The sequence below is a fragment of the Populus trichocarpa genome, chromosome 2, assembly GCF_000002775.5.
Source record: "Populus trichocarpa isolate Nisqually-1 chromosome 2, P.trichocarpa_v4.1, whole genome shotgun sequence".
Classification (NCBI taxonomy): domain Eukaryota; kingdom Viridiplantae; phylum Streptophyta; class Magnoliopsida; order Malpighiales; family Salicaceae; genus Populus; species Populus trichocarpa.
The window spans coordinates 11,762,276-11,818,024 of record NC_037286.2 but is presented as its reverse complement, the minus strand read 5'-3'; the positions used below and the strand labels follow the sequence as shown (position 1 = coordinate 11,818,024).

The window sequence follows — 55,749 nt, the reverse complement described above, 5'->3', positions numbered from 1 at the left end:
CCGGTGGCTAGGTTTCATTTTTCGCAAAGAGAGAGAGTTCTTTACTGGTGATTTTGTTATTTAATTATTTGTTGAGCTTTAAGAATACAAAAATTTCATTTTTATCATAATTTTATTCTTCCTGGGAAAATGAGTAGAGCTAAAGAGGGTATTATTACAAACAGAGACTTCTTTCATTCCAAAAGTATATCATCCACAAGTGTCATCATAACTTTAACCTCCAAAACCACTTTCCTTTCTCTCGCAATCAGAAATATTTAGCTTTTAGCAGCGAATCCATTTGTATATTTATATATAAAAAAAAGACTGACCAAAATGAGCATCACGATAGCTTTCATCTCTCATCCTCCCCACTGTCAAACCTCCAAGATCTATACGTGTCAACTTTTCACTGGGCTGTACACGCAAGCCAGGGGCAAAGACAAACCCTTAGCATTAAATAATAGCAACACCTTCTCCCATCGGCTTCTGCCCCCTCATTTATTGCCTTCGCAGTTTCTCAGACCTCTGTGTCTCCCGGTCCTCACTTGAGGAGGTGTTTGTAAGAGAGATTCAGTTCATTTTTTAAAGTATTTAAATATAATAATTTAAAGCAAAATATATATATATATTTAGAAAAAACAGATTACCCTGTAACAATCCCAGCGCCGCGTTACTACAACCTAATTAGGGCTCTTAATTTCTCGCTTAACAGTTACACAACAAGGGTGGACAGCAAACACTTTATTGAATACTCCCCCTTAAAAAGGCATAATCATTGTCACTTTAGGGTTTATATACGATTAAAATATCCTTTTTCGTACAGGTAGTCCAAATCTCTCATAGGCAACTTCATTTCTATGTGATCCTACTAAACCAAACAATTATTGTAGCATCAACAACACTTAAATACCGAAATAATAAAAAACCCTAAATCCTGATTACGTGTAGCGGGTAAAAGAAATAATACTATTTTAAAACAGCGTTGAAAATAAATTTTAAAAAAATAAAAATAAAATTTTTAAAAAACCAACCACTCAGACCCGTAAACTGACAGAAAATGTAAGTCCAATAATTAACCAAAAAAGGGGTTATTATTAGTAAACTTAGAATATCATAACAATACAAAACCCCACGAGTTAACAAACATCAACAAGCTGAACTAGTCATTCCAAGTTCAACAAAAACAGATTATATATATATAATCTGTATATTAATTTAAATATCAGAAAGACCCATTTTTTCTTTCTTAAAACACTGTTGGTTTTAACTCTTTTTTCAGTAATAGTAATTGAGGCAGAGGTCGACCGAGTCAATGCCCGAACCACCACCCTTGCCTCGTGTTAAGAGCACTCTTTGCAATATGCATACCAACTGCAACCCGGCTAGCAGTCACTGGCCCATAAATCCTCACCACCATGCAAGGAGTTACCACGCGCGGTTCGTTCTTGACTCAACACCCACAAACATCAACAAGAAGACAACTCACTTTTGTTTTTCCAGTCTCCCCACTCATTTACCAAGCGAGCGCTCTCTCTCTCTCTCTGACGCCATAAAATTAACAGACCAACACAGCCATGATAAAATTTATAAACTAACAAATACTCACTAATTGGACAGCTCAATCATGCATTGCATAATCAGCTTTCACATTGGAGAGCAGCCTTGATCTTTTGGACAGTGCATGAAATAAGGTTGTTGACTGTCTCCACAGATTCTACTGTAAGCTTCGCCGTAGGTAGACTATTCACCAATATTTGGAAGGCCACCGTCAAAAGGGACCCACTCACCCTCTCTTGGCCACCGACATTATTAGCAGTCGGGCCGCCATTAGTCGATGGGGGGTCACGTGAACCAGGCCCATCCGGTACGATAGCAAACCCTGACGGAAGAAGCGCCACGTAAGCCGAATCACCACCGTTCATCACTACGTGCATGGCCGGAGTGTCAACGGGAGCGTACACTACAAGAGAGCCTGCTGCATCTATGCATGTCTCTTGCAGTATTAGCATGCTACTCTGGTTAGCATTCATGGCCTGCCAGGAGGGAAAAAAAAAGGAGAAACCAGAACAGGGTGAATCACAATAATGGTCCCTGAATTTGACTCGGATTTACATTAGATCAGATGACGTTTTAACCTTTTCTTTAACGTATATACGAGTGTCAAAACAGATCAGGTTTTTTACATAAAAGGTGACAGGTGTTCATTATATTTTGACTTTTTGAGGCTTAAAAAGGATAGAGATTGTGCCTAAAAACTGGTCATGTCTACCTGTGACCATACAGATGATACTTCCAAATTCCTTTATATTTCACCTTTTTATCTAACCACGACAAAAACTAAGCGACCTGACACACCCAAGGGACACGCCAGAAATTTAAATCATCCCCCACATGACATTATTGTCCAAAACAATTCATGTCCTACCTAGCAGAGAAAGAGAGAAACCCTTGTAACTTAAGGTGCCTTTTCTTTTTTTCAACTCCCGAAAAAACAATTAAAACTAAAAAAATATATATTATTTTAATATATTTTCAATTAAAAAATACTTTTATTACCAAACTTAAACTTATTTTCATGACCCAGAACGATTTTATCTCTATCTTGTGCAGGAATGCAAGAAAAAGAAGAGACCTTGCAACTGATATATAATATTAAATAATTATGAAGATAAGAGAGGTTACGCTAGCACGTAGGAGAGAGACACAGTTGCCGTGATCCTGGCCTTTAGCAATGTGGGCCATTTCCTGCATTGGTCCACCGTTGGAGAGTATGTCCCACTCGCTTCTGAGTCGTTCATTGCGTAGGAAATCAAAGAGCCTTTGTGGAGAAACAGGTAGCCAAACAGAGGTCGCAGCGCTCAAAACTATGCCTGGTGGCTCACCAGGATCATCGACACTCTTTCGGGTCATAACCCTAACATCTTCATCAACATTTCCGGCATTCAGCTTGTTCCATTTGTGCACTGTGGAGGCACAAACCCCAGCACAGAAGTTATCGGTCATTCTTTGCGCCAGCTTCAACATGCTTCGGCGACCACTTGTAGTTATCGCTACACAAACACTTTACATGTCAACAAAGGTTGTTTTGGCAAGTTACAAAGATTTCCACATTGTTTAGGAAATTAACATTGATATTAACCTGTGTGGTCTCTACTAGGTACATTGGAGGACAAGAGGATGGCCAAACACTCGCATTGACGTTGAAGGGTAGCTATCCATCGTTGGGCACCGAAGCCCATGCCGGAGCTTATCACCGGCCGATAGAGCTGGTGTATTTGCCTTTCATCATATTGTGCATGCTCAACCCATGTAACCTGCATTTTAATAGTTTTGTTAGTTATGATATGGTTAATTGCACCAACTGCTCAAGTTGGAAAAATAACATATTCATTATTGTTTAATGATTGCTACCATACGAATTGATTGCTTCTCTTGTAGAGCAAAAAGACTAAATGTTCTTTTTACTTGGCTAATGATTAGGAATTAAAGCCACACAATATATAAGATCAAATGCCAGTTCCATGGAAGAAGGCTGAATGTCAGTCAAAGGCTGAATGTCAGTCAAAGTTCGTAGATTAAACAACAGCAAAAAGGATGTAGGAGGTTCATATTTTATTACTGTAAAGTATCAACCTTCTTCTGTGTCATTTTATAATATTTTACATATATTGAGTCAATGTTCAGACTTTCAAAGCAAATTTCCATATTAATTTACAAGGCAAATCTAGGGAAAGGGCTCTAGGTTGGGCTCAAAGAAAGAAATGGAATCAAGCAGTCCTTGCATAAAATAATGAAATGGAAAAAGATTTTGCAAGATTTGAGGGAACAAAGTACACAGTAGAAGCTGACATCGAGATGTGTACTATGGTCTTACATATACAAGCTTGGATACTCAAATGGAAACAAAATAATCAGTCTTGGCCTTTGACAATTAGGACTCTTCATTGAGTTAAAAATAAATAAATAAATAAATCACAAGGCTGGAACCAGGTCATACGCTGTAGCATGATTAAATACAAGATAATGAAGATAACCAAGATTGCATCATTGGAATAGAAGCATCAAATATATTGTTTATTCAATCAAAATTGAGGATAACTAGGCATTTACTAATGAAGGATATGAAATCAATGCGTTTAAGGCACCGCAATTCAAGTAATGGAGACTTCTATTTGATAAAATAAGTGGTGTAATCTCGATTTGCTGCTGTACCATGGAGTTTTTTATAAAAAAATTAAGCAACCCTAGTTGTTGAAACTTGAAATTTAAACAGTGTTTTGACATCAGAAGAAGCATCCAAGACAATATTATAAGACTCTAGGAAGGTTCAGATTGTGACAGGGGGAAACAGTGAGTAATCACTTGACAAACAAGACTCTTAGATGCATGAGCTCTCTAAGTGGCTTGGGAATGCAAATGCTCATGATTTTTGACCTGGTGTTTTGCCACAGATCAAATGTTCTCAACTGAAACACAATAAATGTAAAGAGAAAAGGGTACCGACCGGGCATGCTACAGGCCAAAAACGTGCACTAGTTTCTATATTATTACCTTGGAGTACCCATTGGGCATATCTTGCACCACACAACCAGAAGGAAGCCTCCTGCAGTTCACAAATGTCGGTGGTGCACCGGAAGTATCTCGGATGGTATCAATGGATACATCAACAACAGCCCAAACCCCCTCTGCGTGCTGCTTGCAAAATCGGAGAAAATTGACCTCACGCACCGGAACCAATGGGGATAAAACATGGAGCTCGGCTTGCATCTAAAAATGATGGATTAAGAGAAGATTTAGAGCTAAACAAACTGCTAAACAAGCACCACCAAAAATAGTAGAAATCTTACTAACAACAGTGAATAAGAGACGAGTAGCTTACCAACTGAAGTGAACCATTTCTAGTTCCCCCCATTCCACTGGCTATCACATCAGTGGTAGAGGTCCTTGCAATCATACAAGGAAACATTTCTGCCCATCGGTTCTAGGAACGAGAAAGAACACAAAAAGTGATTCCAATGAAATTACGAAAAAATATATATTAAACAGTCCAGAAAAGAAATTTTTTTTTATAAAAGACACCAATAAGGAGAGATTTTGAACAACTCACCGAATCCATCAGTGTCTCAACTAAGGCCAAACTGTTTATGATTACCATACCAGTCTCTCTAGAAGCCTCACTAACAAAGCCACTAGGCTTCATTCCAATGCAAGGAGTGAAGGTTCTCAAGTACCCCTCATGGTTCAATATTTCTCTACCACCCTCAAAGCTCCCGATCCAAAGAGGCTCATCCGTCTGAACCATTTTCACCAATTCATCCATGGCAGCTAAAGCCAACTCCAAGAACATGGATCTCTCTACTGATCTATCAATACCAGTAACACCAGCTGTTGCTAGTCTAGTTTGAGTTACCATAGACAAAGCACCAGAAATCCCACCTTCAAAATGAGGTCCCAAAGGCAATGTTGTAGCAATGGTGCTTAAACCAGCAAAACCATTACTACCAACTGCAAGTTCCAGGCTTGAATTCGTCGGAGGGCTAAGTGAAGAAGCTAACGAAGATATGGGGCGACCCAAGAACTTGCCCGCAAGTGCACAAACTCGATCTAGTTCATCTTTTAATCTAGCATTCTCAATCCTCAAATGCTGTTCTTCAAGTGACATATCACCAATTATCGCAGGACCACCACAGTTTGAGCACGATGGATTTCTCATGGCATCTCTTATGGACATGTTTTCTGCTCGAAGCTTGTCGTTATCTTGCCTGAGTAATGAGTTCTCATGGCGCTCCAGTTGAGTCTGTTGCAGAAAACAATCAAACACATTTTAACTTTCTATCCATAAAAATCCAGCCCAAAAGGGAAAACATCCATGGTTTGTTAATTATCATTCATCACCTTCATTTGGGTTCTACGATTTTGAAACCAGAACTTGACTTGCCTAGTCTCCAAGCACAGCCTTCTACTAAGCTCCAATCTTTGTTTCTCGTCAGGATGAGGACATTCCTTAAACAAACTGTAAAACAAACAAAAGCAACACTCTCTCAATATCACTCAACAAATCCTGTTGAAAGTGCAAATTAGTGATAGATATCATACGCTTCAAGTTCTTGGATTTGTTGTGGAGTGTGTCGGTGGTATCTCTTTTTTCTTGGAGGATTATCAGCTGCATCTTGATCGTCACCAGACGCACCATCCATGTTATCACTACCAGATCTGCTCTCATGTTCCTCTTCTCTGCTTCTCCTACCCACACTTGTCTCAAAGTTCTCAGCCATTCTAGTTATATCTCCTTGACCATCTATGTTTGGCTGTTGCTGATCAAGAATCAAACACAAACGAGGACGTTAGAGTTAAAGACCTCACCAAACAAACAACCCAAGTCACTTAGTAGCCAAACAAAAAAGAAACAAAGAGAAAGATGAAGGTGTGTACAAGGGCTAGAGAGAGTCCAGGAGAGTTGAACATGGATTTAGTGATAGAAGGAGAGACAAGGCGAGTCTGAGCTATTGCACCAGTGGGCATGTTGTTGTTATTGTTATAAAGTATATCAGCCACAATTCTTGCGCCACCACCACCAGGACTAGTGTTTTCAAGGAAACCCCCAAAACTCATTAAAGCTTAAGCCTTTTTTTTTTTACTCTATTTTTACACTAGACTTAAACGCTCTTTCTAGATTCACAAGAAACCATGCATAACCAAGTTTGAATCTTGAAATTATCATTCAAAAACCAAACCACAGATAGCCAAACAAGAAATCCTGAAATGGGTTTTTTTTTTAAAAATGAAGAGAAAATTAAAACTTTCCCCAAAATAAAGAAATCATAAGAAGATAGAAACAAAAGGGAAGAAGATAGAGAGGTAGAGGAGACACAAGGATAACATATATCTATCCAAATGTCTCCAACTCCCTCTCTCTGCTGAAAACTGAGAGAAAGGAAGAGAAAGAAGGCAAGCAAACCCTTTTTGTTATCTTCTTTGCTGCTTAGCGCTTCCTTCTCTATCCCTCTCTCCCCTTCTAAAAACCCTTTAAGTTTATGTCCGAAACTCTAACATTCAAAAGGCCTTAAATTGGCGTTGAGAAAACTGGGAAAGGGAAACCCTAGTTTTTTTTTTTTTTTTTTGGGGGGGGGGGGGTTGGTGTGTGGAAGTATTAGTATCTCGTTCTTTGCATGTTGACTGACACTGAGAGAGAACGGCTTCAAATAGAGAACCAACAAGAGAAAAGATAAAAAAACAAGGAAGAAGGAAGAAGACGAGCGGCCCTAAAAAGGATTTTGCACAGACAAGAAAGAGGAGAGAGGAGAAGCAAGTAAACCCCACAGGAATAAATAAATAAGGTAAAGATGAATTGAAATTATGTGGAGTATTCGAAGCCTTACAAATACAAACCTCCAAAGGAGTCGGTTGACTATCTTTCCACTTTTTATCTTAAATAAGCATTTTTCTGATTTAGATTTTAACCCTTTTTAAGATGACAGTGTAAGAGTCAAAGAGTAAAAGCAAATTTACTTTCACAGAGTACTCGGATTCGGTGTTGCCCTTCGGGAGATTTTTTCTTCTCTTTTTGTTCTTTCTATACTGTCATGGGGATCTGTTTAGATGCATCGTAGCAGGAAGACACTGACCAAAACCTCATGCGGCCTCAGAAAGTGTATTTTTCATTCACTGGTGAATCACGCAAGAGTTGAATATATTGAAAATATATTTTTAATCAAATGGATAATGATTTCATATTGGTCCTAATTCTAACTCAAGAAGTTGATTTGAGTGGTTTATCGAGTGAAGTTTGTTGAAGCAAGCATGTAATCTATCTGGGCATAATTTTTTCTTCCATTTCACCATAAGAGATATCTCCAAGTTATTTTGTGGCAATCCATGTCAGCAGGGGCGGCGGCAAGGGGAGCAAGCAAGGCCCGGGTTCCATTTAAAACATTTTAATTTTTTTTATTACCCAGAGATTAAGATGGCGTTATTACAGTGATTTTACTTTTGAATTCCAATTTACTCTTGGCATATTGGCATACGTGGAAAGAAAAAATATAAAAAAATTCTTTGTGAAATAAAAAATAAAGACAAATAGTCATCAATTTATTCTAATATAAATCTTATTGCTGATCAAATAAAGAAATAAAAATATAAATTATGAGTAAAATTTTTCTATAAAAAAATTGAAGCAGAGTCATTAATTAATTTATCTTTCATCAAACAAAATAAGGTAATTTAAATTTAAAATCTATTTTTATTTTGTTTTGAGATGTTTGTTAATAATTTTATGAGGTTTTTTTATAATTCTACCATTTTTGCTCTTTTTTTTCTCAGATCTGCTAGTTCTATCAAATTTTTTTTGAATTCTTGTTATAATGATTTTTTTCTAATTAATTAGATATATTTTATTGATTTGTTTTGATTATACTTGGATTTTTTTTATGTTTAGTTTTTAGCAGAGCCATCAAAATTATCAATTTTTTCTTACGATATATGTTTTGATCTTAGGTTGAACCATGAACAAAATAAGAAGAATTGATTCTTTTTTTGAAAAAAAAAATATTGATGACTCACAACTTATGAACCAACTCCAATGTGTAATGTTGAAGTTATGGTTGAGCAGCCCCAATGTACTTCAATTTACAAAGAATCTGCGTTGATTACTAGTGAGCAACCTCTTACCAGAATTGACATTGCTCGTTTAATTAGAAATCCAAGTAATCATCTTCAAATTTAGGAATACCCAGTTAATCAACAAGATGAAATTTGAAGGGTATACATTAATCTGGGACCATATCAACCTTTGATGTCTGAATATCCGCTGACTGGTAAAAAACATCCTCGTTGATTTCAGTCTCATTGGGTCAAAAGTTATCCATGGTTTGAATATTCAGAGAAACAAATATTATATTTTCTTATATTAATTTTGGCCCCTTCTAACAAATAATTCTAGCTCCACCACTGCATGTCAGTATAGTGTATTTAGAAAAAATTAATAAATTTCTTCAGATATAAGCTTTAAATTCGAACCCAAGAAGTCAATGATATTTCTTAATTGTCAAGCAAACTCCTTGAGGTTCTTCATAGACATACTGCATATTAAGTTTTTACCTTTCTTTTTTTAGGTGAACAAGTAATTCCCCGCGTCAACATTTTGCATATGGATGCGAACGGATTGCCTTTTATTGACTACGTGCACCAAATTGCATAAATTTAGAAGGGTGTTTGTTTTGTGTAAATGTTTTGTAGAAAAAGGTTTTCATGTTTATGTTTTTTATTTTTGTGAAATATTTTAGAGAGAACAATTAAAATATCTCCTAATAAACCTTTAAATTTAGTTTACTAGTTAAAAAATAGTTAATTCATAATGTTTTATAAAATATTTTTATGGTCACTAATTCATTCACAATATTATCATTGTTATTGCTGTTACTTCGTCACTTCGCCAACACCTTAACCATTATCGCCACCTTCACAAAATCATAACCACCATTATCACCTCCTTCCTTATTGCACAACTATTACATCATTATAACACGTCATCATAATCTGTTACTTCATTTTTACTTCACTAGTTACCAACCATTCATAAAATATTTTACAATAAAAAATATAATTTAAATCGGTGTTATTAGAATTGAACTCGATAATGAACCGATGAAGATGTCAATTTAAAGATCCATAAATTGAACAAATAATTTGCTAGTTGAAACCACGTTTCACTACTGGTTTTATACGGTAGCTACATTTTATTTAATTTTTCAAAAATTTGAAAAATAGTTTCAATAGTACTTCAATCAAACAACTAAATTTAATCTAATCATAAAACTTCCAAGTCTTTAAATAAGCCTTCCAAACATCCAAGTTTCTAAAGTCAAAATACAAAAGGTACACAGATAAGTGAAATGACTTAAATTTTGATGAAAGGTTCCAAATTCAAATAAAAAAAAATAGCAAATAGTGAAAGATCATAATATCTTTGATAGATTATCATTCAACATCCCGCTAAGTGCTGGATGGTTGTATTTTAATTACTTGAACTTGCGTCTCAATGTTTCATTAATCAAATTCTCTTCCAATTACATCCTATTGGTACCCCTAACCTCACTTGTATGGTCATCATCTTCATTATCATTACTATTTAAATTCGTACAAATCATCTATTGTAAGCAAATCATGAATTTTTTTAGAAGTGAAAGCACTTTAAATAAATAGATTAATTAGTTATCATATAACCAATAATATAAAAAATTTCAAAACAATTAATTTTGATGACTTTCAATAACCCATGTGATAATTGCACTAATGATTCATGTTGTCATGTATTAAACCAAACAATATCTCGCAGACATATGAGCAAGTTGACAAACATGTGCATAAGTAGCCGTAAAAGAATTGGTATATAGGTGAAACTAATCACTCTTCATAGCTCTATAAATAAACATATCTCACGACCATATTCACTTATCCTTACATGACTTTAGTGGCCATACTACAATAATCACTATGATAATTTTAAAAAAAAAGGATTCAAGATTATTTTTCCCTAGATATCTCCAAATCCAAGTTCAAAATACCTAGAATAAGGCTCCCTGAATTATGTTGGGGTTTCTTTTGATTATTTTTCAATTAAAATTCCACGTATATCAAGTACTACCAACAAGATTCTAGTAAACTAACGGGTAATTACCCATCTCAGGCACTTGAGAATCAATAAAAAAGAGGAAAAAAAACATGAAGCAATGCATATAGTTGATACCTTATCAACGAAAGAGGAAAACATGCAAGAACAAGCTCATTTTCTTAGTCCATAAAGTTTGTGTTTATTGTTAGCATAAGCTCACACGAGATTTTTTTTATAAAAAACCTATTGGTGATTTTTTATTGAAGAATAAAAGAGGGGTTCTTCATTTCTTTAGGTGCAATAACTAGTGAGATAAGAAAGAGAGGTCAAAATGCTTATAGAATTTCGACCTTAAATTTAGGATTTTTAGATGTTTAAAACGATGCAGTTGTGATTTTAAGATTTTCATTGTTTTAAAGAAAGATAAAAAAAAGGTCTATAATTTAGGTCATAAAAGCATAGAAAAATGCTAAGAAAAAAAACCAAGATTCATAATGTATAATGTAAACCAATACAAAATAAAGCAAAGTTATAATGTCCCATATAAGAGGCTAAAATAAAAATATATGCAAACATAGAAAGGGGTAGCAAGTTTTTTGCAAAAGTGCATACAGAAACGCCATTGATTTTATTCTTCCATAAATTAATGATTTTACTCAGTCAGTCATCCTACATAAAAAAATAATATAAATCTTATGTACAGATTTGAGAAAGAAAAGCAAAAGAACTTCTCTTTTGAAAGGAGAGTAAAAGTCAATACACTACCAGAAAATTAGAAAACACTAATAGAATATTTTGTTGGCATTTAGGCAAATATTCCATCAGTATTTTAATTATCAACAAAAACCCATCATCAAAAAATATATCATTGAGGATTTTATTCTCATCGGTAATGTCAAATGCTAATGGAATGGGCTGTGGAAAATTCGTGCCAAGAAAATAAATTTTGTCGCTCATGTTCCATTGATAACTAGTTTGCTAATATAATTGTCTATCGCCTATTCTTTCGGTAAATCCTAAATTTTTTATAAGTTTTGTCAAAAGTTTCATAATGGGTGCAAAGATTCCAATGAAATCACCAATGAAAATACCGATAGAATTCCCTTTTCGAAGATTTTGTTGGTGTTTTTACTATTTCTTTGGTTAATTATTATGATCCCTAAGCCTAAAATTCTCACGTAAATACATAACCATAACAACAATAACTTTTAATAAACTATAACTACAGGTCATAATAAACCACAACAAAAACACATTAAAAAAAATGTACATATACAAAACTCACATTACATTAAAATTCATAATATCATATACCATAAGGTCCAGGAGGGGGAGGAAAAAGTATACCTATAATGTACTCATTTGAGCCAAATATATCTTAGTTTCTTGTTGGAGTTCTGCGTTTATTTTTTCTCTCAAATCTTCTCTCTTTTTTATTCTCATATTTTGCATCGCAACAAACAATTGTTTATGAACTCTTTTCTAGACTAATTCATCAAAGTTTTGGGATGTATTGCTTGAGCTGGAATATAGCGTGCCTAAAATTGAAATTGTTCGGCTCACCCTCATTTCTCGAGCTAATACCATAGACATACCATCAATATAATTTATACTGGGTCCATCACCTGCAACAACCTCCATCCATAATTGAGGATTATTAGGAGGATGAGTGAAAATATCATCACAAAATTTCAAGGCTAAACTAGTGTTATATGTTTCCTACCTAACAAAAAAAAATCCAATTCTTAAATTCAATTACATTTCATATTATTGATGCAAGTAAATATTATTAAGGCAATGATAGTTATAAAAAACTTACAACGAACACTTTTGCTATTGTATCGACAAAGTTTTTCTTATTTTTTCTTTTATCCCTCTTCTTTATATGATTTTCTCATATAACTCCTTTGAAGTTAGTTCACGCTAGTATGTTAAAAGTCTCACAAATAAACACTTAATTATAATATTTAAAAAATAATAAAATATATAACAACGAGATTTTACTAAGTGCTTTATATGGTTGATAAATAGAAGCACTCCTCCTGTGTGTTTGCTCATTGAAACATTGCTTAATTATTCCACGTGACATGCATCAATTTACATATTTCCTATTGGCCAGATAAATGGATTTTTTAGGATGGAAATCTATTTTTTTAACTCATTTTCACCAAAAAAAATACTTAATAAACACCATAAACACATCCCCAAACTCACCCAAAAATGAAAATGAACCAAATAAAAAAAAAATCTATAAATTGAGCATGATCTACCTTCATAGGCAAGAAACAAATTTAAAACCATCATCATCAAACCTCCATCATCCAATGAAAATCGTTGACACCAAGAATGACAAGTGTCCTTATCGAAAAGTGGCTCAACTTATAACTTTGTCTCTCTTAATTGCTTTCAAGCAAGTTTCCCTCTCATCTCTCTAACACATAGACTGAAAAATAAACAAAATAAATTATGACATCAAAACAAAAGTTATAGAAAATTTAAGATTGACCATGTATTTTTAGCATGTTTTGCATTTCAGTTCTTTATCTTATAATTTTGTTTTTTATAATAATTTAGAACTTAATTTTATTTAACTAGGCTAAAAATATTATTTTAATTAAAAAAAATCAGACTTGCCAAACAGAAAATTGATCCTCAACCATGGCCACATTTTACCATTTTCATTCAATCACACTAAATTTGAACGTCATTACCTATTAAATATTGAAAAAACGAAAAGCCCTTACGTGCAAAACATTTATATTTGTAAAAATACCTCAAGCCAATAAAAAGCCCCCCTAATCCTTTCTCGAGGGAGCCAAATTTCTCCTGAATAATAAGATGTCATGTGCTCCTAGCATGAATTAATTGCTACATAAATGGCACCTTATTGCTTTGACTATTGAATAATGCAAAGCAGCCACTCCAGCAAAGATTCCTTCAACATTATTATGTATATTTTCTTTTCTAATAATGTTAGCAGAATACGATGTTTCGCACTTCACAGCGGAATGCCTTTTTCAAATAATTTTTTAATTAAAAATATATTAAAATAATTTCTTTCATTAAAATTAGAATAAAATATTAAAAAATATTATATTTTTATATTTTTAAACTAAAATTAGAGATTTATTTTTTTTCCCCTAAATAAAAAGGCAATAATTTGCCATCCCTCTTATCCTTTCTCCTTCACAACCCGCCACCAACAACTCCCTAAATTTACAACACACCCACACACCAGCACCCCCGTAAGTGGCACTTACGTAAATAACTTCAACCTCCGAACCCATTTCACAATCCCGCTCTCCAAACCCCATCAACAGAAAAGCTGTGTCCAACCCCCTCCTTTCAAAAAAAAAAAAATCACCAGAAAAATGGCCACTACTTCGCTCTTATCCTCCTCGGCGGCGTCGTTTTACGGCCGATTCCCCACTCTCCCACCGCACTTAAACGCAAGAGTAACGTACGGAAGCCGGAATGGGGTGGTGTCAGTGAGAGCTACTGGAGATGTTGTTTTGGTGGACAAATCAGAAGCAGAGAAAAGCAATCGGCTCAAAACCACATTCCTTGAAAAAATCGTCCCTTTGCTGATAGAAGAGTTCAGCTACACTAACATTCACCAGGTAACTCTTTATAAATTTTCCAATTTACTGATAAAGTTATTCTAATTTGCAATTTGCTGAAATTTGAATTTCTCATTTCTTTAGGTTCCAAAAATTCAGAAGGTTGTGGTGAATTGTGGGATTGGAGATGCTGCGCAGAATGCTAAGGGGTTGGACGCAGCGATAAATGATTTGGCTCTTATCACAGGCCAAAGACCCGTAAAGACGCGGGCCAGGAATTCGGTTGCGACCTTCAAGATTAGGGAAGGCCAACCACTTGGTATTGCTGTTACACTCAGAGGAAACGTGAGCATTTGTGTTTTTTTCTCTTTATCGAATTTTCTTATTTATGTTCATGGCCGCGGCTACATATTTCATGATAAATTAGCTAGGAGTCTAAACTCTAGAGGCTATATGTTATTTGGCCATCATAGCGCAAGATTTCTTCATTTGTGTTTTGGAAGGGTGTTGTAGTTTTTGAAGGGGCTTTGATGAAAATGATATTAAAGTGTCAGGAGAAGCTGCTTGGGTATAGTTGAAGTTACAGGTGCAAGAGTGAAAAATACTGCATGTCCAGCTCCCTTCTAGATAGAGAAGAAATGCCAGGATGCATATTTTTGTGATAATTATTGTAATGGTTGATTCGATGATGTGTGCTTTTAGTAGCATGTAGATCAATAGTGGGGGCATTTAGCTTAGTCGATGATACTGGCTATTAGGGAAGTAAAAGTTATTGATTTTTGGAATTGAGTTTCTCACTTTGATTAGATGATGGGATTTCTCTTGTTTGATCTCACAAAAACATGCTCTTAAACTCCAATTCTAAACAGGATTTGAGGCTTACCGTCAAGTTTTGAATGATAATATGTGGATTTTTGTATTTATTTTGGTGTTCGCTTCTGCATGTGGGAGATATAGTGATTGCTCAAGATGATGGATCCTTAGAGCATGATCATTCATTTCAATGATGGCAATGCTCAATGAAATTTTAGAAGAAACACGGCAAAGATGATGGCTATGGTCCATAGGTAGAGTCTTGAGATGATCGCCACTACTCTACTGTGGGAAATTTGTTCCTTTTCAGCTCAATGTTAGCACTTGTTTTCTGTCTTTTATCACGATGGTCTGTGCTTCGGAGTAGGGCATTCTTATACTTGTACACGCTCCCATACCACTTTGATCTTGAATAAACACCATGTAATTTGTCGGCTATCGATCTTGTTGCTCATATCCTGATTTTACTTGCTGTTTAGATCAGATCATAACAGGTGCATCTCATTACCAATTTTGTATTCTGGTGCATTTTGTTGGTTGCATTCTTTTTAATTTCACATGGAAATTTCGTAATTTGTATCGGTGATTATCTTTTTCAGCTGATGTACTCGTTCTTAGATCGACTTGTTAACTTGGGGCTGCCTAGGACAAGGGATTTCCAAGGTGTGACTGCAAACAGCTTTGATGGACATGGCAACTACAGCGTTGGAATTCGCGACCAGAGTGTGTTCCCAGAGATTAGGTTTGATGCGGTTGGTAAAGCCAGGGGAATGGATGTGTGCATTGCAACCACAGCTAACACCGATCAAGAAGCGCAAAGACTCTTGGCTCTCATGGGTATGCCATTTAGAGAAGGTGGTGGTGGTGGTGGTGCTACCGCTCAGCCTCGCAAGAAGAAATTGAAGGCACACCACTTTGATTCAAAATCGAAGGGAAGGAGTAGGCGATGATAAGAGTTATTATTATCTCCATCCAAGTCTGTAACATTTCCATGCAGTATTTGTTGGATCCCAAATTTGATGTAACGGACGAAAGATTTATCAAATCTGTTTCCCTCAAATTATTTTGGGTTGTTAGTGGACGTTTTTGTTCATAGCAAGTCAAAGGAAGATCAATGTAAGATTCCGCAACGTGTTGTTCTTCAAATCTCCATTCTTCAGACATGTGATTATTGAGCATGCTTGGCTACATGCATTGCATGACTCGTATGCTACTGCATCATGCCTTTTGAAATTGAATTCTAAGATGCAATTTTGTTAAGGTAGTTGATTATTCTTTTTATTTTCATCCTTCCTAATTTTTTTTTATTTTTATAACTTCATTTTATTTCTTTCTTCATGTAATTATTTTCTCCTTCTATATTTATTGATTTAAGTATTAGAAAGTTTTTTATTCCTCAAGAGACTTTGGAGACTTGTTTTTCCAAGTGAATGTCCAGCCATCAGGTCAAACCTATTAATTAGAGGCTAGCCCAGTCACAACAACAACCCAAGAAGCAACCATGAAAAATCTAATTTATGTTTGAAAGTTTTTCATGGCTTCATCAAAGACTTTGTTCTTTCTCCTTATTTAAAAAAAAAGCACTATGATTTTTTGGATTCATTTTTAGACATTCCATATCTTCTAGTTAAGTTACTTCACATTTTACAAGGTAATGAAAAAAAAAATCACAAAGTATAAAAGAACAATACAAAATTTAAGAGATTGTTAGCAATAATCTAAACCTCCCTCAATAAATTATATAATGTCATGAAGAAGAAAAGATGCAAATAATAAAGAAAGTTAATCTATGAAAACAAAACTGTAACTTTTTTTGAACAACTCGCAAACTTTCCTTAAAGCTACGAAGGAAAAACCTTCTCAATCATACAGCGAAGGAGCCATAAAAACTCAGCGCATGCTTAAATCACATAATTCTAGACCAGATAGATGCGGACAAACAACACTAATTTAGCTGTGCAAGGTAACTATTATATACCAGCAACTTGCTTAATTCTTACATCATGCCTATGGTCAATGGGTCATTTTTAGATGTCTTTTGCTTTATATGACGAAAGCATGCCGAAGAAATACGTAGCCTTTTCTAGATACTGCAAAAAAGCAAATGCATGAATCATAAATCTGGGAAAACACCAGAAACGTGCTTAATGAATGAACAAGATCATAAAGTCAATGGAGAGGGCTATATTTACTCAAATTTGTCATAAACTTTTTACTTCTTATGAAGGCTTGGAAGTCCCAACTAGAAATCAAGTCCAAGTGTCCAAGCTCTCTAGCTAGCAGGAGGGTGTATACATAAGAATTCCTGTGTGAATGTAAGGATAGTAGACCCAGTAGAGGTGGGTTGAGGGTTCTGTTCCCATCCACAGGCCCACACCCCCACATGACCTTTCACTCTCATGGTGGTTGTAATCTGAACGTAGACTTAATTCTATGAATCCAGGTAGTGAGATAGTTGCAGCAGGGAGGCATCAGGCCCACACAACCATCTGCTCTTGCTCTTGCTCTTGCTGCGGCATTAATAACCCATTTGCCAGATTTCAAGCCTCTTTACATTAAAGCTTGACCGGCGGCCACCTCTCCTTTTCTATTCTGGAAAATGGCCATCAAATAAGGTCTTGTAAAGAGGAGCTATTTATGAAACCACTAATCTGCCTTTTATATCTCCTTTTCCTTCCATCATCTCACTTTCAAGCTCGCCCATCGGACCGGGAAAAAAAAGAGAAGAATTTTACACCAACGCAAACTATAGCTCCTGCTTTTGGTGCATCTCAGGATTAAAGAAGCCTGTGTATAAATCTTCTTGGTGAAGATTACTTGATCACATCTGTAAGTAATGGTCCTGACAAAGTTTCAAGTCCATAGTTCATTAGAACTCTCTGTTGAAAGATCGCCCCATGAGGCGTGGGGACAGCTTAACCTCTTCATCTCATCAATGTCCCCCGTGTGATGGGAACATGGGGAGGAGTTAAGATGGAGTGACGAAGTATCATCTACCTGTCCAAATTCACCAACAATATTTAAGGATTTGGATTGACGTTTCCAACTCATTCAAGCAGAAGGATGGAAGAATTTCTCAGCTCATAGCCAAGAAAAAAAAGCGAATTAGACAATATAAATTGGATTGAGAATATGATAAAATATCCAACACCGTCTGCCACTGGGTACCATGCCTGAGATTTACTCATCCGTTCAGAATTGTTTATTTATTTTGATTTTAATTGGCTATTTACAAGATCATCCATGCCAAATTTCAAGACGATCGACTGGATAATAATAATAATAATAATAAGATGATTCATTTTTATATAACATTTATTAAATTTTCACCAAACTGTGCCAGAATATTCAATACTAACAACCCCTAGGTATCAGGCCAGTGACCACTCTCATCTTGCAGTGGAGAGGAGTTAAAGAGAGGATGAAATTATCATCCTCCATCTCCTCTATTGTTAATTTTAACAACCAGCCATATCAGCTCGAACTTATCACGGTAGCATGGCTAGGGAGTGTTTGGCACTACCGCTGGAAAGTGTTTATAAAAAATTTTAAATTTTTTAAATTTTGTTTTAAATTAATATATTTTTGATATTTTTAAATGGGTAGCCTCTTGCACGGGCATACACCCACATCCATTAATTGTTCCCACAAGCATTCCTTTTTTTGTCTATTATCAAATCCGGTCTAATTTAATTCGAGATCTAAAATCTTAACTAAATCTAAATTAGAAAAATCAGAGCTTATAAATTACCTAAAAAAAAACCATATCAGAGGGTTTCCTGTATTTTCATGGTCCTAGATTTCCTCATTAATATTATTATAGTTTGCAAAACATGTTAAAGTCATGTACTCTTATTTTCTCTGTATGTCTTTATATATGAATAAAATGCATGCAAGATGGTAGCTGCAATAACTTGTCTTGGCTTGTGAATTTGTTTTTATGGTTTCTTTATTTTATGTTTTGAGTTAAACTAAGTACTTTCAATTAATGTTTTTAGAGTCATGCATTAACTATATATTTTGTGAATATAATATACAAATCGGACATATAAAATTACGGAGAATGATTGAACTGAACTGAACAATTTATTTTATTTTATGTTAGATAGATGTTAGACAAAATAGAAAAACACATTGTAATGAGAATAATACATTTATTAAATTATAGCATTTATCTTACCCAATTCTTATTTTAATACAATGAATAAATATGCTCTTAGAAAATATTTATATTATTTAACTGTACAACTAGTATAAGGGTTCAATTTTCAACCAACATGGAAATAGTTTGTGTGTGTCATTCCTAATTAATATAGCAATTGGATGGTAATTAAATATCGGTCACGATTGAGACAGTTTTACAAACAAAGTTATTGAACAAATTATTAACATGAGGTTAATTCTGAATAATTGAGATAAATACAGAGGTTAAGCTCTGCAAACAACCTTCCAATATAAAAATTAAGCAGCTAAGCATAATTGAGTGCCCGCAGTTAGGTTTGAATATGTGTTCATCAAGATTCTCCAAAACACACAATCACAAGCTCTGTCGTTCTCTCTGCTAAAATAATTTGGGTTCCATCTCAAGCACGACTTCTTTTCAGATGGTTAGTAGTCCCGCCACCATTGTTACCAAAGCCATTCACTACCACAACTCTCATGCGGACGTGTTGATTGTGCTATAAAACAAGAAACACGAGAATTCACTGCCTCCACTTCCATTACACGATGCAAAACCATTATTTTGCCTGGATTCTTTACTAAACTCAGGGCACGCATAGTTCCATTCTCCATATTATTTTGTTTATTCGTTTCCCAGAATGAGTATCACATTTCATCCCAGATTGACTTGTATCAAGTTCATATGAAAAGAGTTCTAACAACCAATTGTATAAGGGGATATTGAAAGAATACTAATAATTGCCGGAAAGGTTCTCTCTTTCTATGAAATGTTTCAGTTGCCGGAAATCTCCCAAATTGTCAACTTAGTGTGAATCTTTCTCATCTGTTCCGTGTTGATGGATCAGTGTAGACTGTAGACCATATCTAAAAAGGTGAAAGGAGGGTGATAACCCACTATATCTAGACTTGCTTTCAAACCTAATATTTTTGAGTTCAGTTAAGTACTAAGCCTAAATAGATATTAATGTGACAAGTTACTAAATCCAATGTCCTTGAGTTCAACTACGCGCTGAGCCTAAAAAGATATATGTCTAGCGAGCGATCAGACCCAACATCATTAAGTTCACCTACACGCTAAACTATGTACTGAGCTCAAGTGAACATGACTCTGGTAAGCTGCTAGACTCATCGCCTCTGAGCTTAGTATTGTGCCAAGTCCAAGTAGGTATGAATCTGACGATCATTATAGGTCTCATGTTGGTTCACAAGACTTTGTTTATTTATTCTTATGATTTTTAATATAAAATATTAATGTCAATGATACTCATATCTCTACACCTCTAGGTATATAAAATTTTTCTAAGAACCTATCATATTTCCATCAATATTAGTATTAAGTAAGGGGTATTGATCTCTCATTAATACAATCAGGAGAAAATAACATTCCAAACCCTTTTATTCAAGTAACATGACTAGGTTTTATTGGTTATAAATATCAATTGAACTAACCAGGTAAAAGATTTATAATTTCTATTATCTAAGTATTCATACTTTAATTCTCATAGTATTTATCATACAAAAACAAGAACAAACATTCTTATTCTTAGAATTTAAAGCTCATTCTCTTATCTAATATAATTTTTTACTAAAAATTACTGACTTTATCATTGAAGGTTCTCTAAACTCAACTAAAATAAATTGTTTTGCAGGTGTTAGATTTTCTACCACCAACCATCTATTTTATAAGCTTTAAATAAGATAAAATTGACATGAATGTATGATTATCTATTATCCTAAAACTTCCTGAATATATTAGATTTTGAAATATCATTGCATGGGAATACACACACACGGATTAAGCAATGATGGGAGAGGGTAAAACGTTTATCTACACACACACACACGAAAGGATATATTTGGACATTGCTTGATCCACATTGGAAACTTTCTTTTGCACTGCCAAAACTGAATTAGCTTACTGAACATTTTGGACCCTTAGGCCTGCCAGTGATGAATAGAAAAACTTACAAGAAGAAAAGGATACGAGGATAGTGTCATGAAAAAGTTCTGACTAGGCCCAACAACTGAAGCTGGACTGCCTTAAATAATCTTGGTAAATCTAACAAACAAATGAAAATGCCTTCCTCACAAACAAAAATGTCAAAAAGGAAAATTTGATGAAAACAAAACCGAAACCTGAGTATAATTGAGCTTAAGGAACACCGGGCAATCAACCTTGCTATTGTTTTCGGTCAGGTCCAGTGATCTTAACAGCTTACACCTAATTATAAAAAAATTATCAATACACAGTGTTCGTACACACCGAGCATGTCTCTGGCATGAAAGGTCTTCCCATTAGACCGAGTTTCAATGGTGATGATCCCAGTCATCTCCAAACACGTAGGTGGTTGCCTAGTAGTATGTGAACAAGAGGGAAAATCAGAGACTGCTGTTGTGGTGATAATTGAATTTACTTTCTGTGATTGAAAATTTTCTATAACTGTTGTGGTGACACATTGGATCATTATCTGCAGAAAGATTCTTACTGAACGAGGAAAAAAACCAGTACAAACTCATTCAAGTTACAGCTACAAGTGTGTACAGCTCTTCAGAAGGCCAAGCATGTTGCTGCAGCAATTCACTTGCAAATATATATCACATTACCCAACTCCTGACTTTCATGGGACTTGATTCCTTGCCGGCTGTTCAATTGCGCTCACATTAGTTTACCATTCATCCACTCATCACCATACAGACACTCAAATTTGATTCCCCACATTCAATTCATATTTCCATACGTAGTCGTGTGATAGTGTAAAACAAGAAACAACGACCAAAAGGCTAAAAAAGGAGTGCGACAAAAAATTAGTAACCGCGACTTCTTGAATAAATCCAAGTATATACAAAAAACATCAGCCAGAAATTGGCAAGGTGAATTAGAATCTTGCACTCTTCCAAAATGCTCCTCCATGGAAACCAATTTTGTTTGCAGATTTAAAACCCCAATTCACCGCAGTAGGAGACCCAAGTTGGGGACTTCCCAGAAAGAAATAGAGACAATGTTGGCCACGTCTCTCATTGTCCTAGTTGACTGGAAATTCATTTAAGGTTTCCTAGATGCCTTGTATTCAAGTTTGATAAGATTTGCCCTCAGCAACATAGCCCGAACATCCCTATCAAACTCACTGCCTGTCTGCAGTACCCGCTGGAAAGTGGCATTCCTTTGATCTGCATGCCGTGCATATAGAATTTTGTTGTGAGAGTCAATTCGTGCCTGCAGAGGCATGATGTTCTTATCAGTAAGATATTGAAATAAAATGCGCAATGGTATGAAAGATTTGGCAGTGAGACCAGAAAACAATCACTGAACATGCCCAATAATACTGAAAAGTGATCAGGTCAAAACCCCCATCATGAAGGTCAAGGAATTCCAGTCACGGTGCATTTCCAACGCCTAGAAATTTCCTTCTTTTTTTTGGAAAAAAAGAGAAGGGTTCAGGCTATTTAGTGCTTGTTTAAGAGTGTGATAAAGGTTGCGTTTCAAAGTGATTTTCGCTCATAAATGCATCAAACTAACATTTTTTTTAAAAAAAAAAATCATTTTTGACATCATTAGCACATCAAAACAATTCAAAAACATTAAAAATAATAATTTTAAGCAAAAAGAAATTCAAATTTTGGGCAACCGATGTTTTAGCTGCAATGCCAAACACGCCCTTAAGCTGGACAATAGAGGGGGGAAATAGCAATGCAAATTTCAAGGCAAACCTGTATTTGATTGTCAGTAATCAAAGCTTCAAGTTCTTTCTCTAAGCTCGCAACAGTTGTTTTGAAAGCATTAGCCATCATGTGCAGATCAACAGACACAAATGGGTGTGTATACTGAATGAGAGCTTTGTTGCGGATTTGATCATACAGTGTCTGGACATGGTCATGCAAATGGATGTCAAGCATCAGGTTTGCTTTAAGATTTCCCAGATAATCCAGACAAGAAGCATAATGGCTGCAACAGAAAACAGAGTAAAGGAGAAAATTTTGTTTATATAACACACCTCAAGCCCAGCAACAAAGATATAACTACTGGAAAGCATATGAGAAAAGACAATGAAAAAGAAAATAGAGCACTCAACTATACTCCAGGATATCAATTAGAGTTGAACAGTGATAAATTTAAAAATATGAATGTAAGCTCAGCTGATGGAAAAAGACACTAAAATAAGAAGGCAACTGATGTCTCAGGCTACCAATTGGTGTTAAATATCAAAATGTTGACATTATAATGCAAACTCTCCAAGCAGCCTTGTACAATTCGCTAATCTGACACAAGCAAGATGAAATGAGAAGGAACCGTGTTTTCCTTCTTTTCCAGCTTTTTCCTGCTTTAAGTAGAAAAAAGACTACAGGAAAACAGAAAGCTTAACCCAAAAAGATTTCTTTTGGAACTTGGAAAGGTTGATCCCAGAGATTATAGATCTATTAATTGAGACAAACTCTTGGAAAAAATGAGCTAGTATTGAAAATCTTCCCAGTGTTAAAGAACTCATTTGCTCAAAATCAAAATCCAGGACTTTGATTCAAGAAAAAGAAAAGATCCTACCAACATGTGATTTCTTGAATTTTACAATATAGAGCAGAATGGCTCATTTCCATCTTGCAAGAATATATCATCATGAAGTCAGAATTAAAAATGCAAATCAAATCGTGTACCATCATAATGAATTACCTTGAGTAGAAATCATGAATAAGCTCTCTCACTTCAGGTACCAACTCCAAGAAATTACGAAAGTTGATACTGTCTATGACTTTGTTCTGCCAAACAAAAGCATTGATTAGAAACTATCTCTTAAGTACATTAACAGCCAGAGAAAAACAAGTTAACAGGGAGAAGTTGAGAAGAAGGAGAAGATGATACACCTTCAGCTCCATCCGGTCAAAACTTGCAAGTGCACAAAGTCCTCCATATGTTGCAACATCTTGAGGAGCAATAACTTCATTGTATGAATTTCCCAATTCAGGACCCACTTCCAGGAACTGCACCCATAGAAAGATAAGATGCACAAAGTACGATCACAATTACAATAAAGATGCGAGTTACCTCTAAATGCCCATCCAAGTTAAACAATATCGAAAATGAGCGCATAAAAAGGGTACTTGATTCATCAAAATGGCTGAGCAGCTGAATTTCAGTAATATAACAAGCACCCTTCAACTTCAAGTTTTCAACAGTTAAACGAAACGCTGACCAATGCCTACTTAGAATGCAAAGAAGATACAGTATCTCTATCAGCAATAAATGACAATATTCCATCAATAAACAGGAAAAAAAGATTCTTAAATAGCTGAAAGCATAATCATTAACTTGATAATTCCAAAAGATACTTATAAGATGCAAATGTGGCGCTGTGAGTTCTTTACAGCCAGAAAGATCACAGGAAATACAACTCACACAAAGCAACCAAAGGTACTTGAACACAACCAGTAAGCAATTCAGATAATTTTAACACGGAGAGAGAGAGAGAAAGCAAATATCAGCTGTGTAGTCCAATTCTTACTTATCTTAACTGCATCCTATGTAATTATAATGCTAAAAATGCAGAATTACCAATAATGCACGAGTTAAAAGGAAAGGAGAAAAAATGGAGAGACCATATTGATACTAAACAGAATACATTGGAAGTACACAACACAAACCTTTCGAGCAGCGAGTTTGTATTTTTTAGCATCCAAATTAGCCAATCCCGCAGCACAACGTAGTTTTGAGACTGTATTAGGGTCAAGGGCATCCGCTGTTTGTTCTGCTTTGTTGATATAGCTCGTGACATGAGTAAATTGACCCATCTCAATGCTCACAAGAATTGCACTCATACACATATGAATAACGTGCTTTGATGTAGTGCAATAATCACGAGTACGAACATAACTTTTAAAGGCATCCGCAAGGGAACCATGAGCGTAATAGTAATCTCCAAAATCATTATATCCCATTCTTATGCTTTCTTTTATCAAATTTGTCTGCACAACACAATAAATAGAAAAGAAAAGAAAATTAAATCACACCAGCAAAGACAGTCATCATAAAAGTGAACAAAGGGGAGAAATTTACTTAATCCTACACCAAGTCTCAACTGTCATAATCAGAAGGATAATCATAAAAATGTGGCAGAGATACAACTACATAATCTCCTTTTATAGCAAATACATATCCACCATGCCACAGTAAGCCAACAAAACAAACACCGCTCTATCTTAAAAAGAAAAGAAAAAAGCAACCAGCATTAAATTAACAAAATAATCATCACTAAAACAAACCCACAACAAAAACCATAACCAATGTTTAATACTTGCATTACAGAGTAAATGTAGACATAATATGAATTCCGAAAATCACCAAAAGAATAATAATCACTGAAAGAGGCTCATAATTTTTTTAAAAGAAAAAACAAATCAGTGCTTTTTACCCTGTAAGCATTAAGTTCATTCTCAAGCTTCTCTTTCCTCTGATCGGCTCTTCTATCCACCATCTCACACCAAGCACTATCCATCCCATAATTATCCCCCAACCTCCCATCAATCTTATGCACTACATCTCTAAACAATTGCGTGTTCTCTCCTTTCTTGATCTCTTCGTAAGCCATTCGAAGCGCTTCCATCTGCATCGCCGTATTGTTATTCTGACCACACTGGTCCGCGATAAACAGTAACCGCGTGATTTTCGTTCTTCCTGTGTACAGTCCAGCATATGCTTCGATGTCAAGTTGTTCGCTGCTTATGATTGGTCTGTTTCGGCTGTTTGAGCTTTCGGCTTCTCCGTTGGCGTAGATCTCGTCGTCCGGTTCCATTGAATAAGAATTTTGTGGGTTAGGGTTTTTTTGGGTTGGTGAATGACTACTGCTTGATTTATCTTCCTGGACGGTGGGTTTTATATGGACGTTTGTCTAGACTAAAGTCACCTAAAGTCGGCGTCGTTTCTCTTTAGTCCTTGAACCAATATATATATATTGAATTATTGAATTATATAAATAATGTAAGGAAACAAAAAAAAAAAACAAAAAAGAGAAAAAAACTTGAAAATATTAATAATTGCTGAGGTGAGATGATTTGACATGGTTTATGCATCAGATTTTTTTAAAGAAACAACCTTGCCGTGAGGATCGAGAAAAAAAAGAGTCTTACTTTTCTGAGGAACCTTGAAAAAGCAAGAAATGGTGCACAGGTAATTCAATTGTTTCTTGAGAAATTATACAAAGCACCAAGCATCCCATTCAATTGACCCTGTCTTAGCTAGTGGGCTTTAAGTTCATTGATACTGTTATACAAAAAAAAAAAAAAAAAAACAACTTAGTTTCGTTTGTTTGTTGAAAAATAATTTCTTTTTAGAAAATAAATTCTGAAAAAATAAATTATTTTCTGATGTTTGGTAGTATAATGAAAAATAAGTTGGAAAACACTTTCCAGTGTTTGGTTATGTCATGGAAAATAAATTAGAAAATAACTTATTAATATTTTATTTTTCTCAAGTCTATTAAAATAATGAGAAACAAATCTTACAAATTAAAAAGTTGAATGAGAATGAAATTAAAAAAAATATATAATTTCATAAATTATCTCAAATAAAATAAATAATAATCAAAATAATAAAGATCAAATCTAAAAAATAAAAAAATAAAAGATGAAGAAATTAAAATAATAATAATTAATATTTCATAAATTATTTCAAATAAAATAAGTAACAATAAAAAGAATGAAGACCAAATTTGATACATAAAAAATTTCAATAAAAAAATGATAAGGGAAAAGCAAATAACAATTATAAAAATGAGGACTAAAGTTAATATAAAAATTAAATTTTAAGAGATGAAATTGAAAAATAAATATTCAAAACAAAATATATATAGCAATCAAAAGTTTGAGGACCAAATTTGATATAATCAGCAAATAATATGACATTTCTAAATTTTTAACAACTTCCGGAAAGTGTTTTCCGCTCAAATTTTCCAGGAAAACACTTTTCTGGAAACCAAGTCAAATTTTTCTTTGACTGGAAAGTGTTTTCCGTTGATCAATTTTTCTAATGGCAAACAAACACAAGAAAGTTTGGAAAGTGAATTCCCAGAAAATAAATTCCAAAAAACAAACATAGCCTAAAACAAAAGATAAATTCCCTGTAATCATCTATGTATATATCTAATTGTTTTTTCATATAACAGGATCAATGAACTTAAAGCCCATTAGCTAAGGTTAACACAGGGTCCATTGGAATATATATAGACACATGTTATGATTATTTTGCTCTTTCAAAAAAAAAATCATAAGGCTTGGATTGGAGGTTATATTAGTCTTTTTACATGGCTCATTAGTTGATTGTATGATGTCAATGTATGACTTTTTTTTTATTTTTAAATAATTAAATGTCTTAATCACCCTCAATTTAAAAAAAATTTAAAGGTCAACTTTGCCCAGGCAATCAAGGGAAAATGAACCATGAATCTAGGGCCATCTGGTCTTTTCAAATAATTTTTATTGTAAATCTAAAAGACATAGAGGGTGATTTGGTCTTTCTCTCTCAAAATATTATTTGTTAATCAATAAAGTTGCTGACATGTGTCACGCGTCATGACACACCTTTATTTTTTTTCTTTTCTATTTCCTCCCCGAAAAATACAGTTCCTTCTTTTGTTTTCTATTTCAATTTCAATCCTTATTCTTTTGAATTTTTTTTACCCTTTAATTGATTTTCTTTTCAATTTAGTCCCTCAATTCTAATTTGGCATGTTTTAGTTTTTTCAATTGTTCTTTATTGTTTTGATTTCTAATTTTTTTCCCTACCCTTTTTTGTGAAAGTTTTGTTTATTTTCAATTTAATCCTCAATTCTAATTTGCTATATATAATGTTTTTCAATTTGGACTTCTTCTTTTAATTTCTAATTTTTTTTCTTCGGTCTTTTTATTGAGATTTCAATGGTTTTCCCTTTTATCTTTCAATTCAAATTTGTTATGTTTTGTTTTTTTCTAATTTGGTCCCTATATTTTGATTTTTTTGTCCTTTTTTATTTTTTTTTTGTTTTCAATTCAACCCTTCAATCAAAGAATTATTCTTACCCTCTAATTTATTTTTTATTTTGATTTTCAATCTCATTATTTTAATTGTTATTTTTTTCAAATCCTTTGATGTAATTGTTTTTTTTCAGTAATTTCATCATTCGACATTTGATTTGTGGAAAACTAGACTTCTTGGTTTTCTCATGTATGATGCTTCCTGTGTAATGACATATGTCACAAGTTTTAAAAGTTATCAATAACATAACTTTCAAACTTGACTCGAGGGTCAACTCGAGGCAAGTCCTAGGACACAGATCAAGTGGGTTGACCATTCTTTTTATTTTATAAACATATAAAAATGACATAATTTTGAAAAAAATAAATAAATAAGGTCAAAGGGTTTTTAGTAGTTTTTCCCAAGGCTAATTGGGTTACGGGTCAACCCTGTTTTTTGATCGGATAATACCGGGTCAATCCTCCCCCTATTTTTATTAGAGCCCGGCTTGGTCTAGCCCCTAGATTACCCGAGTCACAGGTCAAACAATATTTGTTGAATTATTTCTATCTCATTGCCTAGGCCATAAGTTTTGAGGGTTATCCAAGTTGACCCGCCTCTTATTATTTAGATTACATGTTTATCACACAACCTCAAGTGTGCTTGAGTCAGGTTTTTTCTATTTTTTTTTATTTAATAACATACTTCTTGAGGTTTTTTTCTCAGGTTATCGTGATTATTTTTTTAAAAAAAGTTATTCATTTACAATCGTTGTCAATTTTTTTTATTATCTCATTAAAATAAAACTTGTTTATTCAACCCGGTTGAGACTATAATTTGGTTTTTATTTTTTTGATTTTTTTGTTCTATTGTTATTTTTTTTTCAATTTAACCCTTTGATCAAAGAATTGTTCTTTCTCTCTAATTTATTTTTTATTTTATTTTTCATTCTCATTTTTTTAATTGTTATTTTTTTTATCATGCAATTGATTTATTTTCCTGATTTTATTATTCGATATTTGATTTGTTGAGTATTGGATTTGGACCTTTTTATTTTTTCATATACGGTGCTTCCATTTTAACAACCTGTATCATGGGTTTTAAAAGTTATATATCGAATACTTTTCAATCCCGACTCGAGGATCACCTCAAAGTAAGTCATAGGTCACGAGTCAGGTGAGTTGACTCGGATCAAATTATTTTTTCTTATTTTATAAATATGTAAAAATAACATTGTTTTTTTATAAAAATAATTCACTAGGTTTTTACATAACTAATTGGATAGTTAAAACTATAACCTGAGTTATTATTATTTTTCTTTAAAATATACTTGAGACATCTAAAGATCTTACAAAAAAATTAGTGCATGCCCATGCCTAGTTGATTTCATATTAAAAGGGTGTTTGAAAGTATGATAATAGTTGTTTTTTAAGTGATTAGCATATTAAAACGATTTAAAAATATTAAAAAAATTAAATTTTAATAAAAAATAAGTTCAAACTCTTTCCTAAACTATGCCTGAAAAATCATAGCTTCGATTTGGCAAAATTATCTCCGTAGTGATTACCTTAATTCTCTGTTATGATGAATACAACTAACCACTTATATAATTTTTAACATTAAAACTAGATTTCCTTTTTTTTCTAACATTACATATAACCACTTATATAATTCTATATAATTTCTATATTTTGATAAAAAAATTTCTAGAACTGACTTTGTACTGTTGCATTTATAACTTCTAAGTGTGAATTATTTTTAAAATGTTTTTTACTTGAAAATATATTAAAATAATATTTTAAAAAAAACATTATTTTTAATATTAACATATTAAAATGATCTAAAAACATAAAAAAAGTATTAATTTAAAGCAAAGAAAAAAATAATTTTTTTTTAAATTTTTTCAAAAACACTTTTAAAACACAACAACAAATAGGAAATAAATCTAGAAGTTTTTTTTTTTGTTATTTTTCCAATTAATTTTGGATTTTAATTATTCTCTATTATTCTACAATATTAGAATTGCAATCTTAGTACCCTAACTTTTATTTTCAACATACCCTACGCATTTAAACAACACTGAAACTGAATTATTGAATTTTAAAAGCCAAGTTACCTACTAGAATGAAAAATGGCGGAAACAGAAAAAAAGCGTTCTCTTGATGAACGTATAATATATATATAAAAATATAAGCCATAAGGGTGTAAAGAATGTTTGTGATTATAAATTTAAAAAACTCCAAAAAAATAAAATAAAAATTCCATCTCAAAGCAGCAACCCCTCCTTAATCTTGGTCTGGACGTGGTGCTGTCCAATACTTTTTGGTTGCAAAAAGAATCTTCTCCCTCTCGTGAGGGCTACTTTCATGGTCTGTAATTCTGCCATCCCATTGCATCGCATCCATGATAGCCTTGACATTCAGCAAGATATCGACGTCGTCTCTGATAATAACACTACCTTCCGGCCTCAAGATCCTATCCATTTCTAGCAGAATATCTTCCACACCACATCTGCAGTGCCAAGCACCAGTGGATAAATTACGAGGATCAGTATCTTCGCCATGTACAAAGGCAGTACATACAGTCAAAGCCGCATAAACAACACAGAAATTAATCTCACCTATTCTCATAGAGGCTGAAAAGAGAATCAGCGTGAATAAAATCGTAAGTCCTTGGGTAAGTAGACATGGCTTCGCACCTGGAAAGAGACAAATCAGTAAGCAGGTAGTAGTAACAACCTCAACTTGATTGAATGAGCCTGGCTGCTTGAGCATAGGGACACTGTGTATGACTAATAATAGTAAATCATGTGAGAACAATAATTTCATTAATAAATATTATTCATTAACATGTTTGATGTCACTTGCGCTGACAAAAACAAGTCTTGCCAACAATAGACTGATCTGGAAGTTTACTACAATCTGCAAAAGCATCCACCACAAAGCGGTTGTGGGTCTGGGTGGTTTACCTGCTGCTTTTCTAGGATGCCCTACTATAGAGTAGCAACAATTATGTATGAAAATCCCGATTTTCTTTTCCTTCCGCACAGTTAAAAGGAGCTCTTGGAGAAAGGAAATGTATTTTCAAGAAAAAAAACATATAAAAAGTAGTGTTTTTACCGTATTTTCAAACACTCCACATGCATGTTCCTTTAATCAGTGAAAGTACCTTAAAAACTCTTGGTGAAGTGTTTCATTCTTAATTTCTTACACATCATGTTATGTGAAATTATAGCTAACCGGTCCCTTAATCAAACTACTTGTACCTAATTGGAATGAGATTAAAAAGCATACCAATTTTGATACGTTCCAATTAGGCCACGCTGGAAAATGACCCCCAAAGTATTCATCTTTGCCTGGACAGGGACAACATTCATAACCCACACTGGATCATCAACAAGAGCAGCTGCAAAGCCCCCTAAATGGGCGTTCATATCGAGCAAGTTACGGTACCGCCCAGTCTTCGCTAGCTGGTAGTCGATCTTCTTGTAATATGCTACTCTTTTCTTCCATAACTCTGAATTTTCTACGAAACTATTTGCTGCAAGTCCCTCCAAACCTCCACTACTAATCCTAGGAGGGATCGCGTTCAACCTCTCAGGCCATTTTGCTAGCTGCCCACCAGCTATATCTCTAATGCTAGCCACTTCAGGCAGCGGTGTCAAACAAGTCTCCATCTTGGTGTACCTATAAAACGAAAATAAAATAACAAAAAACCCAATCAAACAGTGCAAAAGCAAATGAGCATTATAGGAGATTAGTGGGCAATTTTTTTTTATTTTGAAAGCGCCTATTCACTGCTTGTTTCAGCAACCAAGTTAAAGCATAAAGTGCCCAAAAGAGAGGGCAGGGAAGAAAAATGCCACCTAAAAATAAGAATTTAGGTGGTCGAATACGTTGAGTATCGCAACTAAAGAGTCCCTACTTGTTTGCTTGCAGAAGTAAATTCATTATTAAAAGCAAGGGATAGTGTGTTTTATGACATGACATATGCCTAACCCAACCCACTCCAATCAAATGTTTTCTGAGGCACATGACATCAGAACCCAGGACAAACAAGTGTCAACTCAAATTGAAAGCTACTTACCATGCCATATCAGGATTTTGTGACTTGCAAAAGAGTGGGCGTTTGAACACCTTCCTGTTAACTTTGCAATGGACGTGATTGGTGGGTTTTTGCCAAATAGCAATATCATTCCTTTGAACCAGTTTTCTCCAGCACAGGCTCTTGGCTACTCTCTCAATCTGAGATTGCTCTGCTCGAAGATCTTCACGTGTTCTGTTCCAGCCCTTCCAGTGAGTTTCCCAGTTAATCGGCGGCCCCGACAGAATCCAGTATCCACCCGGACGTAGAATTCTATCAATCTCAATAAGGTATTGTCCGTCTGCTCAGAACATTTCTCAAGAACTAAATCAAATCATGTAAAACACATTATCAAGTAAATCACAAGTAAATTGTAGCATCTGCACTACCATATTGGCCCCAGGGAACGAGGCAGCGAGAGCAATGAGCCATGTCGAAGGATCTTGAAGGGTAAGGTAGCCTAATGGAGGCAATAATTCCAATCAACGCAGGGACTCCACGTTCAAGAGCAAATTGCACCTGAGACACATGGGTGTCTCTTGGTGCAAATGACACTGTTAGAATATTCCTTGAGAGAAGGTAAGCTCCCCAGCTTGCAACCTGCAACATATTGAGGTCAATGAATTAAGAGAAGAGGGCCCATTTCCAATAATTGATAATTGATTAAAGGGATTGAATTCTTCAAACGTACAGAAATGTCAAATGATTGAACAAGGGAATCATCACGGCCAACATAAATACATATTAATAAGCAGTGAAAAAAATTGCATGATAACGTGTATCGAACAAGTTACGATCGATCGCCTTTAATTAGATATGATATGCCTAATTGATATTAAAATAATTTTGATTATATAGTGATCAGATTAATTTGTTAAGAACTCCTGTCAGAGCTAATAAAAATTAAAGGAGGGGAGAGGACGGTTCTATAATTATTCGTTTACTATCATGGGCGGAAGGTTGATTCGGTGAAATAATTATTTCTATGCTGTCTTTCTTAAAAATCAAACTCAATTACATATGGCGTGTAAGAAAAGAAGACTGATGTCATCAAATTACGTAGGTAGGTTGAAATTTGAGTTGTAAATTGAGGCAAAAGCAGTTTATTTTTTGGATGGTGTTTTTGAAAAATAAATTTATTTTTGAATGTTTATTAGTATCATAAAAAATAAATTTAAAAATGCTTTCTAGTATTTCACTATATCAATAAAAATAAATTAAAAATAATTTATTAATATTTTTTTCAAGTTTATTAAAATAACAAGGAACAAATCTTGCAAATTAAAAAGTTGAATAAGATTAAATTTGAAAAAAAAAATCTAATTTTACAAATTATCTCAAATAAAATAAATAACAATCAAAATAATAGAGATCAAATCTAATAGATAAAAAGGTTGAAAGATGATGAAATTAAAAAATAATAATTATAATTTCATAAATTATTTAAAATAAAATAAATAATAATCAAAAGAATGAGGATCAAATCTGATAGATAAAAAAAATTTCAATTAAAAAAATGATAAGAGAAAACAAATAACAATCATAAAAATAAGAACTAACATTAACATAAAAATCAAATTAAATCAAATTCTAAGGGATGAAATTGAAAAAAAAAAGATTCATAACAAAATATATAGCAATCAAAAGTTTAAGGATCAAATTTAATATAATCAGCAAATAACATGACATTTCTAATTTATTCATAACTTTTAGAAAATGATTTTCATTAACCAATTTTTCTAATGACAAACAAAAACAAAAAAATTTAGAAATTAATTTACAGAAAACAACTTTCCATGAAACAAACGGAGCCTGAGTTTGACATTGAGGTAACTATTTGTTGATAATTTTTTTTTTGTTTAAAATTAATTTTTTTATATTTTTAAATTGTTTTGATGTGTTAATATTAAAAATAAATTTTAAAAATAAAATAAATATTTTAATACATTAAAAAAAAACATTTTGAAGAATAATGCAATAATACGTTTCCAGAGACTTGTTAATTAATGATTGTTTACTGGGGTAACTTAGATATGCAAAAGGCATTCCCAGAGATCAAACAAATGATTATCCCTTGCTAACCACTTTACTTGAAATTGAAGGATTTTTAAAAAAGAAAACAAACACAAACTTGTCAAGATCTATTTGTTAACTCGATCTCCTCCAAAACTAGGTGCCTGTTAAGAAACCTTGCGCCATTAAACTGTGCTTTACGTTTGTTTTCATGAAGAAAAAATAAAACTAATCTCGTCCACTGTTAAGTTCTCCTTGACTTGACCCACAGAAAGATCAAGTCTATTTAGGCTTTATAATATAAAGAAAAAAGCATCCTTTTGCTGGGCTGCCTGGCGACGGGTTTAACCCATCAGACTTTCTTGTTCAAGGATAGTTGACCCAGTGTGATATTAATTATTCTCAGAAAACTGACCCATAATATTAACATGGAAATCTGCTCCGAAGTAAGACTTTCATGAATCCTAGCACGCATATTAATTTCTACATCCACCTTCTCTCAATCTAGCATGAAATCTCACTTTCAGGAAGTTTACACTGATTTTCCACTATAATGACGTTACAGTTTCTTCCCGGAAACTACTGGCTTTTCTTTCTTTGAAGGGCACTAATGAAGATTAAACCTCCTACATATTATTCAATTATTAGGCCCAGAACTGAAAATTGGACAACCCTACAGTATTTCCCAAAATTTACCATGCATGATAATAAAAGAGGAGAAACATCAAACTAGTCTAATGCAAGCTCACGATCGCCTTCTTCAAATGCTACTTGATTAGAAAAATAAAAATAAAGAAAATCAAGCAAACATGTCCAGCCAGCTCAGTACCAGCAAACAACGTATTTTTAATTCTTTTTCAAAAAATTATAAAGATGAAACTTCAACTCTATCGAAACAACGTTTTAGAAACACTAAAACCGCCCGATTCAATATCCATCTCTTCAAGAAACAGTAAAGAACACAAGGGTAAAATAGAGTGAAGATGTTACGTACCCCGCAACCAGTATCGATGGCAGTCCTTATTGACCCATCTTTGAGATTTATCAGCTTCCCTATGTCATCAATATAAGCATCAGCACCGCGAGGAAACATGGTTCCACCACCCGGGAACCTGAGCCGCTCTCCTTCTACGCGGACCCAATTCTGATTCTTCTTCTCAACCGTCAAATCTTTATGTGGCACATTAGCATACCATGCCAATTCTCTACTCTCCGGCCAGCTAAAAGGCATCTTATAACCATACGGAGGCGGTACACGACACTTCAAGATCTCATGGCTCTCCGGGCAGTGTCTCTCTCTGTATACAAGTCTATCCCTATCAAATCTTAACGAACGGTCAACGTCCTCACATGGGGTGTACTCACTGTACTTAGGGTCACATGGCGGGAAGTGATGCTCACGCGCCACCGGAGGTTTTGGGTCTTGAGCAAAGTGGCGTGCTGCAAAATCTAGCGTTGTGGTGCTGTGATTTGTGGGGGCGCATCTGAAAGCTGTGATTGAGGATGATGATGTTGTGTTAATAGAGATAGTGCCACGAGAGTTTTGATAAAAACCTGCCAAATAAAAGACTGTACATAGGATTATGGTTATTGTGATTTTGTAGAGATTGAGTTTCTTGGCTTTGAATGTGAGATAAGAAGGAGATAATATTGCCATTTAAACTGAAACCAGACAAAACAAAACCAGCCCCTCAATTGCAAGATATCAAGGAGGGGTGTGTGTGTGTGTGTATATACTGTGAATATATTCAATTTTTAATATGAGTTGTATTTTGTAGAGAGGGATAGGGGAAGATTCAACGTGAGAGTAACGACGAGTAAACGTTTCAAGAGGTGGGATTAGGGGGAGGTCTATGGAGGACCAAGAAGAAGAAGAGAGTATATATATGGGGGAGGGAGATTGAGGATCACGCGCGTACGCGCTCCCCCCGTGAGTAGTTTAATGGTTGTTTGTTACTAGAACTCATCTGCAAAGCGTGTAATAATTAATAGAATTTGTGTGGTTTTTAAGGTTCGGATTCTTTGTCCATATTTTACTTTCGTCCATTTATGAAACCCGCCGTATCCTTTTCAGGATATTTCACTAGTAAAATTAAAATAATTAATCATAAAAATTCTAATGATTTAAATTTAATAAGAAAGTGTATTTCTTAAACCAAAACTTTCCTTTTATTATTCATTTTTGTTTACGCAAACATTTTTTTTTTAATCAAAAACATAGTTAAGAACTTAACATTATTGTTAGAAAATGTTTTTAAAAAGTAATTAAATTATTTTAATGCGAAAATATAAAAAAATAAAACAATAATTAATTATCAATAAAGTAATTTTTAATATTACAAAAAAAAAATAAGTGAATAACTAATGAGATCTTATTAGTTATTTTTTTTATTATTTATTTTGATGAAAAAAACAAACACAAGTAAATAAAATAAAATAAAATTCTTGTCCCATGAAAAATAATAATGATACATTCACTTAGTATTTCTTTATTATATTTGTATTTTGTTTTCAAAGTATGTTTTAGAGAATAACTAATAAAATACTACTAGTTATTTCTGAAGAACCATAAAATTTATTTGGAAAAGATGGCATAATCGAATGATTTTTCACATGTTATTTTAATAATTTTATTTAAAAAGAATTTTGTTATAAAATTAAACAATCAAATAAATAAAGAAAAAAAAAGATGGATGGCCTCAAATAATATCTGGATCACGCGCTTGGGTTTTTTTAACCCATACAGACAAGGTATCATCCGCCTAAACTATTTTTTTTTTTTTGAAACATATAGGGTGTGTATCATCCGAATTTTTTTGTTTAATTTTTATCTTTTTAATTGTTTTATACGGGTAATTTTTTTTATATAGAAGATTACTAATAATTATCAATAATACAAGAAAAATCAATTATTACGAAACTATAGTATGTGTAAAAGATGTATTATGCAATGTTCAGGTTGTGTTTGAATTCCTGTTCGTGTTTTAATATTAGAATATATAGGATCAGATGGTTTGATTTTTTTTTTATTATTAATACGGGTGTTTAGACTAGTTTCCACGCATCTCGATTAATCCTATAAATTTTAAAGTTAATAATCATATAAGTCCCTTTAATAACCCTGAGTTCTGTGAGATAAAAATGGTTTGACATTTTTTTTTTTTTTTTTGATAACCCGAAGTGTCCGGGCCAGTTTACGCGCACCACAACTAATCCCCGGGCCTACTGAACATTCTGCAAGCCCAGTAGGCAGGTAAGACACCACGGGAGTGACAGGCTGGTACACGGAGATGATCGAACTCGGAACAGTCACAAAGCAAGCCTTGCAGTTGACCACTGAGCTAGACCCTCAAGTGTAAATGGTTTGGCTTTTTAGTTTTACAGGAGATGTGGCTCGATAAGAATACTGGTGGGTTTTTTTTTCGATTTCTTCAAAGGGGTTAGCCATTACTGGGATTGATTACAGAAGATATTGGAACCACATTTCAACTGAGGACTCAAAGTGAGATACAATTCTCATAAAAAACAAATATATTTTCTTGTCTTCTTTAGATTGTTAGATCCAATGGGATGCAGTGGAAATATTGTTTAATGAAAAACTTTAGAACATAAAGCCTTTTTTGGTGGTTTAGCAATGATGTCTTCTGTGTGATCAAATCTCAACTTCTTGGCTTTTATATGGATTATACGTCTTGCCCTTTTAAATGCTTTGATTAGTAAACTCAATTTCATTTCAGTAATTTCATTTTGCTGGTCCTTCACTTACTAGTATGTTCATGATATCTACTGATTTATTTTAGTTTACTGGTTTGAGTTACCGCTAATGAATCAGTCTGAGTAATTAATTTCATTCAACAAGAGACCAGCAAGAGAGAATTCTGTTTATTTAGGGCCATCTAAACTCTGGATCTATATCTTGCTTATGGTTGTCTCTCTGTCTTTGGACTCTGAATGCTAGAAGGAACAATTGACTGGTATACAATTCCTCTTTCTGGATTTAGATTCCACACGGTTTTGCATATCTTCAAGATATTTGGTGGTTTGTAGTAGATGGGGAGTTTGAGTTCGAATTTCCGAAAGGGACGTATAGCCTATTCTTCAGACTCCAGCTTGGCAGGTCCTCGAAGAGAATGGGCCGTAGAGTTGGTAATTCGTTGCACATCCATGGCTGGGATATAAAACCTGTACGATTCTAGCTAACAACTTCTGATGATCAACGAGCAGAATCCAAAGCTTTCTGGAAAATCCTGTCAATTAAACGTGATTTTTTGTTCAACATCAAAATTCTTTCTGAACAATCCTGGGAACTGGGTTTACGAGGATTTCATTGTCAAGGTAGCGAATTAATGAAGAAATTTTCAATGACTCAGATTGAACTCACGCACACCAAAGGAGGTCTCCGCGTTGATGCGGCCTTTGTATACCCCAGTAGCATAGGCAGGGAGATCTGTAGAGTGAACTAGCATGCTGGTCAGCATTGAAGAAGAAAGTCGAGGCTGGTTTGTTGGGGTTTACAGAGTTTTCACTCAGTCATTGTACATGCTTGGTTCTTCTAATTCTGCAGGTCTTCAATGGTCTAGTTTTGTAGCACTTGTTCGTTATGGTCCCGCTAGTTTGCTGTATTGCCTGCCCAGAGCCTACTTACCCTTTGGTCAATTTTTTAAAACAGAAACAGAATCGCCTTCATTTGTTTCTTTTCTTCTGATAAAGGAATTCTCGTCCTGGGAACGGCATCCTGTTTTTTGTACAAAAATTTGCATCTGACTTGAGATTTTTATATTTTATGTGTGTTGTAGTTCTGTTGCCATTATGTTTCATATTTTGTTTTAGGAACATGGAGTGTTAGATTTTGGGTAATCGGGTTACAGAATTAGAGATGATCTCCTGGTATTCCCGTTGAATTTCTCTACACCCATGGCCGTATCTTTAAAAAGCATTTCGTGCATTATGTTTTTTCTTTTTTCCTGTATAGAATCATGCTCTTTTCGAAATGAACAGCTGCGCTGCCTACAAGTTATGGGATTTTACTTGAAGATTAGATCATGCAAATTATTATAGCAAACCATACTTGTCTGCAGTGCTCTCAAGCCTCCAGCCTCTAGGAAAATTATCATAAACAGGACGTGTCAGCAAGAGGCCGTAGAAACACCAGTTTTTTTCTTCTTTTTCCTTCTTTATTAATCATCTCCCACAAACTAGTATTAACTAAACAATTAACAATGTTATCATAAACGAGCCACAAAGCTTAAATACTTGAAATGCATTAAATCACACTCTGGCAAAACAAACAAGGAGAAACACCATAAATACAACTAGAGGCCTGAGGCCTCAGCTACACCCTAATTAATAGATAAGAAATCTAGGACAAATATGCTGATAAAGTACCAACATAGGAACTTAGTAAATAAAGTTGGCTACAACACGATAGCAAAGATTGACACATGGATGATAGAAAACCCATTTTAGGAGGGGGGTTTTCTCACTACACGTTCCCATTAATTTGAAAAGTGTAGGGCAGAGTTGAGGTTATAATCTCCCTCGTCAATCCCACTGAATGATTCCAGTTGTGCTCGTAGTTGAGAGTCTTCCTGTAGAGGTCAAGGTAAGTTCTTGATATGCTTATAAGAAACAATTTGAAATTAAAAACTGCCTGTAATTCGTGCTATTTCTCACCTCATCCACGTTGGAAGCACTTGATTCACCTTCATCAAATGCTGGCAAATCATCTGGATTTTTCTTGAGTTTGTAGAGAATGAAGTCCCTCTACACAAAGTTGACCAAAAAAAAGTTTGTAGTAGCATTTCAATGTATAATAATAATAATAACAAGAGAACAAAAGGCAGGTTGTATAATCTGATCAAAAGAGCTGATATCAACAAGTTTTTTATCAAATTAAAGAGAAATAAATTCTAGAAAATTACTTCGAAAGAGAGCATACCTTGTTAGGGAAGCTGAAAGTTGGATTGTACTCATGCATGATCCAATTGGTCCTGACTCCATTAGGAACGCGACCGTTGTAGAAAACCAAAGTTTTCTTCGTAGCAATTTGCTCCCCTGTGCTCTTAGCCGTGATTGTACGATCCCTACCGGTGCCTTTCCAGTATCCAGCCCCAGTAGTCCTGTTAGCCCTCTGACTTTTGGAGTACTTGTAATTGGGACGAGAAAAGAAATAACACTCTGGATCATTTGACTGAATTGCTGATAGCCCTACACAATCAACATGGAATTTGTTCCTTAGCAAATTACAAATTAGAAAAAGATTGAACAAACATGCATGCACATATGCAAGTACCAGGTAGTTCCCAAGGTTCATAATTGCACACGTTAACCTCGGCGATTGTGCTGACTACGTGATCATAGCCACCGATCATTTTTAACTTGAGGAAATGGTTCACTAATTCCTCATCGGTTGGATGGAATCCATAACCCACTGGGGCTGATCGAAAAGGTGTTGTTGAGCTTGTCATCTATCTGTCACTCACTTCGTCTGTAACTGAGAAAAAAAAAAAGAGAAAAAGAAACTGAAGTTACAACTTACAACCCATCACACAACTTAGAGCAAGGCCACAAGATCACATTATCTAAACTAATTAGAGATAAATCTTCACCGATGTTATAGAAGAAATTCTATATTCTGCAATCGAAAATGATGGAGGCAAATAAATAAGAAAAGGAGGCAATGGAGCAGTGACAATGTGTAAGATCAATCGTCTATCTATCTGTGATGAGCCGTTGCATGTTTGTGTGTGTATATATAGGCAATCTTGTGCTTCTCAGCGTAGAGCCCAAACATCCAAGCATCCGCTTCATCCAAAAAGTCTCTACTTCACCAAGAAGTTCGTCGTTTCGAAGGCATTGATTTCTAATCTAAGTGGGGCCTACTTCAAACTGTGTCTTTATGTCCGTACAGTGTGCTGTTCCCGTTCGCGAGCCGGTGAGTTCGGTATTACGATGCAAATGTGTTCGGTAAAAGTTTCTTGAAATGTATGAAATAACCTTTTTATATATATTTGACTCAATGTATTAAAATCATTAGAAAATATTAATAAAATATTTATTTCAACGTAAAACAAATTATGCTTAAATTAGCAATAAGATTTTTCCAAAAAGAAAATAAAAGGAGAAATTCATTTTCCGAGGGTTTATCCCACAACTTACAGCTCAAGGTTGTTGGGCTCCACTAACGAACTTCTTTATTCCCTTCTCAGAAAATTCGCTTACGCTGAAGAAAAGTCACGTGCAAGTCAAAGCATACACCAAAATTCATATGTTTCTTCTCTTCAGTCATTTAGTGGAGTCACTCGAGCAGTATAAAAACTATTCATTTTGAAGTAATATATATTTTTAAGATGGATAAACTATATATGAATTTTTATTGAATTATATATTTTAAAATATTTGAATTATGTATAAAATTTTTTTTATGATTTTATGATCTGATTTTATTTTGTATTTTTCATACCGTGTCAAAAATATATTTTTAACAACCTTGAATATCAGCTTCTGACTTTATCACTCTGTTTATTTTTTAATTTATTTCATTAAACAGAAGAAACATCCTTTTGTTTTCCAATTAAAAAAAGTTTATGATATCCAAAAGCAAAATTAAAAATAAATTGACAAATAGGAAAAATAAATCTTTAGCTAAGGAATTTGTTATTTAATTAAATAATCTCAGTTTTGAAAGATATTTTTTTAATTTTTTTATTTTTTAATAAAAAATAACTCTGTCAAAATAAAAAAATAACAAAAAGGAATTTTGACAAGATAAATATATCTTTTTTTTATTAAAATTTAAATCATTTAAGCTTTTACGGATATTCATTGTGGACAAAATAAATATTCAACAAAATTATTAAAAATCTTTAAAATATAAATTTTTATTATCATAAAATTAAATGAAAATATGTTTTGAAAATTAACCCACAACAATGCAGATAGAAGAAGTTTGTGCATGTGTGTAGTAAATGGGAATAAAATATATGTAAGAGCTTTTTGAATAGTGTAAATATATATTTTTTTATGTGTATTTCAATTAAAAAAAAAGAAGTCGTTTTAACCATCCATTTCTATTTTAATATATTTAATATTAATATTTTTTATTTTTTAAGAAAAAACATTGAGAAAAGTTGTGATGATGAAAAAAATAATTTTTAAATAATTTATTTTAATAGACATGTAGAAATGACTTTTTTTCCGCATAAAAGTCATTTTAGTTTTTCATTTGGTTATTAACTTGGAGCTGCAAAATCATGGGAGAAAAGATTAAATTTTTTTTTTCTTTTGGCTTTTTCGTCGAAGATGCTCTAAGTGAAGTGGGGAAAAAAAGAGGAGTTGGGCAGAATTGACGATAAATACATTTTATATAAAATTAACGACAGGAAACAAGATTGTGCGAAGTCACAATCACTTCCTCGAGAAGTTAAAGACTGAGCACGAACTGCAACGAGAATTCTCTGGAAGGAACCATCACAGAAACTACACGCTAACTTACGGCTTGATCTACGTTGTAATATTCGGGGTCGAATGTAACCAGATATAGTTTCTTTTCTCATCAAACACGACCTTACTGGATCTACATCATAGAAAGCTTGTACAAATTTTGCATGATGGGATCAAAACTTATGAAAACACAACAAAAATTATGTGAAAAGGCATTGAAATCCTCTCCTGCGTGCTTGTAGGCTACCAGTTGGGTCTAAAGATTTCATTTCAATCATGAAGCTACAGGTTTTATCAATCATGTCAAGGTTTATTGCAATGTGGATCCGACTTCCTCTCGTCTTTGGAAAAAAGGAGGCGTTGAAACTTGTTTCCTTCGCAACTATTTGCCAAGGCTTCGTAGAATTTGTTCTAAAATCTTATTTACAGGGGACTTGCCTGCTGGTAACCACAAGTCATTCGTCACACCTGAAAGATTTCAGCTATTTATGTTGGAAAACTGAGATGTTGTTGGAGATTTTCAGGCTTGTTTCCCAGGTTCCTTCCGATCATACCACTTTTGTCCCCCAATTTTGCTTTGGGGGTATCCATTGGTCCCCTCATTTTCACATCCGCCTTCAACCTGACTGCAAGTTTGATTTGATTGCTTAAAATGACACAGCAGAACTCCTGTTCTCCTTGCTTGTTCCCTGGTTCTTGTGCTAAATGCTTACAACGCTGCTATTGCTTTCATATGACTAGAGTATGGATCACAATAATCCGAACCGATGAATATCACTCGACCTAAATGGTTATGAATCTTTTGAACCATATGTATAATGAACAGGGTATAAACATCGTCAAACCTGCTCGAATCTAATTCAAAATACATATTTATATTATATAATTATATTTGTAGAATATTTTGATTTTTTTAATACAATATGAATAATACTTAACATCTTATCATTTAATATATATATACACACACACACTTTAAATATACATATTAACTATTTTATTCTTTATTGATTAATAAATAATAACAGACAATGAATACTCATTGGATATCTGAAACCTAATTGATAGTTTATGAATATCTAAATTTTTTACCCGATGAATAATAAGCAAAGCATAGATATATATCAAGAAATCCGACCCGTGAATACCCTTTCTCATCCCTACTCTAGAGTTGGATGTTTCCCATGCTTTAGTACTTCTGTCCTGGATGTTGAGCTTCCCTACTCTAGAGTTGGATGTTTCCCATGCTTTAGTACTTCTGTCCTGGATGTTGAGCTTGATGCGGGATTTCAATAATAAAGAAAAAAAAAATGAGATGCAACTTTGAATCAGTAACATCCAACCAGCTAGAATTCGACAATTAATCATGGCCATTTACCAGGTCTGAAATTTGGATCAAATTGATCCAATGTTGATTAACATAATTCTAATTAATGAATATAGATTTCTTCATTACAAACTGTCTATAACATAATCAAGACATTCCAGTACTAGTATTCTGCATTTACACATCAGCAAAGCAACAGTTAACAAAGATATGAAGAACTAGAACTTATAAATTAAACAGAAAATTTTGTTTTAACATTTTTGAAACATAACTGATACTTAGATACAAGGTTCATAAGAGCTTTTTGCTCTTGATACATATCATCTTCACACAGACAGCAACAAATAACAATAACTAGCAAGCAACTGTAGATATGTAGAACTTGCAGGCTTTTTCGAGTTAATAACTTCGGTAGTGAGGGATAACAATCTCATCAGGACAACAGAACAAGACGCATCTTCTGCTACTAGTAGTAAAATCTTTCTATGAATATAGCATGCAGATTCGGGACAGCACAGGCTATATTTTAGATGTTTGCAGCTTGAAGCTGCATGGGCTGGATGCAGTCGGACTAAGCAGCATCCACCATAAAGTAAGCAAGGTATGCAGATCAGCAACCATGCAAGGATCCAAACAACTAGAGCGACATCAGTTTTTCACATTGGCATATCAGAGGAGCATTAGTATTTGCCCTCTTAAGCCATATATAATAAACTGCATCGATTGTTTAGGATGGATGTTTATGTTAAATTAAAATAGCAGAATAGGAACGTGCCGCTGATGTATAGGTCCGCAGAACAGATATGGTCAAGTAGACGTGGAGGTATCATAGTCCATGTAGGAGTGGCTTTCCTCCACGCACACAGGCGGCTGAAGTACTGTGTTGGGGCTTTTTTTTTGCTCAAAAATTGCTTCCAGCGCCCCTGCTAGAAGTTCAGGGCTTACCTGTTGAAAGTATCATGTAAAGTAAGAATAAACCGTGGGTTTGTTACTCGAATCACATAAGAAAAACCAAAAAGAATCTGTAATGCATGTTACTTAATTCTTACATCTGGAAGCGAGACATCAGCTAGGTTATTTTCTGAAAAAGGGGCCGTCAAGTAACTCGAGTAACCTTCTTCATGGGTTGAAATATCAGCCTTCTTAGAAGGATTTTGATTTCCAAAATCCGAAGGTATTGCTGTGAGAGAACTCCATTCACCTTCATCGAAGGCTGATAAATTAATTTCCTTGTCTAGATTTTGGTTTCCAAAATCAGAAGCCAAAAGGCTACTTAGTTCGCTTTCATCATAGGTTGATTGGTTTATAAATTTAAAAGGCATCACCACGGAAGTACCACATTCACCTTCAGGTGGAAAGGGTGGATTTTTATTTTCAAAACCATGAGAAGCCATTAACGAGTTCTCATAAGTTGATATAGAATTTATATTGTTCAAATTTTGATTTTCTGAATCAAAAGGCATGTACTGACTTTCACTGACATCATAGACTGAATCAGCTGTCAGCAGCTCATTGGGCTTTTGATACTCCGAATCAAAAGCCATATAATGGTTTTTGTCGACAATATAAGCTGAATCAGCTGTCAGCAGCTCATTTGGGTTTTGATACTCCGAATCAAAAGCCATATAATGGTTGTTGCTGACAGTATAAGCTGAATCAACTGTCGGCAGCTCATTCGGGGCCATATAATGGTTTTTGCTGACAGTATAAACTGAATCAACAGTCAGCAGTTCATTTGGGTTTTGATTTTCCAAATCAAAAGCCATGTAATGGTTTTTGCTGACAGTATAAGCTGAATCAACTGTCGGCAGCTCATTCGGGGCCATATAATGGTTTTTGCTGACAGTATAAACTGAATCAACTGTCAGCAGTTCATTTGGGTTTTGATTTTCCAAATCAAAAGCCATATAATGGTTTTTGTTGACAATACAAACTGAACCAACTGTTGGCTGATTCCGGTATTGAGTTTCTGAGTTAAAAGCCGTGGAGTGGCACGAACCACTTCCATCGTAAGCTAAATTAGACCCTGACTTACATGAGTTCTGATTTCTAAAATCAGAAGCCATGTAGTGGCTTAATTCACTAACTTGGCGAGCTGGGGTCAGCTCACTTGAGTTTTGGTTTCCAGAATCAGAGCCCATATGGTGGCTTAATTCACTATCATCAGAAGCTAAACTCACAACCATCTCACTTGAGTTTTGATTTTCAAAATCAGAAGTCATACTCTGACCTGGTACAGCTTCAGAAACAGAGACTGAAGCCATAAGGTGATTTTGTTCACCTTTCTTGATCCTCTCATCTGATCTATTCTCCAATCTACAGAGAACATATTGACCCTGCAAATGTCAAAACAAAAAAGTGAACGGGTTCTTTAGATCACAATTTCCCAACTCATCCATCGAACACAGTGTTACTTCAACCATGAATTTACCTTTTTAGAGAGGCTAGAATTGGTGACGATGTCAAATTCGTATATCATCCAGCCAGTCCTCGCATCTTTCGGCCGAGCTGTTTTATAGAAAGTCAAAGTCTTCATGACACCAATGTTTTTCTTAGTATGCCCGGCCATGATTGGCTTTATCTTGCAGGTCAACTTCCAGTATCCGGCCTTTGTTTTTCTATTACAAAGTCTGCTCTTCTTCTTGTACTTAAGATCGCGAGGGCAAAAGAAATACCACTCTTGATCAGCTAAATTTATAATCGATTTATCTGCAAGGAAATAAATCCAGCCACCTTGATCAACAAAATATCCTGACAGATATATATATATATAGAGAGAGAGAAAATACTATAGTCGTGCGTCATTACTAGGTAGATCCCATGGTTCATGCTCGCAGAGGTTAACCTCTGCCATGGGCACGCCTTCCACAATACCACCACGTGATTTCGGCACCAAATAATTGATTATTAATTCTTCAGGGGATGGTTGAAATTTAAATCCAGCTTTCATTAATTGCATTAAGCTTATTGGATTCGCCATGACTACCATAACCATAACCGATCGATTAGAAATAATAAACAAAACCAAGTAGTGTACGTTGAAGATGAAGATGACTAGTGTTGAAAGGGTTAATTTGACTGACCTGATGAGAAATCGGAATTCATTACTCTTCCTAAAACAGGAATCTGGTCTTGAAAGAATGGAGAAGTGCTCACTTCAGTGGGAAGCTGGAAACAAGAGAGAGGAGTGGATGGACAGTGTGAGCATGCTTTCAACATAAAATATTTGCACCAAGTGCTAGAGATTCTCTTCTTATGAGTAATTGACCAATAGAATCAATGGTGAGTCCATCAATGTAGTGATGTGGGCCATTGATTGATGGAAAATGTCCATTAACTCTGTACCCACTACTTTGTCGAGAAGAAGTTGAAGGCATTGGACTCCGAAGTTCCACATTTGTAGTTTTCTACTTGAAACGCGTTTTCTCTCTTGACACTTTATGAAAAGCATTTTCCACGGGGCAGGTTTGGCACTCAAGTTCTTACCACCAGCCACTGCCCCTCTTCTACAATAATCTGGAATGTTCACTGGCTCCCTCGTAGACATCTTTGATGCTCTGCGAAGACTACAGCATACTTTGTGCTATACAAATTATTTAATTTTACTGTATTCTTCTACATGGTTGTGGTTGTGAAGGTATTGTTAAAGAACCATCTCAACCCAAAAACTTAAAATGTTAGATGAGGTCACGGGATATGATTTATATTATTTTCTAACACACTTCCTCAAGTAAAAGCTCTTTGGGCTTGAAACTTGCACTAGCCCATATTAACTTGTATTTAATTTTTTATCAAATAAATAAAGATAGTAAGATTCGAACTCGAAACTACTTGGTCATTAAGACTCTGATATCATATCAAAGAACCATTTCAATCCAAAAACTTAAATTATTAGCTAAGATTTCAAGATATGATTTATATTATTCTCTAACATTATAGTATAATGTGATTTTTAACTCATTTTCATTGTAGTCCTTAAATTATGTGTACACGGAAAGAGTACTAAAGCTTGAGCCTTGGATTTTGCTACAAGATTTATCCAATCCCCAGGCAAGGGAGGACTTTCTTTCTTGGACCCTACAGGGACTTGCTGGAAAGTGGAAACCATAAGTTATCAGGCAGAATGGATACCAGTCGTCTGCATGTTGGGAATTTGATATGCTATTAGAGATTTGTTTTCAAACTTGTTTCCGAAGTTCTTCTGTCTGCTCCCACCACTTTCGCCGCCGCCCCCCCCCCCCCCCCCCCCCCCGAACATTTTTTTGGTTTCCATCGGTCCCATCATTTTCACATCTTAGTCATCTGACTACAAGTTTAATTTGATTACACAGCAGAGCTCCTGTTCTCCTTGCTTGCTCCCTGGTTCTTCTGCTAAATGCTTACAACGATCCCATCTCTTTCATACGATCACTCGCTCTCAGGGTTGGATATTTCCCGTGCTTTAGTACTTCTGTCCTGGATGTTGTGCTTGATGCTGGATTTCAATGATACAGGAAATTGGTCTTGTTTTAAGATTAATGACAGGCTACATAGTTTGATACGGGAAAACACACACTGTCACTGGCTTCTGAGATGCAAATTTGAATCAGTAACATGTTAGCAAGAGGCTTTCAATCCCTTCTGTTACGCTACTAGTACATATAACCAGCTAGCATTTAACAATCAGTCATAATAGGATCATCGCCATTCACCAGGACAGAAAGTTGCATCACATCTACCCAATGTTGATCAGCACAGTAACGTCATTCTAAACTTTCAGTAACATAATCACCACATTCTAGTGCCAATCTGCATTCACTTTACATTAGCAATCCAACATTCAACAAAGATAAGAAAAGAGAGCTAGAACATATCAATTAAACATAAGTTTTGTTCAACATCTTTGAAACACACTGATACATAGATACAAAATCCATAAGAGATGTTTGCTCTAGATACAATTTCACCTTCACACACCCAGTAACACATAAGAATAATAAGAAAGTAAATGTACAGATATAGAACTTGCACACTACTTGCAAGTATAATGTCTTTAGGACTGAGGGACAACAATCGCATCAGGATCATAGAACAAAGCGGCATTGTCTGCTAATAGTAAGTAAGACTTTCTGTAGATATAGCTGCAGATTTGGGACAGCAAGGCTATGTTTTAAAGGATTGCAGCTTGAAGCTGCATGGGCTGGATGAAGCCGAACTAAGCAACATCATCATTTAAGCAAGCTGAATATATAGATCAGCAAGCATTCAAGGATCCAAACAAATAGAGCGACATAAGTTACCCTAATTGGCTGATTAGAGGAGCATTAGTAGTTGCCCTCTTAAGCCATAAATAATAAACTCCTTATGACTGTTCGGTATGGTTTTTTTTTTGGTTAAATAGGAAATGAAGGGGGTATAGGACTAGAGAACTGATACTTTTAAGTAGATGCACAGGTATCAAAGCGCATGTAGTGGCTGTATTCCACGCATACTGGCAGCTGAAGTGCAGTGTCAAGGCTGTTTTCTATAGCTCAAGAAACTTTTCCAGCTTTTCCAACTTCTTACGGATTACCTGCAGGAAGTATCTTGTAGGGTAAGAATAAGCTACGGTTTGCTACTCAAACCACATAAGAAAAATTAAAAATAATCTGCAAGGCATGTTACTTAAAACTCACCTCTGGAAGCGCGACATCAGCTAGATTATTGTCTGAAATAGAAGTCGTCGAGTTACTCGAATAACCTTCTTCAAGGGTTGACATATCAGTCTTCTTACAAGGATTTTGATTTAAAAAATCCGGAGGAGTTTCTGTGAGGGAACTCCGTTCATCGAAGTCTGATATATCGATTTCCTTGTCGGCATTTCTATTTATAAATTCAGAAGCCATTTGGCTCCTGGGTTCACTATCATTAGTTGATTGATTTATAAACAAAGAAGGTATCACCACGGAAGGACCGCATTCACCTTCAGGTTGAGAGGGCGATTCCTGATTTTTTAAATCAGGAGCCATTAACCATTTCTCATAAGCCATTAACGATTTCTCATTAATTGGCATAATCATGTTGTTTGAAATTTGAGTTTCCGGATCAAAAGCCTTATAGTGGCTTTTGCCTCCTTCACAATAACCAACTGTCGGCTGATTCCAGTATAGAGTTTTAGAATTAGAAGACATGGAGTGGAGCGACCCACTTACAGCATAAGCTGAATTAGACTTTACCTTATTTGAGTTCTGATTTCTAGAATCAGAAGCCATGTAGTGGTTTAATTCACTAACTTGAGGATCTGAGTTATTCATCAGCTCATTTGAGTTTGGAGTTTCAAAATTATAAGTAGCCACATGGTAGCCTATTTCACTTGCATCAAAAGCTGAATTCACCGTCATCGCACTTCCATTTTGACTTTCAGAATTAGAAGCCATACTCTGACTTGGTTCAGCATCAGAATCTGAGACTGCAGTCATGTGGTGATTTTGTTCACCTTTCTTGGTCTTCTCATCTGGTTTTTTCTTCAATCTACAAAGAACATATTGCCCCTGAAAATGTCAAACACAAAAGTGAAGCAACTACTTAGACCACAATTTCCCAAATGATGCATCAAGCACAGTGTTACTACAACCATGGAGATTAAAGTTGGCATTTACTTCTTTAGACAGGCTAGAATCGGTGATATTATCATATTCGTCTATAATCCACCCAGTCCTCTTAGCTTTCGGCCCAGCTTTTTCATGGAAAACCAAGGTCTTTCTTATACCGATCACTTTCTTGGTATGCTTAGTCTTTATGGGCTTTTCCTGGCAGGTTGATTTCCAGAATCCCGCCTTCGTTCTTCTGTTAGAACATTTTCTGTTCGAATTCTTGAGTTCGCGACGGCAAAAGAAATACCACGCTTGATCATCTGACTTCATAATCGATTTATCTACGCAGACACAAGTGCAAGCAACATTAACAAAACATTCTGACATTAACATACAAGATATACAGATGTCAATTTTTATTACCAGGTAGATCCCATGGTTCATGCTTGCAAAGGTTAACCTCTGCCATGAGTAGCAAGTCCTCCACGTTATCACCACGCGTTTTGGGCACCAAATAATGATTTATTAATTCTTCATGGGTTGGATGAAATCTAAATCCAACTGGATTCATAAGCTGGAGCTGGACTGAGCTTCTCGGATTAGCCATGACTAACCAATACAAAAAACCAAAATGAAAGTTAGAATAAAAAAACAAGAAGAAAAATACTCCTACTAACAAAGTGTTTCAAGAGCGAAACTTGACTCACCGGATGAGAAATTGCAATTCACTCGTCTTCCTAGGACAGGAAGGAAGAAGAGGCTGATTGATTTATATATTATTTACATTGGCTATCACATTCTCTATTGACCAATAGAGTCCATGGAGAGTCCACCAATAGGGCCATTGGTCACTGCTCACTCCTTTCAGAACAAGCTGAAGGGAATAAAGGGATTGCTTCCTTTTTATTACTTTTGTTAGAAGCACTTTTCACTGCGCTAATAACGCGTAAAATATATAAAAATAATATTTTTTTAAAGAAAATTAAAATACAAAAACAAATAGTTTGTAAACTTGCTTCCCAAGTTCTCACCAGTTACCACTACATGGCCCCACCCACTAATTGATACGTGAATCAGAAGGGAGCATTCTGATAATTCGAGTGGAATATTGTTATTTTGGACAATTATCCAAATTTCTTTTTTTTTTTTTTGGATAATTTGTTGATTTCTCATCAAAATCAACAAATTAAATTTTTTTTCTTTTAATTTTATTTTTTAATATTCTATTGATTTTGTATTATTTATTATAATTTATTTTCATTTGTTTTTTATAAAATTATCGTAATCTCAAACAAACAACTTAGTATTTAGTTTGTGTTTAATTTTGCAAGCGTCTATTTTTTATCATAAAATTAAATAAAAAAAGTTTAAAAAACAATTTTTTAAAACTCAATGGAGTTCATGATCCGGATTACGGGTTTAGCGAGTTAAGTCGCGAAGCCTGGGTCGATCCAATATGTCTTCGTTTTAATATTAAAAAAAAATCATCTTGAATTTTTTTTAAAGTCAAATCGTGTTTTTATTAGTTGTCCAGATTATCTTTGGACCTATTAGGTCGACTAAGTCACATCAAGGCAACTTTCATGCAAGTTAATTTTAAACTCAATTTAGACAAGGAGTTGAGTTGGGCAGTTTCAAGGTTGATTCCTTGGGTCGAGTTTAAAAACAATGTCAAATAATTCTCTTTTTTAAAAAAATCTCATCTTTCAATTTTTTTTTTCTTTTTATTGAATCCTTTTTGCCTCTCTTTTTTTAATTGCATCCTTCAATTTGTAGTTGATTTTGAATTGATATTTATGATTTATTTTAGTTTTTTTTATATGAGGTTATCGCAATCTTAAACAAACATCTTGGTATTTTGTTAGTGCTAAATTTTATGAGCATCTATTTTTGTTATCACATCATTAAGTAAAAAATAGTTTTTTTTAAAAAAAAAAAACAAAGTTGTTAAACTTAATGAAGTCCATGATCTGGCCGGTTGATGGTTTGGCGAGTTAAGTCATGAAACTCGGGTCAATCTAATATGTCTTCATCTCAATATCTAAAAAAATATCATCTTGAAGAAAAATTTAAAGTCAAACCACGAAGTTTTATTGGTGGTCCGTGTTGTCTTTAGACTTAACAAGTCAACTAGGTCATATTAAGATAGGCCCCACATGAGTTAATTTTAAACTCGGGCTAAACAATGAGTAAGATTGGAAGAATTTTAGGTTGACTCATTAGATTAGGTTTAATAACAATGCAAAATAATTACTTGTAGCTTGAATATATTTTTTTTCACATTCAAAAAAAATTTAATCTGACCCACAACATATTACGAAACTAATTAAATTTAACCCGCAGGATAGCACAAATTAGGAAACTAGTTAAAAAAAAAAAACTAAACCCAAAAGAGAATTTATTGTGCCCCAGTACACATATTATTATTCATTGTAATAGTAAAATTATGAAATTGCCTTTGTAAAATAAAACCACTGAACCAGGCATTGGGGGCAATATTATATTTTTACTATGACACAATTGTCTTTAACATATAATGGGAGGTTAGATTTGTCATTTTAAAAGTTCTGACACGGTAAAATTACTACCTTAACCCTAAAATAAAAAATACTTATGCTTTTGTCTTAGGGGTATTTTAGTGCTTTCATTTTATTCGGAAATAGTGCTACTACCTTAGTAATCTTGCAGACAAAAAAGATATTATGCTCTCATAAAGTTTTTTTTTTGTCATTATATGTTGGTTTTGTTGTAATTTTAGATGTTACTCAAGGATGTTACTGTAATTATCATATATTGAATATTATTTTAAAAAAAACTTGTTTGCACACGCCAACATGTGGACGGCTCCCACGTCGTTCAAACGACGCATGTGGAGCCTTCCGACAACCAAAAGTAGCATTTTGGGGCAACGTCCGGAATATCTCAATGCCTTGTACAAGTTGGAATGACGCGTTTTCCAATATTGATGGTGGTTTGTCGACGACGATCATTTTTTTTCTTTTTTTTCTCTCCTTTTAGAGTTTTGTGTCAGCTCCTATAAAATTTCAAAAACAACCCCTTTAATTTCTTCTTCCTTTACATTTGCTCCTTATACTTTTGATTATTTTTTATTTTAGAATAAGCTATATTTTTTGCTTAAGGATCAACTTTAAGCAAAACCAAATTAATATTACACACACAACATTTATAATTTCATTATTATTATTATTATTATTATTATTATTATTATATATTATTTTATGTTAAATAATAAACAGTGCATGGATATTCAAAATCTAATAAGTAGGATGTGAATATTTAAATTTTTTACTCAATGAATCAATGAATATTAGATAGAGTGTAATATCTTTTCTTAGATATAAGTATGGATATTGATATGATAAAACATCAATTTGTGGATACCTTTGTCATCCCTAATAATTGTAGGTTTATAACCACAAATGTATTTTCATTACCATGCCTAAATTATATGCCCTAATTAAGATGTTGGCATACTTACGAAAGGTTTAATTTTTGGAAGAACTAGCTTAATTTGTTTTTATATTTAAGTTTTAGTTTCTAATATGTCCCTATAAATTTAATTGCTCCTTATTTATTATCTAAGATTATTGTCCAATCTAATCTTTTGGGATATATTCTCATCCTAATAAACGAAGGTATCCTTACTTGCAAAACTTAAATCTAAATTGATTTATTAGGAAATATATTTGAAAAAAAAAATGTCATGTGGAATTAAATTTTTTTATATATATTCTTTTTTTTTTTAACAAATGAGGTGGTATTTGAGTTTTATACATAAGTGTAAGTTTGAAATAAAAAAAAGATATTAAATTTAAAAATAAATAAAAATAATTAGATTTGTAGAAATAGATTGGGGGATTAATTTAAAATACAAAGTGAATTGAACAATTAGAGTCGGAGCAATTAAACGGGCTTTTGCATGAATTCTCTAGTTTTGAAATGGATAAAACTAGGCTTAAATCTACACGGAAATGTAAACTTAATTCTTACGAATGAAAACCGAAAATAAACATCGACATTGCTAGACTCAACCTCATGATTTGTGAGCTCTTCGAAGATGTGTTTTAGATTATTATATCTAGGTTTAAAGTCTTTTTTATTTAAAAATATATTAAAATAAATTATTTTTATTTTTTAAAATTATTTTTAATATTAATATATTAAAATGATTAAAAAATATGAAAAAATATTATTTAAAAAAAATATATATAATTTAAGATAAGGCGGTTTGGAAACACATCTTTAATATCATCAGATCTAATAAATGAAACAGGAGCCACGTGTTGAAGGCATGCACACAGGATCTGGACACTCCCTGTCATTTTGCTGGCCCTTTTTGCTTTCATATCCTGGACAATCACATCAACATAGGCCCAATCACACGTCACCTGAAAGGCTCGAGGTTCCCTCACCTCCACACACATGCCATCACGGTTTTTTTTTTTTTTTTTTTTTAATTTTTAACAATTTTAAAATAAAAAAATGCCCTAAATTATAATTTTTTGTTAATTTTGAACCAAAAGATAATTAAGTAAAATAACTTTAACTTATTTTTTCGGGCATTTGTTCTTAAAAATGAAAAAGATAAATCTACACCCAAATAATTTAAAAATAATTTTATATTATGATAAAAAAATCATTTTTGTCTCACTCCTAGTTCAATTTTTTTTATACTCTAGGGGCAAATTCAATACAATAATATTATAATAAATAGTGTTTTGAGTTTAGAAATAGAATAACTTATTTGATATATATATATATATATATAATTGAAATGATTGTCTAGATTAACAAAAGTTAAAACCCCTTTAAAAAAAATTATTCACATTGTTCACTAAAACAATGTAATGATAGTTTTGTTCTTCCATTAAAAAATCATTGAGCTAGCTATTGGGTGTAAAAAAGATTTTTTATAAGGCTTAGTAGTCATTATTAAGTTCATTCGAGACAATTTAATCTTTTTATATTTTTAAATTATAGTGAAATGATTCAATTACTCTTAAAAACATGAAATTTAAAATTGGTGTTCAGAAGCTTTTTTGTGTTTTTAAACTGTTTTTTTTTTTGTTATTATCATGTTGGATTAGAAGCAATTTGATACTTAAATGAATATAAAATATAATTAAAAAAAAGTGGTTGGTGCATGCAACACACATGTCATCGTATGAAAGGCACCTATACCTTCCAAGCAG

The 55,749-nt window shown here is 34.0% G+C and overlaps 7 protein-coding genes and 1 pseudogene across 12 annotated transcripts; 2 read left to right on the top strand and 6 right to left on the bottom strand.

Moving 5' to 3' along the window:
- Nucleotides 1-1,054: 1,054 nt before the first annotated feature.
- On the bottom strand, nt 1,055-7,321 carry LOC7461746 (homeobox-leucine zipper protein ANTHOCYANINLESS 2). Of its 2 annotated transcripts, none has more exons than XM_024595938.2 (9): nt 6,415-7,321; nt 6,079-6,290; nt 5,878-5,995; nt 5,090-5,779; nt 4,862-4,963; nt 4,534-4,749; nt 3,122-3,296; nt 2,665-3,032; nt 1,055-2,015 (listed from the first exon to the last, which is right to left on the bottom strand). In XM_024595938.2, the coding sequence occupies exons 1-9, from the start codon at nt 6,592-6,594 to the stop codon at nt 1,620-1,622; spliced, it is 2,457 nt and encodes an 818-aa protein (XP_024451706.1). In that variant the 5' UTR covers nt 6,595-7,321; the 3' UTR covers nt 1,055-1,619. The 2 variants fall into 2 exon arrangements, with proteins under 2 accessions (XP_024451706.1, XP_002301331.2); XM_002301295.4 differs by having other exon boundaries at nt 6,079-6,296; nt 6,415-7,320.
- Nucleotides 7,322-13,759: 6,438 nt separating this feature from the next.
- Nucleotides 13,760-16,224, top strand: LOC7494045 (50S ribosomal protein L5, chloroplastic). The gene is made up of 3 exons (XM_002302526.4): nt 13,760-14,211; nt 14,296-14,496; nt 15,564-16,224. The coding sequence occupies exons 1-3, from the start codon at nt 13,963-13,965 to the stop codon at nt 15,912-15,914; spliced, it is 801 nt and encodes a 266-aa protein (XP_002302562.1). The 5' UTR covers nt 13,760-13,962; the 3' UTR covers nt 15,915-16,224.
- A 5,626-nt stretch (nt 16,225-21,850) lies between these two features.
- LOC7494044 (COP9 signalosome complex subunit 1) lies at nt 21,851-25,999 on the bottom strand. Its single transcript, XM_002301294.4, has 6 exons — nt 25,545-25,999; nt 24,778-25,098; nt 24,001-24,117; nt 23,810-23,895; nt 22,855-23,089; nt 21,851-22,360 (listed from the first exon to the last, which is right to left on the bottom strand). Exons 1-6 carry the CDS (start codon nt 25,923-25,925, stop codon nt 22,190-22,192), a joined length of 1,311 nt encoding a protein of 436 aa, XP_002301330.1. The 5' UTR covers nt 25,926-25,999; the 3' UTR covers nt 21,851-22,189.
- A 4,264-nt stretch (nt 26,000-30,263) lies between these two features.
- LOC7461745 (probable methyltransferase PMT15) lies at nt 30,264-36,078 on the bottom strand. Its single transcript, XM_002301293.4, has 6 exons — nt 35,211-36,078; nt 32,593-32,803; nt 32,207-32,504; nt 31,414-31,806; nt 30,741-30,818; nt 30,264-30,631 (listed from the first exon to the last, which is right to left on the bottom strand). The coding sequence occupies exons 1-6, from the start codon at nt 35,871-35,873 to the stop codon at nt 30,406-30,408; spliced, it is 1,869 nt and encodes a 622-aa protein (XP_002301329.1). The 5' UTR covers nt 35,874-36,078; the 3' UTR covers nt 30,264-30,405.
- A 1,428-nt stretch (nt 36,079-37,506) lies between these two features.
- Nucleotides 37,507-39,248, top strand: LOC18096348 (F-box protein PP2-A13-like; annotated as a pseudogene).
- Nucleotides 39,249-39,457: 209 nt separating this feature from the next.
- Nucleotides 39,458-40,951, bottom strand: LOC7494042 (protein NTM1-like 9). Of its 3 annotated transcripts, none has more exons than XM_002301292.3 (5): nt 40,825-40,951; nt 40,509-40,703; nt 40,155-40,423; nt 39,890-39,979; nt 39,458-39,804 (listed from the first exon to the last, which is right to left on the bottom strand). In XM_002301292.3, the coding sequence occupies exons 2-5, from the start codon at nt 40,681-40,683 to the stop codon at nt 39,712-39,714; spliced, it is 627 nt and encodes a 208-aa protein (XP_002301328.1). In that variant the 5' UTR covers nt 40,684-40,703; nt 40,825-40,951; the 3' UTR covers nt 39,458-39,711. The 3 variants fall into 3 exon arrangements, with proteins under 3 accessions (XP_002301328.1, XP_024450979.1, XP_052306727.1); XM_024595211.2 differs by having other exon boundaries at nt 40,509-40,709; nt 40,825-40,950; XM_052450767.1 differs by lacking the exon at nt 40,825-40,951 and having other exon boundaries at nt 40,509-40,816.
- A 3,245-nt stretch (nt 40,952-44,196) lies between these two features.
- LOC7494041 (NAC domain-containing protein 53) lies at nt 44,197-47,369 on the bottom strand. 3 transcript variants are annotated; one of them, XM_024594131.2, is made up of 5 exons: nt 47,069-47,369; nt 46,775-46,967; nt 46,417-46,694; nt 45,035-46,321; nt 44,197-44,930 (listed from the first exon to the last, which is right to left on the bottom strand). In XM_024594131.2, the coding sequence occupies exons 2-5, from the start codon at nt 46,812-46,814 to the stop codon at nt 44,793-44,795; spliced, it is 1,743 nt and encodes a 580-aa protein (XP_024449899.1). In that variant the 5' UTR covers nt 46,815-46,967; nt 47,069-47,369; the 3' UTR covers nt 44,197-44,792. The 3 variants fall into 3 exon arrangements, with proteins under 3 accessions (XP_024449899.1, XP_002301327.2, XP_024449898.1); XM_002301291.3 differs by having other exon boundaries at nt 46,794-46,967; nt 47,069-47,367; XM_024594130.2 differs by lacking the exon at nt 46,775-46,967 and having other exon boundaries at nt 47,069-47,368.
- A 1,445-nt stretch (nt 47,370-48,814) lies between these two features.
- LOC7461744 (NAC domain-containing protein 14) lies at nt 48,815-51,396 on the bottom strand. The gene is made up of 5 exons (XM_002301290.3): nt 51,244-51,396; nt 50,960-51,145; nt 50,603-50,877; nt 49,640-50,494; nt 48,815-49,536 (listed from the first exon to the last, which is right to left on the bottom strand). Exons 2-5 carry the CDS (start codon nt 51,141-51,143, stop codon nt 49,489-49,491), a joined length of 1,362 nt encoding a protein of 453 aa, XP_002301326.1. The 5' UTR covers nt 51,144-51,145; nt 51,244-51,396; the 3' UTR covers nt 48,815-49,488.
- Nucleotides 51,397-55,749: the final 4,353 nt, after the last annotated feature.

Bases quoted from the DNA above. Each gene is read 5' to 3' on its own strand.
- LOC7461746 (XM_002301295.4), bottom strand. From the start codon at position 6,594: ATGAGTTTTGGGGGTTTCCTTGAAAACACTAGTCCTGGTGGTGGTGGC. The intron at 5,996-6,078 runs GTATGATATCTA...TTTGTTTTACAG, and splicing joins CAAATCCAAGAACTTGAAGC to TTTGTTTAAGGAATGTCCTC. The intron at 3,033-3,121 runs GTTAATATCAAT...GTGTTTGTGTAG, and splicing joins ACCTAGTAGAGACCACACAG to CGATAACTACAAGTGGTCGC.
- LOC7494041 (XM_002301291.3), bottom strand. From the start codon at position 47,204: ATGTTGAAAGCATGCTCACACTGTCCATCCACTCCTCTCTCTTGTTTC. The intron at 46,968-47,068 runs GTCAGTCAAATT...TGGTTATGGTAG, and splicing joins GAATTCCGATTTCTCATCAG to TCATGGCGAATCCAATAAGC. The intron at 46,322-46,416 runs GTAAATTCATGG...TGACATTTGCAG, and splicing joins ATTCTAGCCTCTCTAAAAAG to GGTCAATATGTTCTCTGTAG.
- LOC7494045 (XM_002302526.4), top strand. From the start codon at position 13,963: ATGGCCACTACTTCGCTCTTATCCTCCTCGGCGGCGTCGTTTTACGGC. The intron at 14,212-14,295 runs GTAACTCTTTAT...TCATTTCTTTAG, and splicing joins GCTACACTAACATTCACCAG to GTTCCAAAAATTCAGAAGGT. The intron at 14,497-15,563 runs GTGAGCATTTGT...TATCTTTTTCAG, and splicing joins CTGTTACACTCAGAGGAAAC to CTGATGTACTCGTTCTTAGA.
- LOC7494044 (XM_002301294.4), bottom strand. From the start codon at position 25,925: ATGGAACCGGACGACGAGATCTACGCCAACGGAGAAGCCGAAAGCTCA. The intron at 25,099-25,544 runs GTAAAAAGCACT...TGTGTTGTGCAG, and splicing joins ATGAACTTAATGCTTACAGG to ACAAATTTGATAAAAGAAAG. The intron at 22,361-22,854 runs GTTTGCCTTGAA...ATGCCTCTGCAG, and splicing joins TTACTGACAATCAAATACAG to GCACGAATTGACTCTCACAA.
- LOC7494042 (XM_002301292.3), bottom strand. From the start codon at position 40,683: ATGACAAGCTCAACAACACCTTTTCGATCAGCCCCAGTGGGTTATGGA. The intron at 39,980-40,154 runs GTATGCTCTCTT...AACTTTGTGTAG, and splicing joins CTTTCAGCTTCCCTAACAAG to AGGGACTTCATTCTCTACAA. The intron at 39,805-39,889 runs GTGAGAAATAGC...TGACCTCTACAG, and splicing joins GTGCTTCCAACGTGGATGAG to GAAGACTCTCAACTACGAGC.
- LOC7461745 (XM_002301293.4), bottom strand. From the start codon at position 35,873: ATGGCAATATTATCTCCTTCTTATCTCACATTCAAAGCCAAGAAACTC. The intron at 32,804-35,210 runs GTACGTAACATC...AATATGTTGCAG, and splicing joins CCATCGATACTGGTTGCGGG to GTTGCAAGCTGGGGAGCTTA. The intron at 30,819-31,413 runs GTATGCTTTTTA...GTCTCTTTCCAG, and splicing joins ATTGGAACGTATCAAAATTG to GTGCGAAGCCATGTCTACTT.
- LOC7461744 (XM_002301290.3), bottom strand. From the start codon at position 51,143: ATGGCTAATCCGAGAAGCTCAGTCCAGCTCCAGCTTATGAATCCAGTT. The intron at 50,495-50,602 runs GTAAATGCCAAC...TGACATTTTCAG, and splicing joins ATTCTAGCCTGTCTAAAGAA to GGGCAATATGTTCTTTGTAG. The intron at 49,537-49,639 runs GTGAGTTTTAAG...TACTTCCTGCAG, and splicing joins CTGATGTCGCGCTTCCAGAG to GTAATCCGTAAGAAGTTGGA.